General features: G+C 43.3%; 2 protein-coding genes across 2 annotated transcripts; one reads left to right on the forward strand and one right to left on the reverse strand.

Annotated features, from left to right (window-relative positions):
* Window positions 1-11,608: 11,608 nt before the first annotated feature.
* LOC308165349 (uncharacterized protein) lies at window positions 11,609-21,408 on the reverse strand (the record flags this gene model as incomplete). The annotated part of the gene is made up of 5 exons (XM_080539507.1): window positions 21,312-21,408; window positions 14,886-15,110; window positions 13,487-13,711; window positions 12,092-12,316; window positions 11,609-11,637 (listed from the first exon to the last, which is right to left on the reverse strand). The coding sequence occupies exons 1-5, from the start codon at window positions 21,346-21,348 to the stop codon at window positions 11,609-11,611; spliced, it is 741 nt and encodes a 246-aa protein (XP_080395633.1). The 5' UTR covers window positions 21,349-21,408.
* A 36,574-nt stretch (window positions 21,409-57,982) lies between these two features.
* On the forward strand, window positions 57,983-71,991 carry LOC308165350 (uncharacterized protein; the record flags this gene model as incomplete). Its single annotated transcript, XM_080539508.1, has 9 exons — window positions 57,983-58,352; window positions 58,656-58,867; window positions 59,126-59,345; window positions 59,482-59,637; window positions 59,942-60,109; window positions 64,973-65,110; window positions 65,200-65,322; window positions 65,584-65,801; window positions 71,407-71,991. 9 exons carry the CDS (start codon window positions 57,983-57,985, stop codon window positions 71,989-71,991), a joined length of 2,190 nt encoding a protein of 729 aa, XP_080395634.1.
* Window positions 71,992-72,089: the final 98 nt, after the last annotated feature.

Consider the following 72,089-nt stretch of genomic DNA (forward strand, 5'->3'; position numbering starts at 1 on the left):
AAGTGACAGGGAAGCTGCTGTCTGTCCCTGAGGGAATGTGGTCTGATCAATAACAAGCTATATGCTAACATCAGCTACCTAGCTTAGACCCAGGTAGATAACAAGCTGCATGCTAACCTCAGCGACCTAGTTTAGAACTGTGTGGGAGGTCGAAATCTGCTTTGACTTCAGTTCAGCTGGACTCTCTTCTGTCATGCACTAGATTACACGTCGTATTGGGCAGTGTTGCATGACTCATGAGACATTTTATTCAGCATGTTATGATGTCAAGATAGTAGCATTAACATGGCTTTGTCTATAAACTCAAATATGCTTAACACTCCCACTCAAAGACATGTTGATAGCTCTCTACAGTGATACACAGAAACCAATAAACCCCAAAAAACTTATTTGCCATTGTTCAATTTACACCTGCAATTCACCTTACTCTCCGAACAAATGTGACAGGGTTTGGTTAAAAAGTCCGCAAGTCTGGCAAAATAATATTTCTGTTTTTTCCAGATGATTCCAAAATTAAACAAAGTTAATGTAATAAATAGCACTTGATAATATTTGTGTGATGGTAAAAAAATAACTTTATTATTCACTTGAATGGAGGCTGTGGCGCAGGAGGTAGAGCAGAGCGGCGGTTCGAGCCCCAGCTGGCCACATGTCGAAGTGTCCTTGGGCAAGACACTGAACCCCAAATTGCTCCCAGTGAGCAGGCCGGCGCCTTGCATGGTAGCTTGCCACCTTTGGTGTGTGAATGTGTGCGTGAATGGGTGAATGAGAGGCCGTTGTAAAGCTCTTTGGATAAAGTCGCTATACAGTATAAGTCAATTTACTTGAAAATGTTGAACTTTGATGGACGAGTAATGTTGAGGGTTTCTTAATCACATACATTAATGGGATTTATATTATGATAACACAGAGAATACAGAGAGTGTGTGTGCCCACATACAGTATTTTTGTGTACGAACATGCATATACTGTATATATCGATAAAATACAAAAGTACAAAAGTACACCTTGTAGCTTAAGCTGTCGAGCAACCAACGTACAGTAACACACTATAGTAGCAGAACACACAGTAACACAGTACAATAGCTTTGGCTGACGACCAACCGACACACACAACCCTAAAGTTGTAAACTGGCCCACTGGCACCATCTGAGTGTTTGCTCCCAGCCTTTATCCTCCGAACTTGATGAGCACAGGTGTGCTCACTCAGGCCGTCACCATGGCGATAGAAAGGGGGGAAAACACAGGAAACGCACAGAAATACACATACAGCCACACTACGGTCGTAACAGTCATCACAAGACCCACAGGTAGCTCTTGCCACAGTTGATGTCAAAGTACTTGCATCTACCATCAGAAAGAGAATGCACAATTTAGATTTTCATGGGAGGTGTGCAAGGAGGAAACCTGAGCTGTCCAAAAAAACATCAAGGCAAGTCTAACCTAGACAAACACCAGGACTTCTGGAACAGTGTGCTATGGACAGATGAATCCAAAGCTGAATTATTTGGGCACAGTAACAGGAGACATGTTTAAAGACAAAAATGAAAGACACAGCATTTGAACACCATTACCTCATACCAACTGTGAAGCATGGGGGTGTCATGGTGGGGGGCTGCTTTGTTGCAGCAGGTCCTGGCAGTTCACCATCATATAATCTACTATGAATTCAGAGGGTTGTATCAGAGGGTGCTTGAGGAAAGAGTGAGAAAGATTTAAGCTGAAACAAATGTGGACCATGCATCAAGACAATAAACCGAAAACATTCCAGTAAATCAAATAAGGAATGGCTCGAAAAAAAGAGTTCGAAACAGAGTTCTGGAATGGCCAAGTCAAAGGCAGAATCAGAGTTCAGAGTTCTGGAATGGCCAAGTCAAAGGCAGAATTTTAGATGCTGTGGGGTGATATGAAACGGGCTGTGTATGCAAGACACCCCTCAAACATCACACAGCTAAAATAATTCTGCATGGAGGAGTGTGAAAAACGTTCTACCAGTCGATGTCAGAGACTGGTATACAGTTATAGTAAACGTCTAATTGAGGTTATTTCAGCCAAAGGGGGCAATACATGCTATTAGGGCACATGGTGTCCTAACTTTTTCCTCAGTAGGAATTGGCATATTTTTAATTTCTTTGTTAAATAAATGTTAACAAAGTTACATTTTCATTGTTTTGGTTCAATTACATCACCTTTAACTATACATATTTTGTGAAAGAACGTAAAATATTGATATGTGCATATTTCTTAAAAATGACAACATTTTCATGAGGTTTCCTATTTTTTTAAAGACAAAATAACGCACATCCTCCTGTCTTCGGTGCTGAGCTAAAACTGACAGTGCAGTAGTATTGATACAAAAAGGTAGCCCGCACTCACTTTTCGTTGCTCCAATTTTATTTATCAAGCAGCAAGTAAAAAAGACGTTTCGACCGTGAGGTCTTCTTCAGTATAACAGTATATTCACTATTTTTTTCACACGACTATATCAGGTGTGTTCAAACAACAACAACAACAACAACAACAACAACAACAACTATATCAGGTGTGTTCCATCCACAACATTTACATTTTTGGCATTTAGCAGACGCCTTATTCCAAAGCGACTTACAATCGATACATTAGACTAAGCAAGTCAATCATCAATTCACTAGTTGTAGCAGGAAGAGTAATCTAGCTCAGGCCAGGGGTCATTGGCAGTTGTCGTGATAGAACAATTTTTTATTAAAATGTTTTATAGACACTGGAGAAACAGTACAGGGGGACGTAGAAATCTTAGGAGACACAGTATAGGGGAAAGCAGGTGTGTCAGGAGACACAGTACTGTGGGGTAGTAGATGTCTCAGGAGGAGCAGTTAAGGTGTAGCCTGAAGAGATGGGTCTTCAGTCTCCGACGGAAGATGGGGAGTGACTCTGCAGTTCTGACAGCCGTGGGAAGCTCATTCCACCAGCGGGGAGCCAGTGTAGTGAAGAGACGTGATCGGGCAGCGCGACTGCCGTGTTGGCGTAGAGGTGGTGGGGCCAGTCGGCCAGCACAGGTGGAGGAGCAGAGTTAACGGGCTGAAGTTTGGGGGGTGACCATTGCCTGCAGGTAGGCAGGGGCTGTCCCTTTTCTTGCCTGGTAGGCAAGCACCAGGGTCTTGAATCTGATGCGAGCTGCTATCGGGAGGCAGTGCAGGGTGTGAAGTAGAGGGTTGACATGAACATATTTGGGGAGGATGAACACCAGACGGGCAACAGCATTCTGGATGAGCTGCAGAGGTCTGATGGCGGAGAGGGGGAGCCCGGCCAGGAGTACGTTGCAGTAGTCAAGGCGGTTAGCCTGTGATGCCGTGAGCCAAGTAGAGTCCTCAACTTCCTCTCACTTGATGGTGTCCTAGTTTACTGAAACTCCTCCCACACTCAGGGCAGTGGTATGGCCTCTATCCTGTGTGTATTCTCTTGTGTGACTTTAAGTGATCTAGTCTACTGAATGTCTTCTCACACTGGGTATAATGAGTTAGGCCTCTCTCCTGTGTGAATTCTTTGATGTGACTTTAGGTTTCCTAGTTTACTGAAACTACTTTCACACTGAGAGCATTGGTATGACTTTTCTCCTGTGTGTATCCTCTGATGTGACTTTAGTTGGCTCACATAAAGAAAACCCTTCCCACATTGAAGGCAAGGGTAAGGCCTCTCTCCTGTGTGTATTCTCTGATGTAACTTTAGGTTTAACTTTAGGTTTTTAGAATGTGTGAAACTCTTGCCACACTGGAAGCAGTCGTGTGGCTTCTCTCCTGTGTGTACTCTCTGATGTTTCTTTAGGTTTCCTAGTGTACTGAAACTCTTGCCACACTGCGAGCACTGGTATGGCTTCTCTCCTGTGTGTACTCTCTGATGTGTCTTTAGGTTTCCTAGTGTACTGAAACGCTTCCCACACTGAGAGCACTCGTTTGGCCTCTCTCCTGTGTGTATTCTCTGATGTCTCTTTAGGCTTCCTATTTGGCTGAAACTCTTCCCACATTGGGAGCACTGGTATGACTTTTCTCCTGTGTGTATTATCTGATGTGACTTTAGTTGGCTCACATAAAGAAAACCCTTCCCACATTGAAGGCAAGGGTAAGTCTCTCCTGTGTGAGTCTGTGGGTGTGATTCGAGGTGAGATGGACAAATTAAACTCTCACTGCGATGACTCTTCCGTCTTGTGCTCCTCTGTCTGAGTTGTTTATGGTTTTCTGATGCGGTGGAGCTGGGCTCACTGTCTGAGCCTGGGTTGGAGCTCTCTCCTGTAAGAATAGGAACATGGAATACATACAGGATTATAACAACATGAAATAAACGAATAGTGTTTCCATAGACTTAGAAGTGCCAGAAGTAACTCCCTCTCTGATATGGGCGTCTCTGGCTCTGCACTCTCCTGGTTTGCATCCTAACTGGCTGATTGCTCTTACCTGGTAATGTGAGAGGATTGCTTTCCTCTCCACAAGCCCTCACCACTGGGGTCCCACAGGGCTCCATCCTAGGGCCCTTACTGTTCTCCCTCTATAATAATAATAATAATAATAATAATAATAATAATAATAATAATAATAATAATAATACATTAGACTTATATAGCACTTTTCTAGACACTCAAAGATGCTTTACAAACTGAAAAGATTGAGCAGTAATTAGGGATGCACGATATGCATTTTTTCCAACCGATACCGATACCGATATTTACCCGCTTCTCGTGGCCGATAACCGATACCGATACCGATATTATTATTATTATTTTATTTTTTCTTTCCTATCACCAGGGGAGCCCCCCTCCCAAATTTCGTTGTTTGGTACCTGTACTATATCAATGACAATAAAGACCATTCAGATATAATTTCACAGTTGATAACCTGTAGTTCATGCACACCTGAAGGTAAGAAAGGCTATGTAGTGAGCAAAGATTGATGATTTAATATTCCATAGTGATCTCACCAAATCTAACTTACATCACTATTGTTAACACAACAAAGAGAACACTTCTGACTCTTCAAATGTTCATTTATTATTTCCTCTAACAAACAGAATCTGTTATAGACAGTGCACAATGCTTTTTTTAGCCAAAGTTCATAAAGATCTTATGTTAACCGTAGCTTTAGACAGTATACTGTATGTTTACATGTATATGTTAACCATAGCTTTAGACAGTAGACTGTATGTTTACATGTATATGTTAACCATAGCTTTAGACAGTATACTGTATGTTTACATGTACATGTTAACCATAGCTTTAGACAGTATACTGCATGTATATGTTAACCATAGCTTTAGACAGTATACTGTATGTTTACATGTATATGTTAACCATAGCTTTAGACAGTATACTGCATGTTTACATGTATATGTTAACCATAGCTTTAGACAGTATACTGCATGTTTACATGTATATGTTAACCATAGCTTTAGACAGTATACTGTATGTTTACATGTATATGTTAACCATAGCTTTAGACAGTATACTGTATGTTTACATGTACATGTTAACCATAGCTTTAGACAGTATACTGCATGTTTACATGTATATGTTAACCATAGCTTTAGACAGTATACTGTATGTTTACATGTATATGTTAACCATAGCTTTAGACAGTATACTGTATGTTTACATGTACATGTTAACCATAGCTTTAGACAGTATACTGCATGTTTACATGTATATGTTAACCATAGCTTTAGACAGTATACTGTATGTTTACATGTCATGTATGTTAACCATAGCTTTAGACAGTATACTGCATGTTTACATGTATATGTTAACCATAGCTTTAGACAGTATACAGTATGTTTACATGTATATTCATTACATGTAAGTTCATGAAATCCACAATGGCTTTTTTTTCGCGGCTAGGCTACCGTGTTCTGCTACAACGAGTGCTTGATATTCCTTCCATACAGCGTGCTTGCAATGGTGATTCTTCAGGTGACTTATTAGATTTGTTGTGTTGTAACTCGTAGACCTTTGCCCTCCTCTCCGAACTTTTGTTGAACATGTATTGCAAATTGCAAACTCAATATCTGCCTTAGAAATTGTGAAGAATGTCCACACCGGGGAAGGCATGTTTCGCTCGCGTCTCGTCTATACAAACTGCGTGCCTGAGCGCGGAAACCGGAAGCAGAGCGCGGAAACCGGAAGCAGAAATATTTCCGGCTTCATATTATCGGTTAAATATCGGCTACATTTTATAATAAATACCGATACCGATAAACATTAATTCCCCAATATCGGGCCGATAAATATCGGTGCCGATAATATCGTGCATCCCTAGCAGTAATAATAAAAAGACACAAAAAATAGATAAAATAAAGTATAGGGGCCGAATTAAGGTAGTGCTGGGGACACATGGGAAGGGGAGGGGGAGAGGGATTAACTGGTGAAGGCAAGCTTGAAGAGGTGGGTTTTGAGGGCCTGTTTAAATGTTGGGAGGGTGTTGGCCTGTCTGATGTGGTTGGGGAGGGCGTTCCAGAGGGACGGGGCTGCGGCTGAAAAGGCCCCATCACCCCAGGTCCGGAGTTCGGTCCTGGTGGTCTTGAGGGTGGTTTGGTCGTCAGACCTGAGGCAACGGGAGGGGGTGTGGAGGGGGACGAGGTCGGCAAGGTAGGAGGGGGCCAGACTGTTGATGGCTTTGTAAGTGGTGAGTAGGATTTTGAATTGGATCCTGAATTTGACCGGGAGCCAGTGTAGGTTTTGGAGGACAGGGGTGATGTGGTCACAGCGGCGAGCAGACGGGCGGTGAGCAGACGGGCAGCAGAGTTCTGGACGTATTGGATTTGTTTAGGATGTTATTAGGCAAACCGTAGAGGATGCTGTTGCAGTAGTCGAGTCGGGAAGTTATGAAGGCGTGGATAAGTGTTTCAGCAGTGGAAAAGGACAGGGACGGTCGGATGCGGGCAATGTTCCTGAGGTGGAAAAAAGCAGATTTAGTGACCTGGTTGGCATGGGGAAGGAACGAGAGGGTGGGGTCAAAGATGATGCCGAGGTTGCGGACGTGGTTGGAGGGGGTTACGGTGAAGCCATCGATGTTGAGTGAGAATGTCTGGGTGGAACGGGTGAGGGACTGGGCCGATGATGAGGATTTCCGATTTATTGCAGTTGAGTTTCAGAAAATTCAGTTGCATCCATGATTTTATGTCGCTGAGGCAGGTAGTGAGAGTGGAGTGGGTGTTAGGGGAGATGGTTTTGGAGGAGAGGTAGAGTTGGGTGTCATCGGCATAGCAGTGGAAGCGGAGGCCGTGGCGGCGGAGGACCTGTCCAAGGGGAAGGATGTACAGTATGAAGAGGAGGGGGCCTAGCACTGAACCCTGGGGGACACCGTGGGTGACTGGAGCAGTGGAGGATTTACAGTTATTTATTGAGATGTATTGATGTCTGTCTGAGAGATAGGACTTGAACCAGGAGAGGGCGGTGCCGGTTATGTGTTGGAGACTTGTGAGGAGGATAGAATGGTTGATGGTGTCAAATAGGGCTGCAACGATTAGTCGACATAATCGACGACGTCGATCATAAAAACTCGTCGACGTGGAATTTTAGTGTCGACGTATCGTATTAAAAACACACGAGCCGATAATACAGAGCCGCGCTGTTCATTTGTAATTGCAATGTACTACAGGAACTGCAGCTGATGTTGTGCTGACGACAATTGACCACCAGATGGCGCCATGCCTAGTGTTTCTGCAATATGGCCGTGATGATAGCGCCCTCACGTGTTCATACATTAGTAGCGCCCTCACGTGTTCATACATTAGTATTGCAGTGTATCAGATGAGTGCAACGTAAACGCATTTAAACGGTATTGTTCATTCAATGTACATTGTTTTGATCTCAATCATTTTAAATAAATAATGTTAACTCATTCATAAAGACAAGTGTAGTGAATCCAGAACCTGATGTATCAACATACTGCTCGGTTGCTGGCAAGGCAAAACTTTGAGTTGTTATTTTATTTTAAAACATTTGCACATTACCAAGTTTATATTTGCACTTTCATTTGTATTATTTAATTTATTTATAATTGATTTTGTTTCATTGAAACAGAGATTGATTATTGTATGTATTAAATGTTTTGGAAGGTCCAAATTCAAATATTTAATGAGTCATTATTTGAATTTGCAATGGGAACGTATGTTAAGCCAGAGAGACTGGACAACAGGGTGACATTCACAGGTGTGCAGACTTGAGAAGGTGAGGTACAACATGCACTGGAGCCCGCGGCCACACGACTAATCAAAAAAATAATCGACAGATTAGTCGACTACCAAAATAATCGTTAGTTGCAGCCCTAGTGTCAAAGGCGGTGCTGAGGTCGAGGAGGATGAGGATGGTGAGGTGGCCAGTATGTCGTTGGTTATTTTTTGTAGTGCTGTTTCAGTGCTGTGTTTGGAACGGAAGCCAGATTGGAATGGTTCATACAGGTTATTGGAGTCAAGGTGGGATTTGAGTTGGGCAGCAACAACTTTCTTGAGGATTTTGGACAAGAAGGTGAGATTTGAAATGGGCCGGTAGTTGTTGGGGGTGTCAGGGTCGAGACCGGGTTTTTTAAGTATGGGGGTAATAGCAGCGAGCTTGAGGGCAGGGGGGACAATGCTGGAGGACAGGGAGGAGTTAATTATGTTTGTGATGAGTGGGGTGAGTGTCGGGAGACAGGCCTTGACTAGGGAGGAGGGAATGGGGACCAAGGCGCAGGTTGAGGACTTCATGCTGTTGACTGTGGAGGATAAGACGGAAGCAGTGATTGGACTGAAAGATGTAAGAGGATGACTTGGGGGTTGTGGGAGGTTGGAATGGGGGTCAGGTAGGGAGGTGGGAGAGGCAGAAGTCAACTGATTGTGTATTGTGTCAATTTTGGTTTGAAAGAATGTTAGAAATAGGTTGCATTTTCTGGTGGTGAATGAGTTAGAGATAGTGTCCATGGGCTGGAGGAGTTTGTTGATGGTGGAGAAGAGTGTACTGTTGAGGGCCTCTTTATATTGTTGTTGGTGAAGTTTGTAGGCATCCAAATGGACAGTGAGACCAGTTATTTTGTGTTGGCGTTCAAGTTGACGGCCTTTGGCTTTGAGATGGTGGAGTTGGTCGGTGTACCAGGGGGCAGAGTGAGTGAAGGAGACAGATTTGCTTTTGGTGGGAGCAACCTGGTCAAGGCAGGAGGAAAGTGTATCATTGTAGGTGTTGACCAGTTCAGTGGGGGAGACGCCTGGAGTGAGGGCAGAGTCAGAGATGGAGTCAGCCAGGATGGAGGAGAAGGAGGAGGGGGTTAATGGATTGAGGTTCCGGAATGTTATGGTGCGTTTATGTTTGTCATGGGGGGTGGGGATGTCTATGTCCAGGGTCATGGCCAGAGATAGTGAGGTCGGTGCTGGTCAGATTGCTGATGGTTGATTCTATACCAAATCTCTTGGCTCTGTAATTTCCTCACAAGGTTTCTCCCACCACTGCTACGCAGACAACACTCAACTCTTCCTCTCTTTCCCCTCCTCTGGCTTATAGGTGGCAACACATATCTCTGCGTGTCTTGCAGACATATCTGCTTGAGTGTCAGCTCACCACCTGAAGCTCAACCTTAACACAACTGAGCTACTCTTCCTCCCTGGGAAAGCCTGATCCTCTGTTCTCATTTTCTGCTAAAACAACACAACATAATCGTGACCAGGTTATCACAGAGTTTACCAATGTCTAATGTCCACATGCATTGTTAATGAGACAGAGAGAGTCATCAGCTACAGCTATTGGCATGAGCATAAACTCCTCGCAAGCCGATTTATCTTAACGTGAGGTCATGGTGAAATAGCATTTCGGGTATTCTTAATGGAATCTAGAATCCGATATGATCGATTGTCACACAGGGATGAGCAAAGCTTTGTCAATCGTTATTAATCATGAAATGTCTTTTGGAATCAGATATAACGTAATGTTAAGTTGTGTAAGTTGGTCATGTGACCATTTGTATGACTTTGTTCGATCATGTCCATGACTGTTAGAAATAATCATTGGGAATAAACGTATGTCTTATGTTTGACCCGTCATCTATTTTCAGTGTTTTATTTTCATATTCTATAGTATGTTTGACAATCAAAAGTTCATTGTGTGTTGACGTTTCGAAAGTGCAGGGTACAGCAATTGAGTTGTATCGGTTTGTGGGCAACTTGCATTCTCACTGCAAACAAATCGCTCCGTGGAACGATTGCAAGAGGGCTGAGACCACCCTCTCTAGGCTCTCTCAGGCCGGTTGATTTGTTCTGGAACAGAGTGCGATTGCTGTGTTCACATTATGCCCAAACGAACCGATCTAGGGGTGAAACGCTCCCAGTTTCTGAACAACGATCTAGGTGTGAATGCACCCTATGAGTCTAGTGAGGTGCTCTTGTTGGTGGCCACAGCGCTTAAGAGTATTCCGTCTATAACTCGTTTGTGTTCATTACATTTGGCGAGACTAGTAGGGAGCCTCTGAATCATCCTTTGTTCTATAGGATTTAAATCAAACTTGTTCACTAACGATTCTACATTCCCTCTGGCAATCTAAGACTTGAGTTTAACACTCACTTCACCATAATGGAAGAGACCAAAGAAGCACTGTCAGACTAAGCAAGTATTGACTGTTACAGTAGTACACTATAAACACCATAGAGCATTGACTAGGAGTTGTACAATAAATACATTTTAAAATTAGCCAAATTCATAACATTGACTTACCATCCAACTCGCTATCTATCTCCACTACATCCTCTCCTCCTTCCTCTTCTTCAGCCATGAGATCTTTCTCCACAACTTCGTGCTGTCCCTCCTCCTCTTTCACCATCACTTCTTCTTCCTCCTCCTCCTCCTCCACCACATTGAGTTCCAGTGTTTGACTGCAGTCCTCCAGCTTCACTGCCATCATATCTGGATCGGCCATGGTAGCTGGGTTGTGAGGTGGATCTGTGTAATAGACAAAGGTAGAGACACAAACGATGAAGGGTAAATTAAGATTACAAAAGCCTTACAGATAGGATACACTGACTGAACACTTCATTAGGAACACTGTACTAATACATTGATTCCACAAGATGTTGGAAACATTCCTTTTAGGTTCTGGTCCATGATGACTTGCATCCTGCAGGTTTTTCATATGCACTTTCAAGCTGTGAATCTCCCATTCCTCCACATCCCAAAGTCGATCTATTGGACTCAGATCTAGTGACTGAGTAGGCCACTGAAGAACACTGAACTCATTGTCATGTTCATGAAAACAGTGCGAGACGACCTTTGCTTTGTGACATGGTGCATTAGCACATGCTGTGCACATGCTAGAAGTAAATATTAGAAGATGGGTAAATTGTGGCCATGAAGGAATGCGCAGCAGCATCTATACTTCCTGGGGAGACAGGAGGACACATGTGATATGGCAGCTCCTCTGCCTCTGACCGGAAGGCCCTGCAATAGATGGTGAAAATTGCCCAGTACATCACCGGTGCGCAACTACCTGCTATCGACGATCATTGTGTGTTGACGTTTCGAAAGTGCAGGGTACAGCAATTGAGTTGTATCGGTTTGTGGGCAACTTGCATTCTCACTGCAAACAAATCGCTCCGTGGAACGATTGCAAGAGGGCTGAGACCACCCTCTCTAGGCTCTCTCAGGCCGGTTGATTTGTTCTGGAACAGAGTGCGATTGCTGTGTTCACATTATGCCCAAACGAACCGATCTAGGGGTGAAACGCTCCCAGTTTCTGAACAACGATCTAGGTGTGAATGCACCCTATGAGTCTAGTGAGGTGCTCTTGTTGGTGGCCACAGCGCTTAAGAGTATTCCGTCTATAACTCGTTTGTGTTCATTACATTTGGCGAGACTAGTAGGGAGCCTCTGAATCATCCTTTGTTCTATAGGATTTAAATCAAACTTGTTCACTAACGATTCTACATTCCCTCTGGCAATCTAAGACTTGAGTTTAACACTCACTTCACCATAATGGAAGAGACCAAAGAAGCACTGTCAGAATAAGCAAGTATTGACTGTTACAGTAGTACACTATAAACACCATAGAGCATTGACTAGGAGTTGTACAATAAATACATTTTAAAATTAGCCAAATTCATAACATTGACTTACCATCCAACTCGCTATCTATCTCCACTACATCCTCTCCTCCTTCCTCTTCTTCAGCCATGAGATCTTTCTCCACAACTTCGTGCTGTCCCTCCTCCTCTTTCACCATCACTTCTTCTTCCTCCTCCTCCTCCTCCACCACATTGAGTTCCAGTGTTTGACTGCAGTCCTCCAGCTTCACTGCCACCATATCTGGATCGGCCATGGTAGCTGGGTTGTGAGGTGGATCTGTGTAATAGACAAAGGTAGAGACACAAACGATGAAGGGTAAATTAAGATTACAAAAGCCTTACAGATAGGATACACTGACTGAACACTTCATTAGGAACACTGTACTAATACATTGATTCCACAAGATGTTGGAAACATTCCTTTTAGGTTCTGGTCCATGATGACTTACATCCTGCAGGTTTTTCATATGCACTTTCAAGCTGTGAATCTCCCGTTCCTCCACATCCCAAAGTCGATCTATTGGACTCAGATCTAGTGACTGAGTAGGCCACTGAAGAACACTGAACTCAATGTCATGTTCATGAAAACAGTGCGAGACGACCTTTGCTTTGTGACATGGTGCATTAGCACATGCTGTGCACATGCTAGAAGTAAATATTAGAAGATGGGTAAATTGTGGCCATGAAGGAATGCGCAGCAGCATCTATACTTCCTGGGGAGACAGGAGGACACATGTGATATGGCAGCTTCTCTGCCTCTGACCGGAAGGCCCTGCAATAGATGGTGAAAATTGCCCAGTACATCACCGGTGCGCAACTACCTGCTATCGACGATCATTGTGTGTTGACGTTTCGAAAGTGCAGGGTACAGCAATTGAGTTGTATCGGTTTGTGGGCAACTTGCATTCTCACTGCAAACAAATCGCTCCGTGGAACGATTGCAAGAGGGCTGAGACCACCCTCTCTAGGCTCTCTCAGGCCGGTTGATTTGTTCTGGAACAGAGTGCGATTGCTGTGTTCACATTATGCCCAAACGAACCGATCTAGGGGTGAAACGCTCCCAGTTTCTGAACAACGATCTAGGTGTGAATGCACCCTATGAGTCTAGTGAGGTGCTCTTGTTGGTGGCCACAGCGCTTAAGAGTATTCCGTCTATAACTCGTTTGTGTTCATTACATTTGGCGAGACTAGTAGGGAGCCTCTGAATCATCCTTTGTTCTATAGGATTTAAATCAAACTTGTTCACTAACGATTCTACATTCCCTCTGGCAATCTAAGACTGGAGTTTAACACTCACTTCACCATAATGGAAGAGACCAAAGAAGCACTGTCAGAATAAGCAAGTATTGACTGTTACAGTAGTACACTATAAACACCATAGAGCATTGACTAGGAGTTGTACAATAAATACATTTTAAAATTTGCCAAATTCATAACATTGACTTACCATCCAACTCGCTATCTATCTCCACTACATCCTCTCCTCCTTCTTCTTCTTCAGCCATGAGATCTTTCTCCACAACTTCGTGCTGTCCCTCCTCCTCTTTCACCATCACTTCTTCTTCCTCCTCCTCTTTCATTACCACATTGAGTTCCAGTGTTTGACTGCAGTCCTCCAGCTTCACTGCCACCATATCTGGATCGGACATGGTAGCTGGGTTGTGAGGTGGATCTGTGTAATAGACAAAGGTAGAGACACAAACGATGAAGGGTAAATTAAGATTACAAAAGCCTTACAGATAGGATACACTGACTGAACACTTCATTAGGAACACTGTACTAATACATTGATTCCACAAGATGTTGGAAACATTCCTTTTAGGTTCTGGTCCATGATGACTTGCATCCTGCAGGTTTTTCATATGCACTTTCAAGCTGTGAATCTCCCGTTCCTCCACATCCCAAAGTCGATCTATTGGACTCAGATCTAGTGACTGAGTAGGCCACTGAAGAACACTGAACTCATTGTCATGTTCATGAAAACAGTGCGAGACGACCTTTGCTTTGTGACATGGTGCATTAGCACATGCTGTGCACATGCTAGAAGTAAATATTAGAAGATGGGTAAATTGTGGCCATGAAGGAATGCGCAGCAGCATCTAAACTTCCTGGGATGACAGGAGGACACATGTGATATGGCAGCTCCTCTGCCTCTGACCGGAAGGCCCTGCAATAGATGGTGAAAATTGCCCAGTACATCACCGGTGCGCAACTACCTGCTATCGACGATCATTGTGTGTTGACGTTTCGAAAGTGCAGGGTACAGCAATTGAGTTGTATCGGTTTGTGGGCAACTTGCATTCTCACTGCAAACAAATCGCTCCGTGGAACGATTGCAAGAGGGCTGAGAGAGACCACCCTCTCTAGGCTCTCTCAGGCCGGTTGATTTGTTCTGGAACAGAGTGCGATTGCTGTGTTCACATTATGCCCAAACGAACCGATCTAGGGGTGAAACGCTCCCAGTTTCTGAACAACGATCTAGGTGTGAATGCACCCTATGAGTCTAGTGAGGTGCTCTTGTTGGTGGCCACAGCGCTTAAGAGTATTCCGTCTATAACTCGTTTGTGTTCATTACATTTGGCGAGACTAGTAGGGAGCCTCTGAATCATCCTTTGTTCTATAGGATTTAAATCAAACTTGTTCACTAACGATTCTACATTCCCTCTGGCAATCTAAGACTTGAGTTTAACACTCACTTCACCATAATGGAAGAGACCAAAGAAGCACTGTCAGACTAAGCAAGTATTGACTTTTACAGTAGTACACTATAAACACCATAGAGCATTGACTAGGAGTTGTACAATAAATACATTTTAAAATTAGCCAAATTCATAACATTGACTTACCATCCAACTCGCTATCTATCTCCACTACATCCTCTCCTCCTTCCTCTTCTTCAGCCATGAGATCTTTCTCCACAACTTCGTGCTGTCCCTCCTCCTCTTTCACCATCACTTCTTCTTCCTCCTCCTCCATCACTACCACATTGAGTTCCAGTGTTTGACTGCAGTCCTCCAGCTTCACTGCCACCATATCTGGATCGGACATGGTAGCTGGGTTGTGAGGTGGATCTGTGTAATAGACAAAGGTAGAGACACAAACGATGAAGGGTAAATTAAGATTACAAAAGCCTTACAGATAGGATACACTGACTGAACACTTCATTAGGAACACTGTACTAATACATTGATTCCACAAGATGTTGGAAACATTCCTTTTAGGTTCTGGTCCATGATGACTTGCATCCTGCAGGTTTTTCATATGCACTTTCAAGCTGTGAATCTCCCGTTCCTCCACATCCCAAAGTCGATCTATTGGACTCAGATCTAGTGACTGAGTAGGCCACTGAAGAACACTGAACTCAATGTCATGTTCATGAAAACAGTGCGAGACGACCTTTGCTTTGTGACATGGTGCATTAGCACATGCTGTGCACATGCTAGAAGTAAATATTAGAAGATGGGTAAATTGTGGCCATGAAGGAATGCGCAGCAGCATCTATACTTCCTGGGGAGACAGGAGGACACATGTGATATGGCAGCTTCTCTGCCTCTGACCGGAAGGCCCTGCAATAGATGGTGAAAATTGCCCAGTACATCACCGGTGCGCAACTACCTGCTATCGACGGCCTCCATGAAAAGCTGTGTCTGCGGAGGCATCATTGAAGACACCTCTCACCCCAGTCACAGGGACTGCCCTCCTCCCACATGAGAGGCTGTACAGGAGTATAGGCTCCAGCACCAGCAGGCTAAATAACAGCTTCTTCCCTGCAGTAGTCAATCTGCTGAACTCAAAATACCAGCGGTAGCCTTGTCCCTAGATCTATGACCCCTGGCAGCAACTATCACTATTTCTATCAGATCTCACGGAACTAGTCTATCTATTGCTGTCACTAGATATGACCAGATCATTTTAAATGGAGATTTTAATATTCATATAAACAAAAAAAGTGATACCAAAACTATTGAATTCATAGGCTTACTTGACAGCTATGATCTAATCCAGGGGTGCCCAATACGTCGATCGCGCGGTCGATCGCAAAGGTAGTATGGGTAGATCGCATGGCATTGAACAAAAAGAGAAAAAAAGAAAAAAAAGAAAAAGAAAAAAAAAGTTCGCCTATCATCCATCCTCACTATGGCTTTTGCCACTTGATTGACGTACAGGTAAGCCAGTCTGAGATCTGATCTTTTCACCTACACCTAACACGCGGTTCACCACGCATGCGCAGTCAACAGCACCAACTACAAAATACCGGCGAGACTAATTACCTAGTTAGCCTTCCAATTTCTACTATTTACTATATAATACAAAATAAAGGCTATACAAATGAGTGGGGAAGCTGGACCAAGTAAGAAACCAATAACGTATAACTTCCATCCAGAATGGGAGGAGGACTTTTTTACACGATGTGATATTGGAAATGCGTCTGTCTGATCAGCAAATCTACGATGGCTATTTCGAAGAAGGGAAATGTGGCAAAAGAGCGAAAACGTACGGCTGCAACGATAGCTTCTTATCGCGTCAGTCACGTTCTTGTTAAACACAAGAAGTCATTCAAAGACGGCGAAATTGTGAAAAAAGTTTCTCGAGGCTGCAGATTGCCTTTTCGATGACAGATCCACAGTGGCTGATGATACCTTGCAACCAGCTCCTACAGCCCTGACTATTAGAAACTAGCTGCCTCCTCCCAGTGCCAGGTCTCCCACTAAGGTAGAGAAATGCATTTATTTCCTCCTTTCAAACTAGGGAACTACCTGTTTTGTATCTGGTTTACTTTTCTGTTTGTTGGATCAGTAGTTGGCTATGGTACTGCAGACTGGCTGTCAGTGTGTGAGTGAGAGAAAGTGAGTGTGTGTGTGTGTGTGTGTGTGTGTGTGTGTGTGTGTGTGTGTGTGTGTGTGTGTGTGTGTGTGTAAGAGAGTGAGAGAGAGAGAGGGAGAGAGAGAGGGAGGGTTTGTGCTATGGCTCCCTATGCAGACTGGCAAATGTGTGTGTGTGTGTGTGTGTGTGTGTGTGTGTGTGTGAATGTGTGTGAGCGAGAATAGCAAAGAGGGAGGGTTTGTGATGGTCTTCTCCTGTGGCTGTGTGACAGAGAGAGGGAAAGTGTATTGTGAGTTTACTATGCAGGCTGGGAACTGTGTGTGTGTGTGTGTGTGTTTGTAGTACGTGCATGTAAGTTTGCGATGTTGAAACTAGACTGGTAGATCTTGGCAGACTGGCTACTTGAAAAGTAGATCTTGGTTCCAAAAAGTGTGAGCACCCCTGATCTAATCTAACATGTCACTCCTACTCAACCTCCTCACCAACATGGTAACTGGCTAGATTTGGTGCTGCCACGAGGGCTGCATATCGTAAATCTTTCAGTACCTAACATCCCTATCTCTGACCATTTCTGAGTGTTTTTTTTTTTTTTTTTACATTTGTTTTTCAGATTTTATCCCTTTTTCACCCAATTTGGTAGCCAATTTAACCCAACTTAGCATCCAATTATCCCCTGCCTATTGCATAGGATCCGCCGCACGACCCCGTGGCCGGCAGTCCCAGAGGAGGGCGCCAGGCAGACTAGGCTGACTGGCTCCTCGAGCCCAGTACCGTTATTCCGGCACCCAGGGGGCGGTGTTGCGCGACGGATCCTAGTCCAGAAATACTCCTATACCCCCCTCGGAAGCGGCCGGCCAATATGCCGCTTCCCTTGTGCCTCGGCCATATCTGGATCTGGCGAGCCGGGATACGAACCCCGGCCCCGGTGGGCAGCATGCACTAGCGGCCAGTGCGTAGACCGCTACACCACCGCGGGGCTTCTGAGTGTTTTTTAATACTACTTTGACTCTGCCAAGGAAAACAAAGAAAGTATTATAGTGCAAAAGCAATTTCTAGATGACTCGGCAGAACTTAAATTCACAGAAATCTCACAGAAAGTTCTTTTGATCCATGCATTGCTTTGATCCTGTTCGCTTAATGAAAAGGTGGATGGCTTTAACAATATTATGTCTAGTGTTCTAAACAGTGTGGCTCACGTGATAGGTCACGTGAGAAAACATCTCCAAGGTTAAACAACTCAAAGAGTTTAAGAGATTGTGCAGGTAGGCAGAAAGGCAGTGGAGGAAAAGTAACTTACAGGTTCAATGTGGCATTTACAAGGACGCAATATCTGACTATAATAAGCAATGCGCAGCAATAAAAACATATTTCTCTAAGATGATTAGTGAAGAAGTCTATAGAGAGGCTCCATCTAATTCAAGACTAGGAGAGAGCTTCTCACTCCAGCCTTAACTGCTCTGCACTGGCTGCCTGTGTCATTTAGAATTGACTTCAAAGTCCTTACGCCTAAAATCCACCACCGACCTTACCTTGCCTTACCTTACCTGTGCGCGGCTGAACTTTTGAACTTTTGCTTTTTACTGCGTCATCCTCACCAGATGCGTGTTTGCTGCCTTACCTCCGTGGCGCGGGTTTTCTGTTCTACAGGTTTTCAGAGGTGTGCTTATCGAGAACTATCTAATTTACATTAGAATGGGGACATTACATACAGTCAGTGTGCGAATTAAATCACGGTGTGCGGGGGAGCCGCACATCATGCGAGGGCGACGCAACGCCACATACCAAGCCTAAACACTGCCCTACACAACACAACCATGCACATAGCCCTTCTCATTATAACACAGCAATCCATAGGCCTACAACACAGCAGAAGCCAAGTCTATAAAGCGGGTCTTACCTTAACACAGAAGCGACCACAGAGGCCTGGGTTCAGCTGCCTTTGCTCTACGTCCAGGAGCCCATGATGTGGACAGGCGATGACCTGATTTAAGGGTGACGGGTGGAAGTTTTTTAAAAAGCCATCCTTTCCTTGGCTACCATATAGGCGGATCTGAACGCGATTGATGTTTCCTCGAACAACTTTGCGTTGATACAGAGAATCCTGTTTGGCATTATTTCTTTTTGTCTTGTTTCTGCCAGTTCAACTGCCCTTTTGTGCGCCTCACTATCCCGGTGCTTGTAGATTTTCTTACGCAAGTTGTTCTGTCTATTACTGGTTACGTCCCCGTTCATCCACTCTTCTGACAAGTGCGTTCCAACTTTATCAGTGAGGAGAAGGCTTTTGGCATCCCTGCATAGAGTACAGCCTAAGCAACTATTCTTTGAGAACAGCCACGGGAGACGTGTGTCCCCCCGTTAGTGATTTCTCGAAAAATCTCGAAAATCAATGAAAACCGTTAAGGATTTCCCAAAATCATATTCATAAGCATTATGAATTCATAACTCGGTAACGGTATAACCTACAGACTCCATTTAAAGATTAGTATGTTGTCCTTATGATTTTGATCACTTCACTCGTGGACTATTATTATCGAAATCGAAGTTAAAAATAGTTATTGATTTAAGAAAGGCGGGTCCCCCCCCCCCCCCTGCTGTGCGGTTTTGAGCGACATTGAAAAATATGCTTTTCGTATTCTATCTCCCCCCCCCCCCCGCTGCTGCTCAGAGAACCGCTTCCTGGATGAAACTCCCGCTGACAGCGGGGCGAGAGAATCGTTCTACCCGGGGATTTTCCTCTTCATCATTCTGTTTAGACTTCTTTGGATAGAAATCGCCCAAGGTGAGTTGCTTTCTTCTTTTCGACATCTTTTCTTCTTCTTTTCACTGTCATCAACAATGGCGCGCAGGTGACAGTTTTTTAACGCACGTAGTAAACAAGCTCGTGAGTGGGTAGTGGATGCCTGCAGACAGACAGCGCCCCCACGCCCCGAGCGGCTCTAGGCTAGCGCGGAAAAGTCTTTTTTTTCGTTATTATTATTATTATTTATATATTATTTTCCCCCCTTATTTTACACCTTTGAGAAAAACCATGACCAAAATAGCATTTATTTGGCTATCATATCAATATTTTAGAGCTCCCCCAAAATTTCACAAACCATGTTTCCAGGGGAGCTCATGTCACCACTAGGGGAGCTATAGCTCCCCGAGCTCCACCTTATTTTGCACTATGCATTACAGTATAGGCGCAAGTTCAGTCTGTGGTGAATCAGAAGTGCTGTGAGTTTGTCTTTCCGCAATATCTTCAACGAGATTAACTTTGAGATGTTACAAATCGGTAAGTAGGCTGCTCTGTAATTTGTTTAATTATAAAACTGCATGTAGATCATGAAGAAAATAGACTGTGTAGGACAACTATTTATTTATATTTTTTTCTTATGTAACATAACTGTAAATAGTTTAGATTACACCACTTGTCTAATCGCATTTCCTAAATAAAAGTAACGTGGTTAAATCATTTATTGTTGTATTGTCGTTGTTTTTTTAGGTCGAAGAAGAAAAGCCCTTTTTTCTATTCTCGAAAAGAATAGCTCTTTATCTGTTGCTCGTAAACGCCCAGAGACAACGTCGAATGTGGATTCACCCAATAAATCAGAGAAGGAGAGAACACTGTCTTGTAGCTGAACTGCGTCTAGATCAAGGAAGACACATGCAGTACTGAGCGCTTAATCAATGGATCATCTTCTTTTCATAGTTGGACTCGACCTTACCAGGCAGACAAATGACTGTTCTTCCATTGAACCAAAACAGCGGCTTGCTACTTACACTGAGGTAATTAGAATGATTTCACTATTATAGGACATGCAATGAGCAATACCATAATAAATAAAGGTAACAAGTGTTTTATTGAAGAACTAAATTAAAACATAAATGAATGAATGAAAACTAAATGAACTAAGCTGAACTGAACTAAATGAACACTTTTTCTATGCCTATTTCTAAAATGTAACCAAAACTTATTTGGTTACTACTACTATTTACAACTTTAAACATAAATCAAAACAAATATCAGCTGAGGGGGTGGGCTTTTCTTGGATAACCACAGAGACAAAACATTTGTTATTGAAAAGGTTGATAGTGTTATAGCATGGGGTCTGTGGGAAGCATGCCTTGTCCAGCCTGCAGAGGGCGCTGTGGGACTGTTGGTGGAGTGTAGATGGGGTCCTGATTGACATCGGCTGATGCCAATTAGGACCTCATCAGTTGGCTTTAACCTGTGTGTTTGTTTTCCCTGGCGGGGCAGTGACACCGGGTGTGACAGTTGGTGACCAGAGGCAGTAGGAGCAGCAGCAGAACCAGTGTGCCGAAAGGGCGGGCTGTGGAGCGAGCGACTGCAGAGTGTCATAATTGTTATTGTTATTATTTATACGGACCCTTCTTGCCAGCGCACCCGGAGTGGTGCGGCTGAGGACTGTTTTTGCTGAATAAACGGGCTGCGCCCAAACCCTCACCAAGTGTTGTGCCGACTCCCTCGGTGCCCGGATCCATTACAGGGTCATTGATGTCTTGGAGAAAGGGTGGTTGAGGGTGTTGGCTGCCTCGCGGGGGAGCCGGTGTCCAACGTTCTCGCTCCTGCTGAATTTCTAAATTCCTTATTATTGTTTGCATTTCCAATTGGAATGTGGCCTGGTACGGTTGGGTAAGTAGGTTCAGTCTGGGCAAAAAGCTCATTAGGTAATGACACATTCCCTCGCTTGTTGAGGGAACGTGGGCAGGATCGATGCTGGCTGTTGTGGGTTGTGCTATAGCATCTAGTAGCTGTTGTACTATCGGAGGAGAAATGGACGCCCTTCTCCTCGCCTGTGTTGGTCTTCGGGGTGGTGCAGATGACTCTGTTGCCAGAGCTTGCACTCGGGGGTGGGGGGAGGGTTCAGACCTCTGTCCTATAGACAGTGAGGTGGGATTGGAGGACATTTGGTTTTCCTCAGGGGAGAGTGGAGTATCACACCTGGAGCTCAGTCCTGATGGTCCAGGCTCCTCTTCCTCCTCCAAGGTGCTAAAATCCAGTGCCTCCTCTCGATCCTCCCGAGACTGCAGTGTGCTTCTTGAGCTGCAATAATTAATAGTAGTTTTGGGGTAAACATTTTGTTATTGTACTCTTGTGACTATCAGTCAGACTGTCAAGGCAGAATTAACACACTTAACGGCCCCAACCTGATAGACAATATCAAACATTTTTCTCTGCTAGAAACTTGACATTGGCTAGACAACAAACACATTTAAATTATCACAAAGACTCTTGCTCTCTATTCTCCGAGACCAGACAGAGCAATGGAAAGCATTTCTGGGCCTTTGTGTTTCCCCAGTCCAAACACTCCAAAACCAGACCGGGCCATTCTGTGAGCTCTGTGTTCCTTTTCTGCCTTTGTGTCTGTCTGTCATGCTTGTAAACTGTTCTCCTTTTGCAAAAGACAATTATATGCATTACTATTAGGGGTGCAATGGTTCTCGTTTTTTTTTACGGACGGTACGGTTTGCGTTCCACGGTTCAATTCACTAGTGAACCGTGACGGTTTTCGGTTTATGCTGCGTTAGATTTGGCCGCGTTCGTAAATTAGCTCTGAGAGCGCCGGAGCGTCCACGTGAATCCACGTGAATGCTTCGAACGCGGCCATTGGTCAGAGGTCGAGTTGGTCTGGAACGCAGTTGTACATCCTTACTGCCTAATTTGCTGCCTAATATCCAATCACAGGGAAGAACCAAAAACACTGTTTGAAGATGGAAAACATGGCGAACGGAGTTGAGAGGCAAGTTACGCAACAGTTTGAGGAAGCCCCGGATTCCTACAAGTCTGCGGTGTGGGGTCATTTCGCTTTTGATTGAATGAATGATCTTTATTGTCATTGCTATAGTACAGGTACCAAACAACGAAATTTGGGCGGGGTGGCTCCCCTGGTGCTAGGAAAGAAAAAAAACAACAACTAAAAAAACAAGAAGGGAAAGGAGCTGGTTTACATAAATAAAGGCTATGTATACTATCCACTATACCAGGGGTCTCCAAACTTTTTTCTGTGAGGGCCACATCATTTTTCCTTTCTGTGATGGGGGGCCTGGGTCGGTCTCTAACATAAAATAATATGGAACGGAGTGGAATGGAGGCGGTTGCGCAAAGCAATTGCGCGCAGGAGAGCACTGGTGGATGCAAACAAAGTCTAAACAGTTGAATTTGGATGGAATTTATACCTATAGTGATATGTCAATGAAATATAATCAGTTTTACAGTCTGATACTTGAGGGAGGACCCTCATCATACACGGGGGGACCCATGAAGCAGGGCTGTCTGGGGGTCCTTAAACGAGCATCAAACACTTAATTTCTTGCATTCTGGTGAATTTAGATGCAATTTGTGCCCTTTCTGCATCAATTTATGATGGAAATTTCATTATTTATGTAAAGGAAAACACAATATTCAGGCACCAGATGACCATTCAAAATGTAATGTAATATAATGCAATATAATGCTCTCAGGCATTCTGTACTTTCAAATATGTATTCTCCTTGAGCAGTCAACATCAACTATCAGCTATTTCGCTAGCAAACACGAAAGCTAACTTATTTGCGAAACAGCGCCCCCGCCACCACGTCGGCGCAATGCCGCAATTGCAGTTAGAAATGTTGTTGTTCAAAGGGCCGGTCCAAGTTTATTAAAACTCGCAATTATTGCACATATTGAACCAATACCAATAATACCAGGTAAACAGCAAAATCAAATGTTCCTTTAAAGCTCAATGGCCAGATAAATGCAAAAATGAAACATTAAAAACAAATCAGTGTGCTGCTCTGATCCTCACCAATGACTGTCTTTTATAATAACATTTGAAAAGTTAGTGCAAACTTGCTGACATACTCGGCGTTTCATTAGAGCAAAAGGCAGGGCTCGACATTGCGACTGTTTTGGTCGCATTTGCGAGTGAATATATTTCTGTGCGACTTGGAAATACATTCAATAGCACCAGTGGACTAAAATACTGAACTACTCTCATGCGCAGTGCACAATCTGCACATACAACTCTTCTACCTTCTGTAGCCTTTGTTCTGGGTTCATATTCTTGTATTTGTCTTTCTGTGCGTCTGTGTGTTTCGTTGATGTTTCATAGTGCCTTCTTAAGTTATATTCTTTCATAACAGACACGCTGTCTCCACACACAAGTGCCTGCCTCCCACCTGTCTTGCAGGACTCTTTTCATTTTGATTACACACTGCTCTTTGTGAGCAACCATTTGTCTGGGATCTAGACACTGCCCCCAGGGGTCTACTGTTCTATTTTCCCAATTTTAATAATTTTAATTTGTAATAAGCTTATGTAATCCCAAATGGAACTATCAAGTGTTGCATATCATTGTATTCAGCGCAAAATGCTCTTTTGTGGTATGTTATCATATATAATTTTAGGAGACTATGTGTATTTCAAAATGACCACAAAAGCAACATACAAAATAAAACAAAAAACAGTTCTAAAACTTTACAATATGTATTGATTACAAACTGTACAGAATGAGATAGAAGACTTTTGGATGTTGAAAATTGTTCTATGAGGCCTTAGGTATAAATACACTAAAATAAAACACTCCACACAAGTATATAACTATAGACAAAACTGTTAGCTCAGTTCACAGACGTTTTTGGACAGAATTCACATTTCAAAGCAGTTTCTTATTCATTTCTTTGTATGTGTCTGAAAGCCCTGTGGAGGACATGGTGCGTTCTGGTCTGCAGGTGCAGCTAGACTGTGGACAGAAACTAAACAATGGTCCTTTTGAAGCCAACTGGCCCAGATGTATTTCCTGCTAAGGGACTAAGCAATAATAAGAATATAAGAACATCAAAACTAATGAACCTCCTCCCTTCTCCAGGCCACATTACTATACTGACCCCCAGCAGTGTTTTTCATCTCTTGTCTTCTCTCCTCACCACGGCATCGCGAACTATACAAACTAATTATTATAGGCTATTCATAGCTTTCAGTCACGTGGTTTCTTCCCTAGCAACCACCAACCTGACGGGCAAAAAGTATCATAGCAACATCGCTCAACATGGCGATTTACCGGCTGCCTACTATTTAGACCACCTCACCCATGAAGAACTATCAAGATACACGACGGTGATAGGAGTGGAGGATCGACTCCATTCAAAAACGTTTGGATTCCATGTCTTCTCCTCTATCCGGACACGTTGGAATTATTTTCCTAACCCCCGGAGAATCAAAGTTATTAACCCGCAAAAGGTGCGTCCTTGACCGGCTTTCTCCGTGAATAACACCGGTTATGGAGGTGGTACTAACACAAGACTATTATTGCTAAATTCACCATCAGTATACGGTCATTTTGAGCCCTTAACCACCTCGCTGACACCCCGAGAAGATATACTTTTAATACGAAACTCGATCAACCGGGCGTTCGGGAGTTCTACCGCTGCTGGACGGAACTCCCGCTGACAGCGGGTCGAGGGGATATTTCTACCCGGGAATTCGCTCCTTGCTGTGTCCACGGTGATAGGAGTGGAGGATCGACTGACTTTTCGATTCCCTGGCTTCTCCTCTTTCCGGACACGTTGGAATTATTTTCCCAACCCACGGGAAATCAAAGTTATTAACCCGCAAAAAGTGGGTTTTGCCCGTGGGTTTTGCCTGCAAAAAGTGCCTTTTGCCCGTCAAGTGGGCGTTTCCACTATGCTGTGACGTCACATGAAAGCTATGAATACGATAGCCAGCAAGTAGGACGAATCTGCAAATCACATGGATAGGCTGTGATATACAAAAAGATCTACCTACTGCCGATCATTATTATGTAGCATTAGCGAACAAGCAAGTTAGGTGGCATCGCACTACATGAAAACATTACCTCCGATTGGCTCGTCGATATAGAGACTTCTGGTTGGTCTAGACGCGGGGGTGGGCTCTACTTTTAGCTACAATGTAGGTTTCACCATACAATTTATTGTTCCTATGCGGAACGAGAGCGAAGTTATTATACAACAGTGTTCGTTCCATGTCGCCGGCGACATGCTCGGTGAACATATTTTAAACACAATGTATATTTCCAAAACTTTTCCAAAACAGTTAAGTTAATTCCATAACTTTTCCAGACTGGAAAATAGTTTTTCAAATTCCATAACTTTTCCAGGAATTTCATGACCGTGGGAACCCTGCATACATAAAGGCTATATCCACTATCCACTATACTATACTACTATACTATACAAATAAAACACTGTGCTGTACTCTATGCTATGCTATACCTATTCTAACATTTCCTATCTCTGAACCTTATGTACACGAGGGTTGTCATATTGCACATAGTGTTATTGCACATTCACATAAAGACAACATACTCAGCAGAGATGTTTTATCCGTGGTGTATTCTTAATTCTGGTCAAACTGATCAAACAAATGCATTATCTCTTCTGATGATCATGTTGACTTTATTTCAACTTCCCGCTAGAAAGAACAACAGCAAACACGGAGGACATCTTGAAGCAGCTTTTATTCTAAGAGCGGCGGTGTTTGGCTGTTTTCGTCTGTGGTTTTATTGAACCCGAGTCATAATTACAACTCTATTACGAGGCGAAGGAAACAATGCCATGCAGGACATGGTTACGAAAACATTTTTACTTACATTTTGACTCCAGAAATAAATGATAGATAGTCCTCCAAGCTAGTTACCTCGATGTACGTTTATAATAGAAACCTCCATACTGATGAAACGCCCGGTGATGATGTCATCAAAGGACGACAGTATTTGTGTTTTTGTCAGAGCAGAGGGGTATACCATCAACGTCGCTAAAGGAAAATCTAGGCTTATTTCATTAAGTCTCGCGAGACTCTTAAAAAGAACCAGGCATATCTTGATAGATCTCGCGAGACTTGTCAAAATAAGCCTAGATTTTCCTTTAGCGACGTTGATGGAATACCCCCCATCATTTTCATTCTATATTCTCAAAGATTGATTACATTCTCCTTATGCCAGACAACGTATGCAGTTCGATACTCCCGGAGTGTGATTTAATAAAGCATCGCATTGCAGGTAAGGACAACTAAGATATTAACCAGATGAATAACTTTAACTGGCCAAAGGCATAAATGCATTCATTCTTTTGGAGCCTAGTCTAGTACCATACAGTATGGTGCATGTTAGCCCCGATGTATATAGGAACCAGAGGACTTAAAGGCCACATGCACTAAAATACACGTTTTACTGTATTTCACGTGTTATTTATTCAGCCCTATTTACGAAGAATTAACCTATGAAATGTTCCGAGTCATCGCAGGACCTCGTTGTATTAGACTAATCACATTATACCTTGTATTAGAACAGCCCTCCCCAGCGGCTTCACACTGATTCAGTATTCAGTCATCAGTTTGCAGAAGCAGGTAGCTATCCATCTTTTTTAGCTACTTTAGCTGCAGGTATGATACACAAACTATGTCATGCAATTTGTGCTGTAAAGCAGCTAATATATCTTGTCCTTCGTGAAGATGCAAATCTGCACAAGACTTGGATGGAGTTTGTTTTTAACAACCAAGTGCCATCCCAAGACAGTCCCGATCTTCCAGTGTGCAGCTGACTGTATTACGAATGAGGCACAATTCTGTATTTTCAGGAAGGCTGGACTTGATACTCCTCCTATTCAAGACCCAGCTGCAGTTACAACCGCTAATAAACCAACATTAAGAAACTACCATAGGCTACATGAATTGAAAACATATAAACAGTATATTAAACCAGAACCGCCCAGAAAGGGGGAACCGATTACTGGGTTCAATTAGCGGGTAACACTGCCACAGGTAACAATGCCACCACCTTTTTTTAACCGATATGGTCCGGCGATAGGTCAGAACACACCACCACACAACACAGTGTTATAAAATAGCAATAAACTGTATTATCCAGGATGAGATGAAATTTCATAAGACGAGGTAGGGACAGGAGCTCCCCAGGCCCACTGTAACTGGCCCCCCCATCAATAAGCCTAGGGACTAAGCACCGGTAAACCATTCACTGCACAGCAATTTCAGAAAATTTAGGAAAACACACTCATAACCAAAAACCAAAGGTTAACCTCACTGCACAATGGGGTGGTCTGCCCAGGGAACACGGCTCACACAGCCCACACAAATAATCTAAATCTTCTGATGGTAAGGCTGTACACTGAGGTGGTTTCACCTGTCTCCTACCTCACGCTGACGTTTTTAAAACAAACCCTCAAATCCCCAACCCCATACACAAAGACAACACAAATGGAAACGCCACACAACATATAACATGAACGATTTTTCATTAAAAAGGCCCTTAACTCGTCCTGGTGACAACCCCCTCCCCCAGGGTCTGAGCTTCGTAGTGCCGTGTCGACCCAGCCCTTAACTGGTCCTGGTGACAACCCCCTCCCCCAGGGTCTGAGCTTCGTAGTGCCGTGTCGACCCAGCTTGTAGTAAAGGAGCCTCTGGGGGACAACACGGTGCCTAAACGTGGAATGCTCCCCAGCTGGTAGGAGCGTCCCCTGACTGGAACCAGAGAGCGGCCCGATTGCACAGCTAGTAACCCTGTCCCTAGCTCTTTTCTTGTCCTAGCGGCCTACAAATATCTCCCCCTCACTCGCTGTCTTCGCCGCTGGCAGCCCTAAACAACTGTGAACGGCACCCACCTCCTACATGTGCAGAATTGCGGTAAGGTAAGGTTGGTAAACTCCACTGGACAGTACGCATCCTCAGCGGTAGACAATACCGCTTAGCCGCTCCCCTCGAGACCCGCTCACCCTGTGGTGTCACTACATACTGTAGTTCCCTGGGCAGACTCACCCTGTGGTGTCAATACAAAATAAAACTTTTCATGACCACTAGTGTCCAGGGGTGGGACTAAGCCACACATGTGCTAGTCTTAAGAAGGTCTCAAGTCTTAACCTTCATGTCTTAAGCAAGTCTAAAGTCTTAAGGAAGTCCCAAGTTACTGTGGTGAGAATCAAGCAAGTAAGTCAAGTCCCTGCTATAAGTCAAGCAAGCAAGACAAGACAAGTCATTCCTCAGGTCAAGCAAGTCACAAGAAAAGTAATATGAAATTCTGATGATCTACCCCAGTTTACACATTTAAATCAGTTAAGAGACACTGACACACAATCTGTTTTATTTTCAACATTAACAAAACCTTATGCAGCCTGCTTACACCTTATAAATCTTACTGATATTTGAAATTGTGTGGCAACCAATAACAAGCCTTCTAAATGAACAACAAGAATAGTGTATAAAATAAAAACAAGTACATACAAATAAATAAAAAGTAAATAAATATATATAGCCTAACATGTAAACATGATGTAAAATTACTAAACATTAGGCTACATCAAACTATTCAAGTAAAATGGTTTTAGTATGCCACTAAATCCTGACATTACTAAATATTACATCAAACCATGAAAACGTATTCAAACTATTAAAGTATAGGCTAATGATTTTTGTATGCCACTAAATGGCATTCAGCAAGCATGAACCGACTTCTATGGGACATGCTATTCATCTTATTTTGCCCTGTCCATATCCACACTAGCTAGCGGCAAGCTGGTAGCGATCTTGCTGCCTAGAAACATAAGGTGAATAGTCACTTGCATTGCGTTGCATTTGCACCAAAAAAAAATTTGATACGTTGTCGCTCAATTGTGATTATCACCCCGCCATGGCTGAACACACATTCAACACGTGCACTTGATGCAGGGACTGCCATAACTCTTACCGCCATCTTGAACAAAGAGGTGTGTCTGTTCATGGCCCCAAACTGAAGGCAGCTCTGTCCATCACAAATGACCAAATAGTGTTTCAGCTGAATTTGTGGACTGGAACTTCTTGAATCTCTCCTGTTTTTTTGCGGTATGCTGAGAACAGCCCAGACTGACTCTCTGGCTCTGCCATTGTCATTTGGTCCTGCTCATCAGTGGTTGGGGTGGTCTTGCACATCTCTTTGAGAATCAAGTCTGATAAACACAAGCGAAAACAGTAGTCACAAAATGCACTTAGGTGTTGAATACTGCATCCCAACAGTCATAACACATAACAGGGTTATTATAAGAAGCTATGTCATGACAATCTATATCAACATACTGAAACTTTCTTTTATAGCCTATTTCTACTATGGTCTGACATTAAATTGGATTACTACCAAGAACATAACATACTTTTTTATCATCACAGACACAGCCTCCTTGACGTTTTTCAGTGGCCAAAACATTATGGGTCAGCCACATGGCGCCAAACTTTTAGGTATAGAGGGTCAGAGAAGGGTACGGTTGCTCCGTCTTTCTGTTCATTTGCCATCCCCACATTGACAAAGATCCCTCTGAATCTTGGAGTGATCCTTGGAGGCTACGATCAAGCCACCCAAGTAGCGCACTTTCTCTTTTAGATTTTCCAGGTGGGAATTAAGAGAAAGGATACAGGGACAGGGTACTGTTGTGGATTTAATTGATTCTTAGTAGATTGAGTAGTAATAATAAAAGCACAAAAAGATTCAATCAAATGGCTTAATGAGGCCCTTTATTAATAAAGTTACATGAGCTCAGAGAGTCCAAAAAGCCCCCTATTATGAGGAAGGACCCTTATAGAAGGTTGACTCCCTTATGAGGTCACTACTCTTAGTAACCAATCATATAAATCTGCGCAGTTATTGGCACTGTCCACCGGAAGGAAAGGATGGGCTTCCTTAAGTGTTCGATTCCCCAGAATGTAGAGACTTTAGATGGACACCAGTGGCGGCTGGTGCTTAAATGTTTGGGTGGGGCACAGGTTATGGGGGCATGCTCCACGGGGAAGAATATCAACTTTAAAATCTGGATTTACAGTCGATTGTAGCATGAGAATAGCTCTACCCCCCTGTACAGACCTCGCCATCCCCTCTACCCCCCTGTACAGACCTCTTCATCCCCTCTACCCCCCTGTACAGACCTCTTCATCCCCTCTACCCACCTCTACAGACCTCTTCATCCCCTCTACCCACCTCTACAGACCTCTCCATCCCCTCTACCCCCTGTACATACTAGGGATGCACGATATGCATTTTTTCATACCGATACCGATACCGATATTTACCCGCTTCTCGTGGCCGATAACCGATACCGATACCGATATTATTATTATTATTTTATTTTTTCTTTCCTATCACCAGGGGAGCCCCCCTCCCAAATGTCGTTGTTTGGTACCTGTACTATATCAATGACAATAAAGACCATTCAGATATAATTTCACAGTTGATAACCTGTAGTTCATGCACACCTGAAGGTAAGAAAGGCTATGTAGTGAGCAAAGATTGATGATTTAATATTCCATAGTGATCTCACCAAATCTAACTTACATCACTATTGTTAACACAACAAAGAGAACACTTCTGACTCTTCAAATGTTCATTTATTATTTCCTCTAACAAACAGAATCTGTTATAGACAGTGCACAATGCTTTTTTTAGCCAAAGTTCATAAAGATCTTATGTTAACCGTAGCTTTAGACAGTATACTGTATGTTTACATGTATATGTTAACCATGGCTTTAGACAGTAGACTGTATGTTTACATGTATATGTTAACCATAGCTTTAGACAGTATACTGTATGTTTACATGTACATGTTAACCATAGCTTTAGACAGTATACTGCATGTTTACATGTATATGTTAACCATAGCTTTAGACAGTATACTGTATGTTTACATGTATATGTTAACCATAGCTTTAGACAGTATACTGCATGTTTACATGTATATGTTAACCATAGCTTTAGACAGTATACTGTATGTTTACATGTATATGTTAACCATAGCTTTAGACAGTATACTGTATGTTTACATGTATATGTTAACCATAGCTTTAGACAGTATACTGCATGTTTACATGTATATGTTAACCATAGCTTTAGACAGTATACTGTATGTTTACATGTACATGTTAACCATAGCTTTAGACAGTATACTGCATGTTTACATGTATATGTTAACCATAGCTTTAGACAGTATACTGTATGTTTACATGTATATGTTAACCATAGCTTTAGACAGTATACTGTATGTTTACATGTACATGTTAACCATAGCTTTAGACAGTATACTGCATGTTTACATGTATATGTTAACCATAGCTTTAGACAGTATACAGTATGTTTACATGTATATTCATTACATGTAAGTTCATGAAATCCACAATGGCTTTTTTTTCGCGGCTAGGCTACCGTGTTCTGCTATAACGAGTGCTTGATATTCCTTCCATACAGCGTGCTTGCAATGGTGATTCTTCAGGTGACTTATTAGATTCGTTGTGTTGTAACTCGTAGACCTTTGCCCTCCTCTCCGAACTTTTGTTGAACATGTATTGCAAATTGCAAACGCAATATCTGCCTTAGAAATTGTGAAGAATGTCCACACTGGGGAAGGCATGTTTCGCTCGCGTCTCGTCTATACAAACTGCGTGCCTGAGCGCGGAAACCGGAAGCAGAGCGCGGAAACCGGAAACCGGAAGCAGAAATATTTCCGGCTTCATATTATCGGTTAAATATCGGCTACATTTTATAATAAATACCGATACCGATAAACATTAATTCCCAGATATCGGGCCCAGGGCTTGACGCTTACCTTTTCCCCAGGTAGCACTGTGCTACCATGTTGAAAAATTTAGTAGCACACCAAGAATTTCAGTAGCACAATGAAAATTGCGCAATTTTCGTCAACAACGACAACAAATTATCATAATCATAACATATCAAAATGATCATAACCGGCTCTTGGCCGTAATAAAAATGGAGACTCACACAATGTAAAGGGGAAGTAAGAATCTTAATTTCAGTTGGCCCACGGTTCGGTATGAACCTCGGTTTTTGGGTCACGGTTCACGGTTCGTTTTTTTTGTTTGTTTCAAATGCTACTATTTATTTACAAACTTTTACTTTATTTTGCTTATACTTATGGAACTTTAACATTTAGACACATTCCAGAATATGACTGGTAAATTGTATAATATAAATATATATAAACAAAACACTTTCAAATGTAAAAAAATTACAGAAACACTTTCAAATGTGACGTGTTGTGGATTGGAACTACGGATCATAAACTTTCAAATGATGTGTCATACATTGAAATCCGAAAAAAGATGAAGTTAGAGTCATTTGAATGTTAGACATCAGGCACATATAGGGTTAACCTCTTTGTAATGAAACCGGAAGCAACCGCTGCTAGCAGCTAGCGGCTAACAAAACACAGCGCTACGAACTATGAGAGCTGTATCCCATATACCCATTATGCGCATTTTAAGCATATAGGACTCGCGTGAAGCATTTCTGCGACACGCGTTTCTGTTCACTGTTTTCATTCCCTCATCGCTTATACACATAGGTTTGACTGCGCATGACAGTAGTTCAGCAGTTAGTCGCACTGGTGCGATTGAATGTATTTCCAAGTCGCACAGAAATATATTCACTCGCAAATGCGACCAAAACAGTCGCACTGTCGAGCCCTGGGGCCGATAAATATCGGTGCCGATAATATCGTGCATCCCTAGTACATACCTCTTCATCCCCTCTACCCCCCTGTACAGACCTCTCCATCCCCTCTACCCTCCTCTACAGACCTCTTCATCCCCTCTACCCCCCTGTACAGACCTCTTCATCCCCTCTACCCCCCTGTACAGACCTCTTCATCCCCTCTACCCCCCTGTACAGACCCCGTCATCCCCTCTACCCACCTCTACAGACCCCGTCATCCCCTCTACCCCTTGTACAGACCTCTTCATCCCCTGTACAGACCTCTTCATCCCCTCTACCCCCCTGTACAGACCTCTTCATCCCCTCTACCCCCCTGTACAGACCTCTTCATCACCTCTACCCCCCCAGTTTTCTCTACAATTTCTATAATTTTCTCTACAGTTTCTACACGTCAACGTGTACCGAAACACTTGTTTCCAACGTGGTCCTACGTTTCTCCTACACCAAGACACATACAAAGAGCATAGAAACATACAAAGAGCATAGAAACATACAAAGAGCATAGAAGATACAATCAGAATACAGTCTGCCATTCCTTCTCCCAGCATCGATTTGGTTTTCCTATCATGACTGAAGGACAGACGATTCACTTACTTACACTACTGTAAGTCGCTTTGGATAAAGGCGTCTGCTAAAATGCCAAACATGTAAACAAATAAATCATGTAAATGTCGGTGATCAGCTGAGCTTGACTTGGGACTTGACTAACAACAAGTGACACATTTCCCATCTCACACGCTGTTGTTGCACAATGTTATTGTGTGTGTGTGTGTGTGTGTGTGTGAGTGTGTGAGTGTGTGAGTGTGTGTGTGTGTGTGCGTGTGTGCGTGTGCGTGTGTGTGTGTGTGTGTGCGTGTGCTGGGTGAATACATAAACAAACAAACGAAAAGACGACATTAGAAAACGTACCATGCTGACGATATTACTAAATGTTTGAAGTAGCTTTTATCTTAGCTGACTCTCTTACCTTCAGGTCGAGTTTGTGTATTCTGGCTTCGCAAAAGACCAACAGTACAGCAGCCTAACAGCCGGTGCGGAGATTGCGACCACAAACGAGATAAGTTTGACTTCGGTAATAGGTCCAGTTGCAATATCCTCAAGTTGGGAACAAAAGATGCCTCCTTCTAATCCATTTGTTCAATTTGTTTACAGAAATAAATCCTCCTTACATTGTAAAAAACGTAATTTGTTAGGAGAGCAGTCGTGCGTGCGTTTAATCCATGCTGGCCCGGAAGTCGTAAGTCCTCAGCATAATGCATTGTCTGCTATACAACCGGATATTCAGGACGCAACTTTTTGCGCCCCGGCCGAGAAATAGGAGACAGCCAATTGGAGCGCTGCTACAGCTCACGTGTAAGCGAAAAGTATTTGGCCTGCGATAGACTTGCATTCGACCGGCGTCCCGACTCCTCCCCCTATGTATTTTAACAGTGAATTTTACACACACACAGATAAAATGTTTATTGTATTGGAGGATTTTTAATGAATGCTGATAGGCGCCGACAGAATATCAGCCGCATTTTGTGAATAAACAATGTTTATTTAAAAAAAATACTTTTACAAATCGCAACTAGGAAGTGAAGGTGGGGGCGGCGCCCTCTATCGGCCAGCCGCCACTGCTATCATGATAGTCGCAACTGTAACGCGAGGCCTCACACGGGTTGAACAAAGGACAGACGAAAACGTATTTGCTGTGTCGTTCTTCCCTGCGGAAAGCAGAACTCCAAAAATAAATGCACGTCGAGGTAACTATCATGTAGGAATTATCATTTATTTATGGAGTGATCAGACGTCCGACAGTCCTGGTTTGAGCAGCGCCGGTATCTCGACATTGCTGCATAATATGCCAAAATGTGAGTAAAACATGTTCGTAGCCAAGTCTGCATTGCATTGTTTCATTCGCCTCGTGATGGTCATTTTCATTGAAACTCGAGGCGTCACACAGGTGTCGCACTAAACGACAGACGAAAACAGAAAAAGCTGCTTCAAGATATCCTACTTGTTTGTTGTTCTTTCTAGCGGAAAGTTGAAATGAAGTCAAAATGATCACCAGAAATGTTGCATCTGTTTCAAGAACAGCTTTACCAGAATACACCACGGATAAAACATCTCTGCGGAGTATTTTGACTTTATTTCAACGTGCCGCAGGAAAGAACAACACAACTAACACGTTTTCCTCTGTGGTCTGTCTGTATTTTTGTGCAACTTGTGTGAGGCCTCGCTTTGCAGTTGCAACCATCATAATGGCTGCTCTGAAAGATCGATATGATATGGGATAGACTAAATATCTGAGTAAATAACACTAATATTATTAGCCAGTTTATTAGGCCCAATTTACCACGGGTAGTTTACACCTATAGGTCGATAGCAAAGTAGCATCAACACCATTTAGTTTTATTTTAGCTTTTTTCTAATAGCTTGTACATATGTTGTGATGTTAACAATGTGTTCAGTTTATAATGTGATTTGCTTTGAAAGTGGTTGACATCTCAAACAGTAAACATAGCAGTGGCGAGCGGTGACCTTTTGCACTGGTCATGCTACCTCAATTTTGAATATTCGTCGGCATGACCTAAGGTCATGTTCTCACATAAAAGTCTGAATCATGACCCGGAGCAAGTGGATGAGATTGCAACATTGTTGCATAAATTATTTCTCTGATTTGCGTTCTCACAGCCCTTTATGTAAACAAAGTAACACAACAGACGTGGTAGTTGATTGGTCAGAAAATTTTTAAATTGCCTGTTCGTCCCGCCCTTATCCAGATCAACACACATGCGCTGTTGTTTTCCTATGGACAGCCTCGATGCGTCGTTTATAACCGGAGTGAAACCACCCTTTTCAAGCGGAGCATGCGTTGGTCGTTTGCTCCGGGAGTGACTTCGAATGCGCGTTCTCACAGCTCCAAACGACGCAGAGCAAAGCAAATTATATCCTAAACTCCGATTCCTTTGGGCAGCCAGCTAGCCATGTATGTTTTTCGTATGTGCTAGGAATGAAACTATTAGTTGTTTTTGTGATGGCAAGTTCAGGAGTTGGACGTTCTCTTGAAATACTATAATTTTTTTCCTCAAATGTCCTCTGAGAAAACGTCACAGAACGCAAAGATTCTATTGAATTAATATCACTTAATATCAATATCAGTGTGGCGATGACGTGAACTGTCAAGTGCCGCTAAAAATTCAAATGCTAGTAGTGTTGCGCATGCGTGTCTATGGATAAGCTGGTTCACAGTAGTGTTGTTCCGATACCATTTTTTTATCCCGATACCGATACCTGACCGTGCAGTACTGGCCGATACCGAGTACCGATCCGATACCACGGCGTTTGAAAAAACAAAACAAAAAAACATGTTTTTTGAGCCGCATACTCACCTCGATGTAAAATGATTGCTAACACTTAGTCTGGCACTGCTCAAAACCTTTGTAAAACAGGAAAAAATACCAACAGAGAGTGAATGCTATAGAACTTTTTTTTATTGTCTACCTGGTATGGTGACAAGAAAATCAACCCCTTATAAAACCTGAAATGTGGCTCTCACAGATGCCAATCAGTGCAATATCCATTTAAGATATAAAACAGTCGTAGTAGTAGTGCAACAGCAAGTGAACATTTACAAACAAAATAACTTTAAGATATAAAACAGTCGTAGTAGTAGTGCAACAGCAAGTAAACAATTACAAACAAAATAACTTTTTAAGATATAAAACAGTCGTAGTAGTAGTGCAACAGCAAGTGAACATTTACAAACAAAATAACTTTAAGATATAAAACAGTCGTAGTAGTAGTGCAACAGCAAGTAAACATTTACAAACAAAATAACTTTAAGATATAAAACCGTACAAGTAGTGCAACAGCAAGTAAACATTTACAAACAAAATAAGGCCCATTTGAGACTAACATAAGATGTAGACCTACCTGAGGGAATAATAATATTTTAGAAGTGCAGCCTGAATTTGGTAAAATAAATAAAAGGATATTTTAAATGTTAGGAAATGTTATCACAAATGTAAACAAACTCCACTTTAAAAAACAAAAACAAAAGAGCTGGAGCAAAATAAAGTGCACTGCACATTAGTGCAGACATGTCACATAGCAGCACTCAGTCCTCCAAATTAAAATCCTTAGGCTTCAAGTTCAAATACATAGGCAGGTTCTTGATTGATTGATTGATTGATTGATAATGTTTATTTTGGTCCCCTATACAATTCACAATACAGATATAAGAAAATGTACATAGTCACAATTTATAACATCAGGACCAAAAAGGTGTAGGCTGAAGCCGTGGCTTATTGCGCCTACCCTTGTTACATGTATGCATGTCCCCACATGAATGCATAATCAAAACATTGAAACTTTTATAAACAAAATGTCACTTACGCATGTCAACAAAAAGTTCAAAAAATACCAAACAAAAACTATATTTAAAGCTCTGTTTTATACTTGTTAATCATCTTATTTTTAAATATTTTTTTTAATCCTTTTAATGTACTACACATTTTCATTTCCTTTTCAAAAGTATTCCATAAATTAACTCCTTTAACTGTTATACATCTTTGTTTTGCATTTGTTCTTCTGTGTTCTTCTGTTTTCATAAACATACATATTCCTCTGAGTTCATAATTACTCTGTCTAACTTGAAATAGTCTCTGGATACAGTCTGGAAGCATCTTATTTTTTACTTTATACATTACTTGTGCCATTTTGAAGTCCACCAATTCTTTAAATTTGAGATCATAGGTGTTTATGAATAATTTGTTAGTTGGTTCATGATAGGCAGCTCTGTTTATAATTCGTATAGCTCTTTTCTGTAGTAAATAAATTGGATTTGTGATTGTTTTGTATGTGTTTCCCCACACTTCCACACAGTAGGTTATGTATGGAACTACTAGAGAGCGGTACAATATGTGTAATGAATTTGGATTAAGTATGTCTTTCGTTTTATGCAGTATTGCTATAGACTTTGATATTTTAGTCTTTAAGTAGTTTATGTGTGTTTCCCAACATACTTCTTCTTTAAGAAGATGAGCATTTCTACTCTCTCTCCTAGCAGCCTGTTCCTCTTTTCATCCAGTATGTTGGAAGCTGTGCTGAACAGTCTCTCACTATCTACACTAGTAGAGGGAGCACAGAGAAACACTGCAGCAGTAGCAGCCAGGGTGGGGAACCGTTCCTTATTCTTTCCCCAGTACTCAAATGGGCTCTCTAAGCGGTGGATGGTTTTCTCAGCCAGATATGTCTCTGTGTAGCTGTGCTGCTGGCCCCGCCTTGTTCCTCATCATGCTCTTGCAGGATTTCCTCATACAGCCCCTTAAAGCAGCTCTTGCTGGTCCTGCTGCTTGTGTGGGGCTCTGCTTCCATCCGTGAGGCCTTGTTGGCTGGCTCTGCTGCCAGTGATCGAGACTCCTCAGTCTTCTCCACCTCTTGCATCAGTGCACTCTTTGCAAGCTTGCTGCTTTCCACACTTGTGAAGTATCTGCAGTAACATAGTAAACAAAATACACGTGTTGAATAAAGTTAATATTTACACTTAACGTTTATACTTAATCAGCACACTATTATACACACCTGTCTTTGTAACGCGGGTCCAAGAGGGTTGCAACAGCATACTGGGGCTCCTCCTCGACGGTCTGGAACCTTTTGTCGACAGCCGCTAGTAGGGTTGCTTTCATTGTTTTTATCCCGCTGTCCTCCTCGGTCTCTCGGGTCAACAGTCGCTTCAGTACCACCACCGTGGGGACGACTTCAGACGCGATGGAGGTGCTAAAGCTGATTTGTTTCGTAATCTCCTCGAATGGAGCCAGGACGATGTTTACTTTTTCAAGTAAAGCCCACTGGTTGGTACTCAGGGTGGCTGGGAGGTCGTAGTCAGCCGCGTAGGCTGAGAGAGATCTCTTCTGCTCCAGCAGACTCTCTGTCATGTAGAAGGTGCTATTCCACCGGGTGGGCACATCTTGTTTCAGCCGTTTGATTGGCATTCCAAGTTCAGTCTGTACAGTTTGCAGACGTGAAGTGGCCAGTGGGGAATGCTTGAAGTGGCCGATGATCTTTCTCCCATTGGCCAGTGCGTCGCACACACTCCGCTGTGACAGTAGGCCTTCCTGCACCACTAGCTGGATCAAGTGGGCAAAGCATCCCATTCTCGAAACACCCAAGTCCCTCATCGCCTTCTTCATGTTGCTGGCGTTATCACAGAGAATGGCGTGGACCTTCAATAATAACTAAGTAATAATACATTATTAAGTATACAAACGACAAGTGAAAATAAAAACACAAGAGAAAATACAACATTTTAGAGTAAGACAAGAACAAAGAAGTAGGCTAATGTTACCTTGGACTTTGGGATGTTCCAGTTAAGCAGCATACTCTCAATTGCTTCTGCAATTGCTTCACCAGTGTGGGACCCCTTGAACTCGTTTGCATGCAGCACAACGCTTTCCCGGTTGTATGATTCGGAGTCCACCCAGTGAGCAGTTAAACTAAGCAGGGACAGTGGGGAGACGTCGCTGGTCCAAATATCCGTAGTGAAGCTGATGGCCTGCACCTTTCCTAGCTTATCTGAAACATGCTCAGTCAACTTCCTATTGAGGGCAGGGACGGCCGTCTCCGTGATGTATTTGCGACCTGGTATTTTGTATTTAGGTACAGCGTGAGCCATAAAAAGGCGGAATCCCACATTGTCAACAAAGGAGAGGGGCAGGTCACAGAGCACAATCATTTCAGACATTTTCTCAGTCATCTTTCTTGCCATTTCACTCGTCGCGTCCCACTGGTCCTTTTTATGGAATGAGCTACTCAGCGTTTGTTGTTTTGGTCCATCCGTTCTCTTGCTCGCTGTCGCAGCTGCAGTTCTTCGTGCTCTTTAATATGTTTTGCCTTTAAATGCTTAATTAAGTTGCTAGTATTGAAACTGGCAGCTTTAGTGCCACCCCTCGACACATTGAGACCGCAAATTGTGCATTTATCCGTTGTACACACCGGACTATCCACCTTGAAATATCTCCAAACCGCCGACATGTTCTCCTCACTACACCTCTACAGCATGCGTGTTTGTTTTTCCGCGATAGTGAAAAGCTGCCACGCCATTGGTTGAGAGCAGCTGCTCTGGGCCAATAGCGTTCCAGCAGAGGAGCATGCCTGGGCATGTCTGTGTTAGGAAGGCTGTGTCAGGCTACTATAGCAGACAAGCTGAGAAAAACGCAACGTGCTGCGTTTGAACAAGAGCTTGGTATCGGGTGTTATTATTTGTTAGTACTCGCCGATACCGATACTAGGGATGTCCCGATCCGATACTGAGATCGGATATCGACCCGATATTGGTCCTGAATGCTGGATCGGAGATCGGACCAGAAAAAAAAAAGGCTCCGATCCGCGTGCCCGATCCGCGTCTGTGTTACGTCTGTGTTTACGACAGTTTGGGCTTTACGACATGTGCCGTATTACGTTTTGTGTTACACTCGTGTTTGATTAAATGGAGAGGCCAGCTCCGACTACAAGCTCTGAGTTCGACTCCGTTATTGAACATAACATTGGCGAGATGCGAGAGAAACTCCCCCCAGACAGCAAAATTGCAAAAGCAATAACGGAGAAATTGGTTCGGTTTATTGTGCTCGACGACCAACCACTTTCGGTGGTAGAGAATGTGGGGTTTCGGAGTTTAATTGAACACCTAGAGCCGCGTTATACTTTGCCCAGTCGGCATTATATAACCGAAAATGCCATCCCGAAAATGCACAATGAAGTGTGTGAGTTCCTCGCCAAACTATTGGAGAATGTCGATGCTATTAGCTTCACAACGGACATTTGGAGCTCAGACGTGTGTCCAATGTCGTTGTTGAGTCTCACAGCACACTGGATAGACTCTGATTTTACTTTCAAGAAAGCGGTGCTGCATGCCCGTGAGTTCCGTGGCTCACACACTGGGGATTCCATTAAGGCAGCCATGGAGGAGATGCTGCTCGAATGGAAAATTAACAAAAGCAAAGTCCATGTCGTTTTAAGAGAGGTGGTCACTGAGTACTGCAGAGTACTATTTTTGTTGCTTTAATAAAGGCTGGCAGTCTTTAATTTAACTGTTGTTGGTGTGGACTATATACTGGGGAGGTATTTGAATGAATGAATGAATGAATGGTCTTTATTGTCATTGCTACAGTACAGGTACCAAACAACGAAATTTAGGAGGGGTGGCTCCCCTGGTGTTAGGAAAAAAAAAATAAAAAAAAAATAAAAAAAATTCAGGGGTCAAAAAATTTATACAAATATCGGATCGGTATCGGTATCGCCGATACCCGAAGCCCAGGTATCGGTATCGGTATCGGTAGTGAAAAAGTGGGATCGGGACATCCCTAACCGATACCAGCATTTTTGTGCGTATCGGTGGCCATGCCTCGGAACAACACTAATAGTTAATAATAGTAACACATTCACACAGTCTGTATCTTTTAATCCATCTATCTGACTATTTACAGTTTCTGTACTGAACTTAATTTTCTAGATTGTTTCATGTTGTTGTCCCAATTATTCACAGTGTAACAATTCAGAGTAATGCATATCCTATTTTGGTAATCTCAATTTACCCTTTACTGTGTGTGTGCTTCTGCCTTTGTTTACACTACACAGATCCACCTCACAGCCCAGCTACCATGTCTGAACACAAGTCGATAGAACCCCCGGGTTCTGGCTGTGGTTCTCCAGCCCAGACAAGCACACAGCGAGGGTCCCGAGACGGTGGCAGTGAAGCTGGAGGACTGCAGTCAAACACCGGAACTCAACGTGGTAGTGAAAGACACCACTGCTCCCAGTGAGGGTAGAGTTTCAGTCAACAAGGAAACCTAAAGACACATCAGACACAGGTTTCATTCTACTGGCCTTGTCTTAAGGTGTCAGCTCCTGGTACTGATATTAGTCATCCTGAGACATGTGCACAGCCTGACTGTACAAGAAGAAAGCCAAGCAGCATGTCGGCTGTTATGGAAGCTTAACCGTGTGGCGGTTAAGATGGTGCTTTTTGTTCCTGTGTTACCGCTGATACATTTTGGGTTATTATGGTAATGCTTTACTAACCCCAGACAAATCCTATATATGTTTTTTGGTTTAAATACTATTGTTATTAGCCAGTTCAATGTATCTTAGTTTATATATGCCATCATCAAAATGATTTAGACTTTATTTATTCTTTTTATATCACCATTTTGCCTACACTTTTATCCAAAGAGACTTACAATTATAGATTACAGGGACAGTCTCCCTGGAGTAATTTAGGTCTAAGTGCCTAACTCAAGGGCACATTAGTGGTGGTGTTCCCAAGTGGGATTTGAACTCATGACCTTCTGATCACTAGTCCAACTCACTCCCCTAGACCACCACCACTACTTGATTCTTGACTCCAGGATTAACGTCTTGGGATACATTGAGACCCAAAGGAATGAATGATGATCAGAAACGTAGATCCTATCTGTAAAGTGCAGAGTTCAAATACCAGACACTATTCCTTGATATTTATTTGTACATGGCTTTGCTGTCATTCTGCCCCATGTCTCACTGTAGACTATCATGGCATATTATTGGTTAAATATTACCTGGTGATTGGTGTTAATTACACACAGGTGAGGGTGGGATCTGATGTCTTCTCACACCCATATGTGTGTATTCATTCCTCTGTGTCTGTCTTGAGAAAGGCTACGTCCTAAACGTCAACTCTCCTGCTCTCCATTGCTGAGTTGGAATAAAGATACAAGAACATACTGTTTGCCCTCTAGTCTTTATTTTTCTTCATTAAGCAAATACAAACACAGACTTTGTAGGCATACACGTGTGCACACACAGAGGATTCACAGTACTTCTCTAAGTACTTCTCAAATCTACTTGCCCCATCAACATTTTTACTTTCCCTGCACTATTTCCCTACAATATTTTGCCCCCAGATACCGATGGTATCACGATACAGGGATTCTGCGATATTCAATACATTGTAAGACAATTCATCAACGATACATCACAATATCTGTGTTAACTGAAGAAAAGATACCACTATAAAGGCAAAAAGCAGGAATTATGTTTTTTTTAGCCTACATCTTTCTTACTCGTCTCTAACATACACACACACACACACTGACTGCCATCATTCATACAAAAAACATTGCCAAAAGGCCGAACTGCCCAGAAAGCAGGAGTTAAAATGTTTAAAGGACTATAGATGTCTATTGTATCTATGTGAAGACTGATGTCTGTCCTATTTAGAAAAGAGGCTACAGAGTAGCCAGCAGTATCGTTATGCTATACATACTAATAATATTAAACTATGCATTTTACTTATTAAAATATATTTTCAGTTGTCTCATTAATTGGAAGAGTAGCTTCATAATTTAATTACCAGAGTACCATATACTAAACCAATGGAACATTTACATACAACTTCAAGTTTACATACAAACTTCAACTTCAAGATACTATAGAACTTACTGCAAGATATGAATAACGTATATGGGTCATTCTACAGAAACGGTGGCATTCCTGTCTCTCACCTTTGCAGCAATCAAAATACTTTAAATAAACGTAATGATCACATGTAATATATGTTTTAGATAAATATACATTGTTCTTATCATAATAACATATATTTGAGTCATGTAATGAGCAATTCTTGTTTTTTATAATTTATATAAAATACCAAGTGCAAGCAATTTGCTTGTCACTCTGACCATGTATTGAAGTTTAGTACCATATTTTGAGTTATTTTATTTTATTTTTCTCCTACTTTAAATGTCATGAAGTAAACACAAATGTCACATTTATGGAATAGAAAACCTAAAAAGCTGAAACACCAACTAAATATTATAAATAATATAATGGTAAGAGTGGTCACGCCATTTCATGTCATTGGTGTTACTGCCTCACAAAACTTTTATTTTGAAAGAAATGAAATAACTTTTAGAAGTACTTTTTGGTTCAAGAGGTCATTGGAGGACATGTGATCAACATATGCACATGGTCAGTCTGCTGTCTCTCTTCATTTGTTATAGATTTGACGATGTATGTGTTAAATTCTACACAAGGCTTTTAAATATGTCACTGGTGTTACTCATTCCATACGAAGGGGAATAAAATAAAAAATAAAAAGATATTGATTAAATTTGATATTTGAATGATTTTGATATGATTGAAGACATGTGGCTTAAGGTACTGCAGCGGCCATTTAGTAAAAACCCATTTGTTCTGTAAATTGTCATTGCCGTTACTACTCCTCCTGGTTTGAGTGAATGTATTTTTAAAAAATCTATACATTAAGCTTTCATTTTTGGGGATTGTAAAAGGTAAGAGGTTAATTATTATTGTACACTAATTTTTGATTAAGTAAAAAGATATTTGCAATTCCAAATGCCACCGTTTTTGTAGAATGACCCATATGCACAATTCCTTGACATCACTTGAGACAAAGAAACGTTAACACATTGTTTGCACTATCTGGCACGGAGCGCAAAGTATCAATGGGTGCATTAATATTCAGCAGCAGCGAGGTGCATTTAGAATCTATGACGTTGCATTTCGTTTGACATTGTTTGTCACATTTTAAATAGATAACATGCTACTTTATCAGCTTTCTCAAACAAAGTTTACGAATGGATACCAGGCGTTGTGGCATAGCCTGAGCGCTTGAATATTGTCCTTGTTGCGACTAAATTAACATGTTCATTAACATGTAATAAACCATTACCCCATGCCAGCAGATGTTACTAATATGAACTAACCCCAGGAGGACCAAGGAAGATCTGTGTCACTCTAGAACCCAAACCAGCCACTGCACTTCCATCAGCCAATGGCGTTGTTTGTCATAGAGTGTTACATAGGCGATTACATCATCAAGGACGCCTTCATAACTTTCCGACTCGACTACTGCAACAGCATCCTCTACGGTTTGCCTAATAACATCCTAAACAAATTCCAATACGTCCAGAACTCTGCTGCCCGTCTGCTCACCTCCACTCGCCGCCGTGACCACATCACCCCTGTCCTCCAAACCTGGACAAATACCAGCCCGGTCAAATACAGGATCCAATTCAAAATCCTACTCACCACTGACAAAGCCATCAACAATCTGGCCCCCTCCTACCTTGCCGACCTCGTCCCCCTCCACACCCCCTCCCGTTGCCTCAGGTCTGATGACCAAACCACCCTCAAGACCACCAGGACAAACCACCCTCAAGACCACCAGCTACATACAACAGTGGCCAATGAGGCACCTACGTTTCTGTATCTGTAGGATACTACACCGCAGAGATTGACGTTTCAGTTTTTGCAGCGCGCAACTGCCAGATCAATATTTTGTCCCACCCCTAGTTCACATGCCCGGGAATTGTCTGCAGACAGTGCAGTACATAGCTGGTATTGTGGTATCGTTCTCCACCCATGGATATGTTTCTGCGTCTATTATCTTTTTCATAATCTAATTTAGCTAACTTTGGCTGCGAGCCTTCCACCATGTTTCGAATGAACAAACTAAAAGCTACGTCTAATGACGTCATTCCCAACAGGCAGAGAGGTTCAGCCAAGGCAGACAGCGGCAGCCCGCAACTGATAGGAGAAATCGAGATTCGAAAAAAACAAAACAGCGTACTGCTATTTTCTTTTACTTGCCCTGGGCAATAGGGCAACCGTTAATGTCGAACCCTGCAGTACCATTCCTCGTTCCATTCCATTCTATACAATGCTGAATATGCCCAGTGAGCAATTTTACGTTGATTAGACGTCTAAACAACGTCTAAATGGCCTGTAGACGTCTAGGCGAAATCGAGGCTAAATATACGCCAAATTGGAAATTGAAACAACGTCTATGTTTAGACGTTGTTTCCCTGTCTATGTTTCAACGGCATTTCAACGTCTAAACATAGACGTTGTTTCAATTTCCAATTTGGCGTATATTTAGACCTTGAAATGCCGTTGAAATATTATGTTCCTGGAGGTACTGCAATACCAGGTCGATGCGTGGTGTGGACGGAGCAAGCCCCTATTCCATCTCCCTGCTCCAAAAATCAATTTAATATAACGTCCCCGGGTAGGGGACGTATCAGATATTAAACTGATAAGAACAGATACACTTGATCTTAGCCAAAAGGCCGAGAAGCGATACCCGCGATGGTTTCGAGGGAGGGTAGTCATTCTCTGGCACGTCAATGTAGGTCACGGTTTAACCACAACAATAGTTTCTATAGGCATTCCATTATATAATAATAATGGTATTAGTGGAATAGTGTTTTAACAATAATAATGTAGTGTCAATGTACAAAACATCCCAAAAATACTACTTTTCACTGTTCCAACCGGGAAATTCAATACGTCCCATGGTCACGTGGTAACCCGTCTCCAATCGTAGCGAAAGAAAGCATTTGTTAACCAAAATTACATTAACCGCAAACTGGAAATAATAACCAACCGGTTACATGTAGCAAAACGTAATGCGATTATTATGTGACGTTTTTTGTATTTAAGAAAGCACATTTTAACGATATTTCCTTTTAACGATCAGTTTCTATGGACCTCTTTGAATTAAAAGAAAAGGACAAAGAAGAATATGCCTGTAAGCAATGCGTTTGTATTTTTAAAATATAACTGGTCTTTCCTCTCATTCTGTGCTACTTGTTCCTGTTTAAAGTTGTTCATGTGCTTTGATCTTTGTTTGAAAAGCCACTGATGACTCTACAATGATAGACTCTCCTCTGCAGTCATCAACACCTGGTACTATGACTATTTTTCTATATAATCTCAATTCAGTTCATGTAGTGTGTTGCCGATTTGTCTTCCCAGCCTCATAGTCATAGAGTAGAGCGTAAGGACAATAGAATGGGTTTAATAACGGTTTTAATGCATTTGAGATAAGTAGAAAATATGTTTAGACACAGACCGCATTTATCTGGGTTAAAGGACAGCGACGTATAGACGCAATTTAAACCACCACTTCCGCATGAATAACTATGCTAGACTACATGGAATCTCAGACTAAATGACGGTCTGGTACATATTTTGACAATCTACAGGCGTTTTGGGTATTAATTTAAACTCAAAGTGCTGCTAGACTAAAACAGGTTTAGACACAGACAGCATTTATCTGGGTTAAAGGACAGCGACGTATAGACGCAATTTAAACCACCACTTCCGCATGAATAACTATGCTAGACTACATGGAATCTCAGACTAAATGACGGTCTGGTACATATTTTGACAATCTACAGGCGTTTAGGGTATTAATTTAAACTCAACGTGCTGCTAGACTAAAACAGGTTTAGACACAGACCGCATTTATCTGGGTTAAAGGACAGCGACGTATAGACGCAATTTAAACCACCACTTCCGCATGAATAACTATGCTAGACTACATGGAATCTCATACTACATGACGTCTGGGACGTATTCTGACAGTTTAGAGGGGTTTAATAACGGTTTTTATGCATTTAAGATAAGTAGAAAATATAGCCGTAATATAGCTGGTCTATATTGGTTTATATTGTAGACGCGAGGTTGAAAAGACGTCTATTGCTCACTGGGTGCGTATGTCCCTGCCCTCTAGGAATGGACCTCTGCTCTGAAGATTAAGCCACATGGGATAGTATGATATATTGGCATTTTAATGAAGTGTGTTCAATTACATTTCAGGAATGAGCCTCTTGCCACAACAATGTTGCCCAGACTGACTTCAGAAAACCTAATGTAAGTTGAATATTCTCAAAAGTCATGCCCTGAATTAAACTATTGTCTATGATAGCTGCACTGGATTTTGTCTGTTTTATGCCTGTGCAGTAACATTAATTACACATGTAAAACGTTTTTATTGAGTTGTTACACCACCCTTTTCAAGCGGAGCATCCGTTGGTTGTTTGCTGCGGGAGCGACTTCGAATGCGCGTTCTCACCGCCCCAAACGAAGCAGAGCAAAGCTAATTTTATCCTAAACTCCGTTTCATCAAGTGAAGCAAATGTTCTAGTGAGAACACACACCCATAATATCGGAATGTGCCTCTCGTTGTTAAGAGAACAGATGCCAAACTGCCTACATGTTTGCTGTAATTATATGACTTGGCAGTAGGCAATCATCACCTAATGCTCATCTCATTCACAGTCTTGTATTCGGTGAATATTCGGCCTTTTCACACATTCGGCCGAACACCAAATGTGCTATTTTTGGCCGAATAACTTTGGCTGCCGAACATTCGGTGCATCCCTACATTCCTTAGATATTGCACAGTAAGGGAGCTGAGTGGTTGTTATTCCACAAGTGTAATAGAGACTGTTCATAAACTGTAACAGCATCACTATCTGATTACAATAGGCTATCTCTAATTACTTTGTACTTATAAAGAAATACTAAATTACTGAGTAGCAACATGAGGAGAAAAACTTCACTCACCTTCTGGGTTTTGTGATTTAATTTGGGTGTTGGATGTGCACAGGGTACTGAAGATTAAAAGCAAATGTATGGTTTTATTTCAATTATGAATGGGTTAGGGTTTGTCATTTAAGCTAATGTAACATAACTCTATTCTAAAAGGTAGCCTATAAATGTAACACCTCCCCTTTGGTTTACACCATGAACATGTACATTTTAATGTAGCCTATAAGCTGTTGCTAAGAAACAGACCACAGGTGACTTTTTATTTATTAGTGTGCTTGCAGGATTGTACCTGTCTAGTTAGCAGTGTTTCCTCCAGGATTGTTCACATTAGTGGCGGAGCGGTCATTTTTCGCGCGCGGAGCGAACAAAGACGTAATTTCACCAAAAACTAGAGGGTGGCAACAATTATAATTTCTTAAATAGCGGTTAAGTCATTAAAGCCGAGCAGGTGATTTTATATAGAAGGTGATCAAATACCAATATATCCTACAGCTGCAGCGGAACATGCGGAACGCGCATGACACACACACACACACACAGAAAGATCAATACGAAGTAGGCCTACATGAGTACACGCACAAAACCGGCTAACGTTACTCATTAACTGTTTACACAAGTAAAATCACAGTGTGACAGTCAGATGGAGCATTCGGTAAACAACAACAGCAAGGTAATGCTATCAGTTGAGTTAAAGAAAACCAACTCTTACCTTTGAGGACCAGGGGAGGCTGGTTCATTAGGGGCAATTGGACAATGCCCCACCAAAGGGAGAAGAGAGAGATTTTTTTTCTATGACTTCTAGACAGTGTTGCTTCTGAATATCATAGTCCAATCAGCTAGTGTTCTGTGGAGTATATCATAGTCCAATCAGCTAGTGTTCTGTGGAGTATGTTCCAATCAGCTTCAAGTCCCGCCCCTTTCAGGGCAACTTTCAGTCTACTCGAAGTTGCACTAGGCTGTTCTCGTAGACTTGCATGTAAAATCTATTTTGGTAACTTCAGGCCATTCGGTCATTTGTCTATGGGGTTTTGGGACATGCACAAAGAATCGTACGTGCTTACGTCATGTCATACGGCCGGCGTAGCTAACCTACATTTCAGATCACGTTCGTTCACCTGCTTCTATGGCGGCTAGTAATGTTTGCTTCGTGTTTTTATTTGTTTTGTTCGTTTTGTGTTTTGTGTAATATGTCTATTGGCAACATTCTACTGCTGGTCTTAATTATCAGCGACCGTCTCCGCTGCCGTCTCCGCTGCCGTGCGACCAACACGCAGGGGGAATATGGAAGTAAACAGCAAATCACACAGCAAACCACTACCGGACTTTGTAAACAAATTGAACAAATGGATTAGAAGGAGGCATCTTTTGTTCCCAACTTGATGATATTGCAACTGGACCTATTACCGAAGTCAAACTTGTGTAAGTAAGTGAATCATCTGTCCTTCAGTCATGATAGGAAAACCAAATCGATGCTGGGAGAAGGAATGGCAGACTGTATTCTGATTGTATCTTCTATGCTCTTTGTATGTTTCTATGCTCTTTGTATGTTTCTATGCTCTTTGTATGTTTCTATGCTCTTTGTATGTGTCTTGGTGTAGGAGAAACGTAGGACCACGTTGGAAACAAGTGTTTCGGTACACGTTGACGTGTAGAAACTGTAGAGAGAAAATTGTAGAAATTGTAGAGAAAACTGGGGGGGTAGAGGTGATGAAGAGGTCTGTACAGGGGGGTAGAGGTGATAAAGAGGTCTGTACAGGGGGGGTAGAGGGGATGAAGAGGTCTGTACAGGGGGGTAGAGGGGATGAAGAGGTCTGTACAGGGGGGTAGAGGGGATGAAGAGGTCTGTACAGGGGGGTAGAGGGGATGAAGAGGTCTGTACAGGGGGGGTAGAGGGGATGAAGAGGTCTGTACAGGGGGGTAGAGGGGATGAAGAGGTCTGTACAGGGGATGAAGAGGTCTGTACAGAGGGGTAGAGGGGATGAAGAGGTCTGTACAGGGGGGTAGAGGGGATGAAGAGGTCTGTACAGGGGGGTAGAGGGTATGAAGAGGTCTGTACAGGGGGGTAGAGGGGATGAAGAGGTCTGTACAGGGGGGTAGAGGGGATGAAGAGGTCTGTAGAGGAGGGTAGAGGGGATGGAGAGGTCTGTAGAGGAGGGTAGAGGGGATGGAGAGGTCTGTACAGGGGGGGTAGAGGGGATGAAGAGGTCTGTACAGGGGGGTAGAGGGGATGAAGAGGTCTGTAGAGGAGGGTAGAGGGGATGAAGAGGTCTGTAGAGGAGGGTAGAGGGGATGAAGAGGTCTGTACAGGGGGTAGAGGGGATGGAGAGGTCTGTACAGGGGGGTAGAGGGGATGGAGAGGTCTGTACAGGGGGGTAGAGGGGATGGAGAGGTCTGTAGAGGTGGGTAGAGGGGATGGAGAGGTATGTAGAGGTGGGTACTGTAGAGGGGATGAAGAGGTCTGTAGAGGGGGGTAGAGCTATTCTCATGCTAAAATTGACTGTAAATCCAGATGTTAAAGTTGATATTCTTCCCCGTGGAGCATGCCCCCATAACCTTTGCCCCACCCAAACATTTTAGCACCAGCCGCCACTGTTGAGGACACCAACATGAGCTCTGTTTACCCGTACCTCCGCCGTTCTGTTCATGGTGATTTTAGAGGCAATAGATTATTTTTGCCCCGCGCATATTGCTATAAATAGTTCGAAGCTAGGTGCTTGCACGTTAGGTGCGAGAATGCTCGGTTAACCCATTAGCGGGAACATTATTTGTTTCACAAAATAGGCTGATTTAATTGACCATAAACATCAGAGACTACATTACGAATGTTCATTTAAAATACTCTATACTGAGCACTGGTATAAGAACATGAACCAGAGAACAGCAGTAAATGCAATAACCCACAGTCGTCGCTGATGTTGCATTTTCGATTAGGATACGTATGGGATTAAAGGGACCGGCGACGGGCGAAGAGAGAGAGAGAGGAAATCCAAATGTCCCGCTAAATTCGGACCAATCACAAAACTGTTTAAAACAGGCTGTTTGTAAGCTGCAGCTCATCCAAACAAAACGAAGAAGTTTGAACACATTACACCAATCATGAGATCTCTACACTGGCTACCAGTCTCTCAGATGATTGAATTCAAAGTACTCCTAAATTGTATACAAATCACAAAATGGTCTTGGACCAAAATACGTATCAGATGTCCTCCCACCCTATATTCCAGCAAGGCCCCTAAGGTCAGCTGTCACTAATCAGCTAATCATTCTCAGAGTGAAAACAAAACACGGTGCAGCAGCTTTCAGTCATGCTGCTGCATGCTCCTGGAACAAACTCCCTGAAGAAATCAAACAGGCCCAAACCCTAGAAATATTTAAATCTAAGCTAAAAACCCCAATTTTGTTTGTTTGTTTTGCAACAGTTATGATTAAACACTAACATTTCCATTCATGTCGTTTTATTCATTTCCATTATTTTATTCATTATCTTATTAAATGTTTATCTATATATATATATTCTTTTTTAGGCTATATGTAAAGCACTTTCAATTGCCCCAGTTGTATGAAATGTACTACACAAAAATACTTGCCTTGCCCTAAAGATTTTGAAACTGGATTGTTCAAGTTGAATATTTTGCTTTAATAACAGACCACTCTCTCTCTTCCCCCCTCTCTCTCTCCACCTCCCCCTACCCCCCACATTCTCTCTTTCTCCTCCTCCCCCTACCCCCCACATTCTCTCTTTCTCCTCCTCCCCCTACCCCCCACATTCTCTCTTTCTCCTCCTCCCCCTACCCCCCACATTCTCTGTCTCCAGCCTGTGGTTCGTCTGATAGAGGAGGCGAGTGGCCGTGGTCTGAAGGAGGTTCGGTTCATAACACTTCAGAACCAGTACATCCTGAACATACGCGAGGGCTTCCAGCAGAACGCCATCTTCGGGTTCAGACGGCAGATCAAGAAGCGGCCCCTGTTCCTCTCCTCTGTGGTTCTCACGCCACACCTGCAGTGAGTAGACTGTTAAACACATCAGAACTCCAGGGCCACGGCGGCCACCTCGGCCTGGGCTGCGCGTGCGTGTTGGGGCTGCTGCGGGCGGCTCCCAGGCGTACGGTGTCACAGACAGGGTTCCAGCTGCGCTTGCGCCTGCTACTGCCAGCCCTATCTTTATAAAAACCGATAATGGCCATCAATGGCCATCAGTGAGGATGCTCTTTGTTGATTACAGTGCAGCTTTTAATACCATCATCCCCGATATCCTCGTGGACAAGCTAGCTGCCCTGGACTTCCCCCCTGCCACCTGTGCCTGGATCAAAGACTTCCTTTCCAACCGCCCACAGACAGTCAAGATGGGTCCACACAACTCCTCCACCCTCATGCTCAGCACCGGCTCTCCACAGGGCTGTGTTCTGAGCCCTCTCCTGTACTCCATCTACACCCATGACTGTACCCCCACCCACCCCACCAATGCAATAATTAAATTTTCGGATGACACCACCTTGGTGGGGCTCATAACCGGAGGGGATGAGTCAGCCTACAGGGACGAGGTGCAGCGGCTGACAGAGTGGTGTGTCACAAACAACCTGACTCTCAACATCAAGAAGACCAAGGAAGTGGTCATGGACTTCAGAAAGGTAAAGGCAGACCCTGCTCCACTCTACATCAACGGAGACGTTGTGGAGAGAGTCCCCTCCTTTAAGTTCCTGGGAACCCACATCTCAGAGGACCTCACCTGGTCAGCCAACACCACAGCGGTGGTAAAGAAGGCCCAGCAGCGACTCCATTTCCTGAGAGTTCTCAAAAGAAACAGGGTGGAGGAGAAGCTGCTGGTAACCTTCTACCACTCCATCATTGAGAGTGTGCTGACATTCTCCATCACAGCATGGTACGCTGGCTGCAAAGTAGTGGACAAAAAGAGACTGCAGAGAGTGGTGAAGTCAGCGGAAAAAATAATCGGCTGTCCCCTGCCCTCCCTGGATGACGTGGCACGCTCTCGGTGCCTCTCCAGAGCAGGAAGGATTCTTAAAGACCACCTCCACCCTGGTCACCACCTGTTCAGCCTGATGCGCTCTGGAGTGAGGTACGGGAGCATAAAGGCTAGAACAAACAGGCTGTCCAACAGTTTCTACCCATGGACCATCAGAACACTGAACAGTAGACATAAGACATGTTCATAAATGTTTATCTTATATGTGTATATGTTTGTGAATATGTGAATATGTTTTGTGTTTTTTTGCACCTTCGGAAGAGCCACTACAATTTCATTGTATAGGCAACTGTACAACGACAATAAAGTCTATTCTATTCTATTCTATTCTATTCTAATAATATATCATATACATCCATAATGCTTTGTTTCATTCCAAGCAGCCAGGGATTGTCCAGTCTCTCTCTCTCTCTCTCTCTCTCTCTCTCTCTCTCTCTCTCTCTCTCTCTCTCTCTCTCTCTCTCTCTCTCTCTCTCTCTCTAGGAAATCAGTCTGACCACATCTATTTACGTGGAAATGAATCAAGCTGCAAACCAAAAAAATGCCAATTCGCTTCCTTTTTTGTCTGTTTGGCAGTGAAATCCCTAATTTCATCACCTCGAGGATGACAAAAAGCTACCAAACGGTATCGCGAATAGGTCTAAAATTCTATTCAAAGAGGTCTATAAAAAGGTCTAAAACGGTCTTTAATTTGACTTGTTGAAACTTGTAGGAACCCTCTCTCTCTCCCTCCCTCTCCCTCCCTCCCCTCCCTCTCCCTCTCCCTCTCCCTCTCCCTCTCCCTCTCCCTCCCTCCCTTTCTCGCACATACGTGGATTGTCCAGTAGTTGAACTCTCCCTGCCTTGCAGCCCCTAGCCTGACATGCTAATAGGTGTTGGTGAATGACCTGTTACCCAGCTGAACTCTCACTCTCTCCCCTTCCCTTCAGACTGTCAGCAGGCTAATACTACTAATGAAAAAATTAATAATACAAAATATATAGCAATCCCTCTTCACTTGGCCTGGCTCAGTTTAAAGTCAATTTCCATGGGGGATTCCGGGTTTCTGTGCTACAGGTTTCCAGAGGTGGGCTTATGGAGAATTATCTAATTGACATTACGAGGGAGACATTACATTATGGGCGCCAACCAAATCGAAAACTGTACAAGCAGATGTTCTGGGTTCAGTCTCTGCTGTCTTCCGTCCTTAATGAGCAATTCGAAAAAGTGAAGCGGTTATAACCAGAAAGCAGTCATGTCATTTTTGTTTACCCTCGTTCAGAGCAAGAGAGAGAGATCACTGGAAAAATACTGCCCTACACCTGATGTTCTTTTAACTTATTAACATAATATAATTATAATATATCAGTGATGCAAACTAGTCACCTTTCTGCGAAATTCGCCGTTTTTAACTCAAAATAGGTCATCCACGTGAATCATGGAGATTTGCACAAAAAAAAAATATATATATATAGGGGGGGGGGGTCATGAAAGTTCTGTCGTGACGTCATGGGCAAAGCAGTTCCTTTCAGTGAACTCATTCATTACAATCAGTTCACTAAAAAGATTTGTCCAAAAGAGTCGTTCATCCAATCATTCAGTGCTTCTCAGAGCTTCGACTGCGCGTAGTCCATTCACTGAACTGAAACACGTCAGTGTCCAGTGAGCTGAGAATGTAGGGGCCGCCTTCGTAAATTCACTTTGCGAGTGACGGCCTCTCGTCCAATCAAATTACTTGGTCCATTATAACATTGAACCCAGTGTGGGCTGGGCTCTGGCGAATTTACGAACGCGGATAAAGGTACTGTCAGGCCAAAACCTTCCGCTTGCCAAAAGCTACCGGGGGTGCGGCCTAACGCGTCACGACCAGCTGGCACGCGCACGCGTCACGACCAGCTGGCGAGTGTTTTTGAAACCTCCGTTTTGGCCGCCATTAGCGAAAAGCTTTAATTTGCCTCTACAAGTGTTAATATGTCATTTTATGAAGTTTTAATATGTTTTCAGGCGAGAAAGTAACCATATATATTCACAAAATGTATCCGGTTTATCAAAATAACCCGTTTATATATGAAAACACATATAATGCTATCGCGTCTCCACAGGCTAAAGTAGAACTACACTCATATCCTCAACTTATGTCCTAATCACACTACTGTCATACAAGTCGTACCTTCTCCTTGACATGGACATAAACACCTGCTACCTTCTTTGAAAGAAATCGCGATTTATTCAGTGAAAACTAGTACACCATTCAACATAGCATAACAATAGCATAGCATTCGCGGACACAGTCAGGCAATGCACCTAGCACAACAATAGCATAGCATTCGTGGACACAGTAACATAGACAGATAGACAGATAGACAGCTAGACAACTAGACAACTAGACAGCTAGACAACTAGACAGCTAGACAGCTAAACAGCTAGACAGCTAGACAGATAGACAGCTAGACAACTAGACAGCTAGACAGATAGACAGCTAGACAACTAGACAGCTAGACAACTAGACAACTAGACAGCTAGACAACTAGACAGCTAGACAACTAGACAACTAGACAACTAGACAGCTAGACAACTAGACAGCTAGACAGATAGACAGCTAGACAGCTAAACAGCTAAACACCAAGACAGCTAGACAGCTAGACAGCTAAACACAAAGACAGCTAGACAACTAGACAACTAGACAGCTAAACAGCTAGACAGCTAGACAGCTAAACAGCTAGACAGCTAGACAACTAGACAGCTAGCTCTTGGTGTTTAGCTGTTTAGCTGTCTAGCTGTCTAGTTGTCTAGCTGTTTAGCTGTTTAGCTGTTTAGCTGTCTAGCTGTCTTGGTGTTTAGCTGTTTAGCTGTCTAGCTGTCTATCTGTCTAGCTGTCTAGCTGTCTAGTTGTCTAGTTGTCTAGCTGTCTAGTTGTCTAGTTGTCTAGCTGTCTATCTGTCTATCTGTCTATGTTACTGTGTCCACGAATGCTATGCTATTGTTGTGCTAGGTGCATTGCCTGACTGTGTCCGCGAATGCTATGCTATTGTTATGCTATGTTGAATGGTGTACTAGTTTTCACTGAATAAATCGCGATTTCTTTCAAAGAAGGTAGCAGGTGTTTATGTCCATGTCAAGGAGAAGGTACGACTTGTATGACAGTAGTGTGATTAGGACATAAGTTGAGGATATGAGTGTAGTTCTACTTTAGCCTGTGGAGACGCGATAGCATTATATGTGTTTTCATATATAAACGGGTTATTTTGATAAACCGGATACATTTTGTGAATATATATGGTTACTTTCTCGCCTGAAAACATATTAAAACTTCATAAAATGACATATTAACACTTGTAGAGGCAAATTAAAGCTTTTCGCTAATGGCGGCCAAAACGGAGGTTTCAAAAACACTCGCCAGCTGGTCGTGACGCGTGCGCGTGCCAGCTGGTCGTGACGCGTTAGGCCGCACCCCCGGTAGCTTTTGGCAAGCGGAAGGTTTTGGCCTGACAGTACCGTTTTCAAACAACTGAAAGCTACTATAAATATCGTACCCTATTATGTAAAGACTTAGAATTTCACGACACTTAATGGAATGTAAAAACGTTGACGCTCAATATCTCTGAACTGCCCTAAACGGAGATAGAACCTTATCATTCTAAGCTCACGACACCTAAACAACTGATGCTGCTGCACATCTTGTAAAGATAACATGTTCTTATGTTATTATACTTATTTAGCTACAGCAAAATATGTCTGATTTTAGCCCACCTAAATATACAAGTCTGTTATTCTGCAGCTAGACTAAAACTATGGATTTAGGCTGAACTATTGTGGAAATTATGTTATTACGCATTGCTACTTTATTTTGTTTTGGTGAAATTTGCTTAAGGAAATGTGTCATGTGCAAGTTTGAACCAGATCAGATGATGATGTGTACAAAAATAAAGACTATAATGACACAAATGGATCTCTTGAGAAAACAGTTAACAGTCTCTACATAATGCATCAATTGCACTCAATAGGGACAAGCACATATCCCTCACAATGTCTTGTATATACAAACACTCAAGCTGAAGTCACGATTAAACAATAGCACCACATCTTTGCTCCATGTATTACTATGACTTAATGAACTATGAATAATTTAATGTGACTTTTGAAAGTGTGTCAGTCACAGTCATGTGTGTCATCCTTTTTCGCCCTAGAGTCAGATGACGTGTCTGCTTAGAGAATCTTGTGCCATGAAGCTGTAGGCGGGTGGACACACCACAGCCCCTGTCTCTGTGACTGAGTCACCATGTCCTTAATGGGTCCACCTCGTTCCCCACCTGCCTCTACCTCCATCTCTTGGAGTAGCAGCCATGGTGACACCGCTGCTGCTGTGGGGACTCTGACCAGCCCTGAGAAGGCTCTCTATGCCTCTGACCGCTATGCTCGACTCATACTGGCCCAAATGAACAAGATGAGGCTCCGCACAGATTTCTGTGACGTGAGGCTGAGGGTGGGTGGACGGGTCTTCAGTGTGCACAGGTTGGTCCTGGCTGCCAGCAGCCCCTACTTCTCTGCCCTCTTCTCCGGGGGGATGAGTGAGGCTGACAACGAGGAGGTCCAGATCCTGGGAGTGGAGGCCGAAGTCTTCGAGGTCCTGCTGCAGTTTGTCTACACAGGTCCTGACAGGATACATGCTCTCCACCCACAGACAGTATCTACACAACGATTAGAGAGAAAGATATATTGTTGGTATCATTCATGCATAGGACATTACTTCATTCATTACACTATTTAAGGTCCTTTCTTTAGCTATTATTCTCAGTCAACAGCCAATGTTCAGAAAGCTAATACACATGAATTGCACCACCATGTTATATAGCCTAGGTGATGCTTATTTTGATTGATGATAGGATAGCTTCTTTGTTTGTGTGCATCTCTCTGAATGAAGTCTGAGCTGCTTGCCCCCCCCACCCCCCCAGGTATGATCAACGTGACAGTGGAGAACATGCAGGAGCTGATGGTGGCAGCAGACATGCTGCAGCTGAGTGAGGTGGTGTCCATCTGTGGAGAGTTCCTCAAGGGCCACATGGACCCATCTAACTGCGTTGGTGTCTACCAGTTCCTGGAGCAGATCGCCTGTCTGGACATGCTGGAATTCACTGAGAACTACATCCATGTCCACTTCCTGCAGGTGCAACATTCTCTTTCCTTCCTCATCCCTCTCTTTCCCTTTATCTTCCTTTTCTATAATTTTAATATTTAAGTTCCTAAATGACTTCTCCAAGGCAGGATATCTCTCCTTACCACTCATTTTAATCTACTTTGTATGTAGCTATGACAGAAACGAATATCCCATCTTTAAATCAGTAAAAAAAAACGTTCAAGCCAACACATAAAAACTCAAAGAAGAAACTCAAAGAAGAAACTCAAAGAAACTCTGTCTGTCTAGGTGTGTGTGTCTGATGAGTTCTGGGGCCTGTCGAAGGACCAACTGGTGAAGCTGTTGCGCAGCGAGGAGCTGAGGATTGAGGACGAGTACCAGGTGTTCACGGCAGCCATGGACTGGCTGCTGCAGGACGTGGCCAAGAGGGAGAAGCATGTGGTGGAGGTGCTGGATCCTGTACGCTTCCCTCTGCTCTCCCCACAGAGACTCTTCAAGTACATCGAAGGTAGTTGAGACCCACAGTACAGTTCAGAGGCAGTACACAGAGAAGCCTGGAGCTCACCTTGACGACTCACGACTTGACAGCACTGGATGATTCCATGCATAAACTGACCGACTAGTCATTTAATTTCTCCTTGCAGGCATTTCTGACTTCAGCCTGCAGGTGGCACTGCAGACTCAGCTGAGAGAATACACAGAGGTGACCAAGTCTCCCAAGGAGAATAAGATGTACAGTCTGTTACAGCCTGCTAGGATGAGGCCCAGAAGAAAAGCCAGGACATATCTTTATGCCATAGGTAAGCCTCTGTGGTAAACTTTAAAGGGGCAGTCTGGGATTGGTATATACATTTTTGGACATTTAAATTAATGATTTGTAGCCATTAATTCTTGAGCCCAAGCATACATAGCTCAGTCTATTAATTTGAGATGTGTTACATTTCTCCAGCCCCATCCCTCAGCTGTTTACCAAAAAAAGTGGCGGGGAGACCTCTTTGTTGTTCCTGTAAAATCATTTGATTATCAAGTTTCAATACAGCCCTCATCTCCCTACGTTTGCGTAGTAAAAACACTCTCACGTCACGTCTGGTTTCGCCCTCTCAGGAGGCTTCACTCTGCTGCCGGGCGGCCGTTGGAGTGACAGGAGAGCCCTCAGCTGTGTGGAGCGCTTTGACTCCTTCGGTCAATACTGGACCACTGTGTCCTCCCTGCACCAGGCCCGCAGTGGGCTGGGTGTGGCCGTGCTGGAGGGCATGGTCTACGTGGTGGGAGGTGAGACAGTGCATGTAATGTTTAGACCACCTACTGCCACCCGGTGGTAGACTCGATACACTGTCAAGAGTCAAGACCCGGTCATGCGCAGTCTGGAGTCAGTCAATGCATATGCTGTGATGCGTGCACGTCGAATAACTAAAGAGCCAAATTGATATCCAGTGTGTGTCTCATCATTTATACATTATATTCTTACTACACGTCAGAATATCACAATGGCGACGAGGATTCAAAGTGGAAACGCCACCAGTGTCGATTTTTGAAGGAGGAAGAAGAAGAATCCGTCCGGAAAAGTCGAAGTGAGTAGTTAGCTAGCAAGAAGCTAAGCTAAGCTACCCAGGCTAACGCTAGTATCATGCAGTCGGCATTTTCGGGCCACATGGCCATACAGCCATTCGACACAGAAACCGATCCCAGTTCGCTTGGAACGCGATGGAACAAATGGATCAACCGATTTGAAAATTACACCGTAGCCACAAACATTACTCAAGAAATAAGGAAAAGGGCACTGCTGCTTCACTTAGCTGGAGAGAGAGTCCATGATATCTACGACACGCTGGCTGACGACAGTGATGACTATGAAAACACAAAGACGAAGCTCCACGGATATTTCTCACCGAAAAAGAACACACACTACCTCGTGTACAAGTTCAGACAAGCCATACAGCTTCCCGGTGAGTCTTTAGACACATTTCATACCAGACTGAGGATGCTAGCTAAAGATTGTGAATTTGCAGATGCAGACAGAGAAATAGTCGCGCAAATAATACAGAGCTGTACCTCATCACGGCTGCGCAGGAGAGCGCTCAGAGAGCCAAACATGACTTTGACTAATATGTTAGACCTAGGGAGAATGTTAGAGATCTCTGAACAACAAGCAGAAAGCATAGAAGAGAAGGCTGTCACCGCAATTAATGCACTGCATCTCAAGGGCGCCAAACAGCAACATGCAGCATACAGGCACAAAGAGAAGAGCTTGCAATGTAGAAACTGTGGAGGAAATTATCCACACGAGGGTGACTGTCCAGCCAGAGGGAAGGACTGCAGGGCCTGTGGAAAGCCTAACCACTATGCCAAACACTGCCGTGGTCAGAAATTAGCACATCAAAGCCAAGAGGAAGACACAGCTCACTACAAGCAGCGGAGCACTAAGAAAGTGAACCAGGTGACAGCATGCTCCGAGACCAAATCAAGAGACTCATCAAGTGGAGACGAAAGGTATGTGTATGTAATCAACAGCACAAGTATACAGCAACCCCAGACCAACATCAAGCTGAATGGTGTCAGTGTTAAAATACTGATTGATTCAGGAGCAGCTGTCAACATAATTAATGAAGATGTGTTAAACACACTTGACCCAAAGCCTATGCTCAGCACAGCCATGATCAAAATATTTCCATATGGGTCCAACAACGCTCTACCTATCATTGGTAAATTTGCATGCAAAGTACAGGCTACTAACAAGCGGACAGAGAGTGTGTTCTACGTTCTCAGAGGCGACGCCGGACAATCTCTGCTCAGCTACGCAACTGCCAGTGAACTAGGGCTGATCCAGATCATCAATATGGTGAACACGCCGCCAGTGATGCCACCCAGTGGGCGTACTGTCGCAGATGAACTCTTGCAGAGCTACCCAGAGCTTTTCACCGGAATCGGAAAGCTGAAAGACTTCCAGGTGAAACTGCATATAGACCCCGACATCCAACCGACGTGCCAGCCGCACAGACGGGTCCCTTTCCATGTCCGTCAGAAGGTCGAGGCGGAGCTTCAGAAGCTGGAGAACGACGGTATCATTGAAACTATATCTGGACCAACACCCTGGGTTTCCCCGATCGTCACACCACCGAAGCCAAAAGACCCTGATAAAGTCCGAATCTGCGTTGATATGCGTCAGGCGAACACAGCAATTCAGCGAGAACGACATATCACCCCAACAATGGACGATGTAATACACGAGCTGAACGGTGCCAAGGTATTCTCGAAGTTGGACCTCACAGCAGGCTACCACCAGCTCGAGCTGCATCCAGAGAGTCGTTACATCACAACGTTCACAACACACCTCGGGCTAAGAAGATACAAACGCCTGAACTTCGGTATATCATCCGCCGCTGAAGTGTTCCAGAACGCCATCTGCCAGACGCTGCAAGGTATACCGGGCGTGAAGAACCTCAGCGATGACATCATCATCTATGACGTCTCTCAGGAAGCACACGACGACACTCTGAGAGCAGTGTTTAAAAGACTGAAAGACAGTGGTTTGACACTCAATCGCAACAAATGCGAATTCAACAAGCAGCGCCTTGAATTCTTTGGGTTCATTTTTTCTGCCGACGGGATTTCTGCAGATCCAAAGAAGGTGTCAGCCATTCACGACGCCAGCGACCCCAAAGATCCAGGTGAGATCAGAAGTCTTCTGGGCATGGCCAACTACTGCGCCAGGTTCATAAAGGACTACTCAACCATCACTGCACCGCTCCGTGGGCTCACGAAGAAGGACGCTCCGTGGCAGTGGGGCAGTGATCAAGCTACGGCACTCCAGACGCTCAAGGACAGCCTGACGAGCGACACAACAATGTCATATTTCGATCCCAGGAAGGAGACGGAGCTCATTGTTGATGGAAGTCCGGTGGGGCTAGGCGCCATCCTCTGTCAGAAAGGAGGAGGGGGAGAGAAACGCATCATAGCCTACGCCAGCCGCGCACTCAGTGATGTAGAAACGAGATACTCGCAAACAGAACGTGAGGCCCTAGCCATCATCTGGAGCTGCGAACATTTTCACCTGTATCTGTATGGACATCCATTCACCATGGTAACCGACCACAAACCATTGGAGATGATATGGAATAACCCGAGATCAAAACAACCTGCACGGATCGAGAGATGGGGCCTCAGACTACAGCCGTACAACTTCAGAGTGGAATATAGAAAAGGAGCTGACAATCCAGCTGACTACATGTCTAGACACCCTCTCCCGGTACAGTCGTCACAGAACACAAGAGCATCCAAGGTTGCAGAGGAGTACGTTAACTTCGTAGCACTTCAAGCAACACCCAAGGCGATGACACTACAAGAGATACAGCGAGAGACATTGAAAGACACACTCCTGCAACAGGTCAGTGCACACATCAGAAATAACTCATGGCGTTTAATCACAGACCGCTCACCAGGTGCTGCTGCACTGAAACCATACAAGCTCGTCAGTGATGAACTCACAGTGTCCACAGGTAACGACATCATACTGCGAGGCACCAGGATTGTCATACCTGCAGCTCTACAGCAGAGGGCGCTGCAGATTGCTCATGAAAGCCACCAGGGCGTAGCTAAGACAAAGGCCCTACTCAGAGAAAAGGTATGGTTCCCTACCATAGACCAACAGGTAGAGACCATCACCAAGACCTGCCTCCCATGTCAAGTGAACACTCCAGTTACCCGGACCGAACCACTCAAAATGTCTGAGCTGCCAGACGCACCATGGCACAGTGTTAGTGCTGACTTTTATGGCCCACTCCCATCGGGAGAATACCTGTTAGTTATAGTCGATGACTACACACGATACCCAATTGTTGAGCCAATTCGATCTACCTCAGCAAACACAGTCATACCAGTCATGGACAAAGTCTTCTCCATGTTTGGAATCCCAAGAATTGTTAAGACTGACAACGGACCTCCTTTCAACAGCAACCAGTTCGCTGAGTTTGCCAACTACCTAGGGTTCAAGCACAGGAAGATAACACCTCTATGGCCACAAGCTAATGCCACAGCTGAGAGATTCATGCGCACCGTCGGGAAAGTACTCAGAATCGCCCAGATGCAGAGGATGCCATGGAAACAACAGCTGCACGTCTTCCTGCGTGAGTACAGGTCCACTCCCCACAGCACGACGAACACGTCACCTGCCGAGTTACTATTCCAACGGAAGATGACCACCAAGCTACCCTCAGCAGACACAATCACCATCCCTGCTGACGAAGAGATACGCAGAATCGACAGAGAGGCCAAGGCAAAGATGAAAGCTCTCTCAGATGCTCGACGACACGCTACGCCTTCTGACATCAAGCCAGGAGACACCGTCCTGTGTCGTCAACCAAAACAGAACAAGCTTACTACGCCTTACAACGCAGAGCCGCTCACAGTAATCGATGTCAAAGGTTCCATGATAACAGCTGGAAGAAGTGGTTACACCACCACTAGGAACAGTTCATTCTTTAAGAAGATTGTCCGAGACAACCCAGACACTCTAATGGACTTAAGTTCAGAGGTCAGTGAGGAAGTAGGCCCAGCTACGCCTCCACCCGCACCTCCGCCGAGGTATCCAGTTAGGGAGAACAGACAACCTCCCGCATACCTGCGTGACTTCGATTAAAGAGCAGGAGTACCAAAGGACTGTTAACATGTTCTTCCGAGTTAACAATGTTCCAAGTTAATGGACTGTTTGAATGTTATGCACTTTATCATTTATTAAAAAAAAAGGAGTGATGTAATGTTTAGACCACCTACTGCCACCCGGTGGTAGACTCGATACACTGTCAAGAGTCAAGACCCGGTCATGCGCAGTCTGGAGTCAGTCAATGCATATGCTGTGATGTGTGCACGTCGAATAACTAAAGAGCCAAATTGATATCCAGTGTGTGTCTCATCATTTATACATTATATTCTTACTACACGTCAGAATATCACAGTGCACTCAGTCTGTCTGTCTATCTGTCTGTGAGAGGTAGAAGTAGAACAACTTCGTTATACACAGTGTGGAAATCAACAGATGGTGGTCCCTCAAGTTCATGAGTAAAAACAAAAACGATGTACAAGTGCCATAATGCAATCACAGTCATAATATAATTGTGCTTTCCATTTGCTATTTCCCAGGCGAGAAGGACTCCATGATATTCGACTGCACAGAGAGATATGATCCAGTGACCAAGCAGTGGGCGGCAGTAGCCTCTTTGAATTTCCCACGCTGTGGAGTTGGCGTCTGCCCCTGTCACGGGGCGCTCTACGCACTAGGTAAACACCAGCCTGTCACTTGGGACATGCAGTACATGGAAGTAGATGTGAATAGAGTATCATGTGACCTCACTACTGTGCTCTTGCAGGTGGTTGGATCGGATCGGAGATTGGGAAAACGATGGAGCGCTACGACCCGGCAGAGAACAAGTGGGAGATCATCGGAAACATGGCGGTTCCACGATACTATTTTGGCTGCTGCGAGTTACAGGGTTAGGCTCTCCCAGAGATCACTAAGGAACCTATGATTTAGAGACTAGCATGCTTATTCAGTGATAATTAAAAACAAATAAAATAAGAAGAATAAGAAGAAATGTATATATATATAGTACATGTACAAGCAAAATGTAATACCATATTCACACCATATTTACCCTTTGATCTTAATGAACACTCGTAATGTTATTGTAATGTTATTGTTAGGAAGGTCCTCTGAACCAACTAGATCTGTGTGGCCTTTGATCGCTCTGCAGGGTTCATCTACGTGATCGGGGGTATCGGTGACGAGGGGATAGGGCTGCGCTCGGCCGAGATGTACGACCCCATCTCCCACCGCTGGAGCGCCCTGCCTGTCATGGTTACACGACGGGCCCACGTGGGCGTGGCCTGCCTCAACAACTGCATCTACGCCGTGGGAGGCTGGAACGCGTTGGGCGCCCTGGAGACGGTGGAGAAGTACTGTCCTGAGGAGGTTGGAGCCTGTCTGTCTCTTGTCTGGTGTCTGTCTCTGCTGTCACACAGAAGGCTTCACAATTAGTACAATTAGTTAGTGTATTGGACATTGACCTTTGACTGAACAATTAATTAATTAAATTAATTAAATTAATTAATTTTTAATTAATTTTGCCATTTAGCAGACGCTTTTATCCAAAGCGACTTACAATTACGAATTACAGGGACATTCCCCCTGAGGGCTAAGTGCCTTACCCAAGGGCACACACTGGTGTGGCTTCAGGCGGGATTTGAACTCACAACCTTCCGATCACAAGTCCAACTCACTATCCACTAGACCACCACTACCCTACACTACAACAACTGAACAATAACATGAAGGGGATACTTCACAAAATACATGTTAACTGACTTTAGGTGGTGGGCCGAACGCGTTTTTTGTGAAGTTTATCGATTTCCATCTATAGAGTACACAATGTTTAACATATGATATTAAGTAATTCTACTAAGTCTAATAAAATGTGTTGTCATCTCTAGTTATGTCAGAGATTTTCACAAACTTATTTTTTAATCGTCTGTCTGCTCAGGGACATCGCTGGTCGCTCTAGTTGATAAACCAATCAGAATTCGAGTACGGCTTCATTAGGACCCCGAAATGTAAACACTGGCTGTTAACCCTAGCAACTGACTGGATGTTAACCCTAGCAACCGCGGGGAAATAACGAGATGTGATGAATTATGGAGTGTTGTATGCATTTAACAAACCGAACGGACAATATTATAGCATTTTCAGATGCAAGTTGGACCAAATTTGTACATTGTTCTCTACAGTGGGTGAATCTTCACACTGCAGAAAGCCAAATTGCAGAAAGGGCTGTAAAAAAAATATAACCTAGTAGTAGACAGTTACATTCCAGATGTGGCAGCTAATATGAATGAATGAATGAATGGTCTTTATTGTCATTAATATAGTACAGGTACCATACAACGAAATTTAGGAGGGGGGGCTCCCCTGGTGCTAGGAAAAAAAATACTCAAAACAAGAAGGGAAAAGAGCTGGTTTACATAAATAAAAGCTATGTACACTATCCACTATACTATACTATACAAATAAAACACTGTGCTGTACTCTATGCTATGCTATAAATATCCTAACATTTCCTATCTCTGAACCTTATGTACCCGAGGGTTGTCATATTGCACATAGTATTATTGCACATTCATTTAAAGTGTCGCAGTTTGCAGGTTTGAAATGTTCACAGTTGTGTTTCAGTATTGCACTTGATTACAATCTAGTAGCTGCCATCAAATTGTCTAGATTGTCCAGGGCCTAGAACCTAGGTCTTTGCTGTGTTCAGGGCCTGAATGGCCCTAGGGTAGAAGCTGAGCTTCAGTCTATTTGTCCTTGCGGACATGGTCCTGAACCGCCTGCCTGAGGGCAGCCGAACAAAGTGTTCGTTCCCAGGGTGGGATGGGTCTCTGGAGATCTTGGAGGCCTTCCTGAGGCAGCGTGTGTTGTACAGCTCTTCCAGAGAGGGGAGGGGGGCGCCGATGATCTTCTGGCCCGATCTCACGACTCTCTGTAGCGCTTTCCTCTCTGCGGCTTTGCAGCTGGAGAACCACTATAACCACAATATTGGCTACCATAGACAATGCTATATGCAGTATGCCAACATACGAAACATTGAAAGAGCCCGCAAGAGAAGGGAAAAATCAGTACAGGAGGCTGCAGGTGTGTTTTATAGCAATATAAGTTATTTATAAGAACAAGATGATATAAACAAGCTAAGATTAATATGACATGATATGACATGAACATTATTAACAATATGATATAAACAAGCTAAGATATGACATGAACATTATTAACAATATGATATAAACAAGCTAAGATATGACATGAACAAGATATGAACAAGGCATCAATGGGTCAGGGTCAGCCCTGTCAGGTCAGGTCCAGAAGATGTGCAGTGCAGTCCAGGGCTGAGCATCTGGGGTTACCTGGGGAAACAGATTAGGAGAGTTGTAAATAAACTAGGCTATAACTTTGGAAGCATTACTATTACAATGCATAGAGTATCATATGTCTCTCTCTCTCCCTTCCCTCCCCCCCCCCTCCCTTACAATGTAGTAGAAGCAGAAGGTCAAACTGAAAATGATACACCACCAAAGCCTAGACTTCTCCGCTCAAAGACTACCATTACGTTCAGCCTAAATAAAAAACCACATCTTCTTCCCGCCCAGTGCATAATATGCAGACGGGACAAATATTTCAGTTTTAGAGCTTGTATACTGCTCCTGCAAAAAAACAAAATGTGTGAAAGGGAGATGCACATGCAAATCTAACAACCTACCATGTACAGACATGTGTCTGTGTTTGCACTGCGAAAACACACTAGTGTTATAAATGTTCTCTAAACACTTGAATCTTTGTCTAGTCTCGTCAATTATAGGCAAGGCAAGTGAAGATACACTTAGTCTTGGGTTTTGTCTTACCAGCTCACCTCGTAAAAATGAAACGATTGACAATATCAAAAACATGCTTGCACACACATATACTGTAACGTACTCACACACACGTTAATGTTACTGGTCCCAATTTGGCACAATTATTACTGAAATGATTGAGAATAGACATAGTTGACATTGGTAACTTAGCTATTGTACCCTTTAAAGTTAGATAACTAGCTTGTTAATTCATTAGCTTCACAATCGCGGGTGATGTTTGGTCGGATTTTTCACTAAAATAGCATATTAGATAGTGATGCTCCGATCTGATCGGCGCTGATCGGTATCGGCCGATATGGCCTTGATCGGTTTTGATCGGAGTTCTCAAAACGGCCGATCAAACCCGACCGATCATTTTACAAAATGGCGTCGCCAGTCTGGAAATATTACACCGTGTCGGAAAGAGACAACAAATATGCCGTTTGTAATGCCTGTTCAAAAGAAATACCTCGGGGAGGAACGCACGCAAGGTCTTTCAATACAACGAATATAATACGGCATTTGAAGGCTTGTCACACGAAGGAATATAACGAGTTTAATACATTGGCGAGCACTAAGGCCAGAGAGAAAGAGTCGTCGAAAGAACGTTCGACACCACTCACTCAGCTTACTGTTACCGAGACATTGCAACGACAGCAACCATACGGCAACGACCACAAGAAACGAAAGGAAATAAATGCGAAAGTAATAGAATTCATATGCCTTGATCAGCAGCCCCTGTCTGTTGTGGAAGACGCCGGGTTCAAACGCCTTGTTTCCTGCCTGGATCCACGCTATACGCTGCCGGGGCGAAAATATTTCACTGATGTTTGCCTGCCGGAATTATATAACACTGTCTGCACATACATCGGGAGCCTAGTGAAGGACAACATCGCGTCAATCAGCTTCACGACTGACATTTGGAGTTCGAGTGTCAGTCCTGTGTCTACGCTGAGCCTGACTGCGCAGTTTATCAACGCAAACTTTGAGCTGACTAAAGTGGTGCTTCACTCTCAAGAATTCCCTGGGTCACAGATGGTTGTCAATTCATGATACTTTCTCATCTCCTAATTTCATTTGAATACTTAATATACAATATCAATGGTGTTAAGAATAATTAAAAACATAATTAATGCTACACAATAAATAGAATGAATGAATGGTCTTTATTGTCATTGCTATAGTACAGGTACCAAACAACGAAATTTAGGAGGGGTGGCTCCCCTGGTGCTAGGAAAGAAAAAAAAAAAAAAAAAGCTTCAATTGCCATTTTCGACGCTGTGATCGGTGATCGGTGATATCGGATCGGCAGATCACTGGTTCCAGTGATCGGTGATCGGCACCAAAAACCCTGATCGGAGCATCTCTAATATTAGAACATGTTTGTATTGACACAACATGACATGGACTTGTTCATTAATATGTGATATGAATTAGTATGACGTGCAAATCTTACCTGAAACATTACTTGACAGTAAAGTTATCCGAAACAACTCAGTCTTCTCGTCTTTCCAGATAATACGTTGTTTACTTCCTAGTTCCGTATTTTGAAGGAATATCATTGGCAGACGTCAAGTCAGGTGACGCTTTAACAGGTTTTGATTGGTTAGCGGCATAGTAGCCCCAATCATTCTCCTTATTAACTTATGGATCGTAAGTTTACTTTTCATAAAACGTTGATCGAAAATCGTCTACCAACTGTCGGAAACATGTTCCCAAAAAAACTATTTAGCTTATATGAAAAAATCAACTAGTCTGTAGTTGTAGATCGATCATTTCACAAACGAAAGCAGATAGACAGCTTCGGCCCACCGCCTACTTGGCCCATTCTAAATGATGGTCGCCTATAGGGGGAGGGTGGTGCCTGTATACTTAGATAAAGCCGCAGAGTCTACCCAATTGACTAAAAGATAGACTAAAAGGTTAGAGAGCTGAGATATTTATGTCAAAGATGGTTTTTTTCTATGAATCGCAATAGATGAGCATGTATTATTGACTAGTACAAAGACTGTGACTGTGTGTCTTTTAACCATAATGTGTCATCAAATGAAATCATTTTCAACCTAAGAGAAAAGGGCGCGTGCATTAGTCACTTCCCTTGCAACGATAATGTGCCTTGCAATGGAGTAATGGCATGCATACTGAACATTTAATAGAAGCTATTTTGCAATGTTACAATGTCATGATAACACCGGTGTAGCTAGTCAATCCAGCTACACTCACTGTGACCCATTCTTAATTAATGACCGGACCAGCATTATAGAACACTGGGTTCTAATTGTTCGATTACTGTCAGGCCTATAGTATCATTCTAGCATATGTTTAGAAATATAGTCACCGTTCGTGAAAATCAATTTGACATTTGTCCCCCAATCGACTGAAAATTACAGCGGAAGATGTGTAAAGAAGGTCATCTGCAGAAACAACTCATTTCCATGCTCGATTAAGCCATGTCTGACCCTGTCAAGTTGGTGAGAGTTCGATGTCCCGCTGCTCTGTCTGCAACGATCGATTAGTGGACCTGGGAGTCGAGAGTAGAGTTACGTTCAAGATTCGAAAATGTTAATATTGTGAACTTTAATACGATTCAATGCTTGAACAAAAATGTTGCTCTGGTTTCTTGTTTCGGCACAAAGTGACATTTCAGTATGAAGAATATCCTAGTTTACAGTACCGTAAACGTAGCAACTGCAACTACTAGCCTACAGTAACAGTAGGCCTAGTAGCATAGAATTGTACTGGAGCATAGAATTGTACTGGAAGCATCAGTGCTGAAAGTGTGTGTAGGTTACACTTACTTGCACATGCTGATATCTTAGAACTCTTGCAGAGTTGCGATCAAAGGGTACTCTGTACACTTGTCTGTTGCATGTGAGGACACCATCAAAGTTGACATTGTCTTCAATCACTCTGCTGGATTTCACAGAGTCGGATGGCATTATTTTGAAGGACCATGTCAACAATGAGTGCTTCTTGTTGTTGGGAGAAAAGTGCAGAACTCTTCCTCCTCTGCCTCTCTGTATGTTTCCGTCCATTGTAGATGGATGCACATGTGCCACCTGTGCACTCTGAACTGACTTTTACCCTGCCCAATTGGTCTGATCACATCATTAGAAACATGTGTGTTAAATGTTGAGTTGTACACCGAAGAGGAAGGAGAGAAGGTGATCGCCTATGCCTCCAGGGCGTTACAAGGAGCAGAGAAGAACTACTCAACATCTGAAAAGGAGTGTTTGGCGGTGGTTTGGGCAGTGGAGAAATGGCGCCATTACCTGGAAGGACCAGAGTTCGACGTCTACACAGACCACGCAGCCCTCACCTGGGCCTTCAACAGCCCAAAAACCTCTTCCCGCCTCACTCGATGGACCTTACGGTTGCAGCAGTTCAACTTCACTGTCCACTACCGTAAAGGCTGTCTGAACACGGTGCCTGATGCACTCTCAAGATCGGTGACCTCGTCCCAAGGAGACTATCCAAAAGCTCCTGCACCATGCCTAGCCGTGACGGCTCGAGACACCACCGACTTGCCAACTTCTCTCTCGAAGAAATCGCACGTGCTCAAGAAAATGATGAGAGAACCAGCAAAGGGCGCGCAGAAGCAGAAGCGTCCACAAACAGACCTGACCGGATTGGATTTGAGATACACCAGGATGTGCTGTATCGGAGCATACCAGTCAAAGATCAAGGAGCTCGATACCAGCTGGTGGTCCCAGAAAGTCTAATCAGGCCATTCCTGAAATACTTCCATGACAACCCACTAGGTGCCCACCTGGGCCGTCTCAAAACCTTGCTGAGGATTCTGGAGGTGGCTTGGTGGCCC

Source organism: Nansenia antarctica (genome assembly GCF_963989245.1).
Source record: "Nansenia antarctica genome assembly, chromosome: 9".
Lineage (NCBI taxonomy): Eukaryota > Metazoa > Chordata > Actinopteri > Argentiniformes > Microstomatidae > Nansenia > Nansenia antarctica.